This window comes from Sceloporus occidentalis, unplaced genomic scaffold (assembly GCF_023333645.1).
Source record: "Sceloporus occidentalis isolate IW3139 unplaced genomic scaffold, rSceOcc1.0.p SCAF_175, whole genome shotgun sequence".
NCBI classification, from domain to species: domain Eukaryota; kingdom Metazoa; phylum Chordata; class Lepidosauria; order Squamata; family Phrynosomatidae; genus Sceloporus; species Sceloporus occidentalis.
This window is the reverse complement of record NW_028317155.1, coordinates 1,464,889-1,535,201: the sequence shown is the minus strand read 5'-3', so window position 1 is coordinate 1,535,201 and position 70,313 is coordinate 1,464,889. Positions and strand designations below refer to the sequence as shown.

Here is a 70,313-nt window from a genome sequence, read left to right as displayed (position 1 = left end):
TTGACACCTCTACATGCCTAAATGCATTGAGTTGCTGCCATGTGATTGGCTGATTAGCTATTTGTGTTAACAAGCAATTGAACAGGTGACCTAATAAAGTGACCAGTGAGTGTATATATTATAGGTATATTTAAACAATGCACCTTACCATGTGTAGCAAGATTACAAAATCATATGGATTTGGTGCCATCTCCTGGAAATAATGGTAATTGCTTTTAACTTGCCAATTCTACTCAAATGTATCCTTATTTCTTTTGCTCAGGCACTACTGTAATTAAGTGAGGATTCGAAAATTAGAAGTCTTGTTTTGTCATTTTAATTTTAAACTTATCATGATACAAATCATTCAGAAGATTAGTGTACTATTACACAGTGAAATACCTAGCGCAATTGGCACACTGGGCTAATATTTTATTTTAACACCCTTCCTTCCTTTTAGGCAGCATTAGCAACTTGCAAGCAAGACCCTAGAGTTAGTAGCCCTAGGTACAATACTTCTTCAGTGCCACCCTCCTCCCTCAGTAAATAAACACACTCCCTGTCTCCCAAGAGCCACAAACTCTAGGCTCTCCCCTGACACCATATGATGACACAGACACACATGCTAACCCTTTTCCTCTCCCCATTCACAGTGCATATCTCATGATTCCCAGCCATCCACTTGGTTGGCTAAAAATCATGAGAAATGTAATAACATTTGATTGCCAAAATATTAGCCACAACTGCTGCAAAACTACCAAGTGTCCTATTTTGGCTCCAAGCCTTTATTTCCCTTTTTTTACTGCCCTCGAACTACCCTCTCTATCTCAGAATGTTTGCTCTGCATCACAGAGCTACACTACACAACATTAGGTGTTCCCAATCTTCACTCCAATGATGTCGAGCAGCGACATTGATAGTTGATTTACTTGATTATTATGCACACTAACGTTTTTGTTGTTGACTGCAGCTCCCATGATATAGAGTCAATTATTACTGGCTGAAAACCATAGGAATTGTAGACTGGGTATTTGTGGCTAATCTTTATCACCCCAACTATTGGAAACTAATGTTGTCATGTTGTGCAGGTTAGCTATTGCTACCATGGTCATATAATTATTCCTATGAATGGGTAACTGACATTTTCCTTCTACCAAGTAACCATTCCCCGAGCAAACAAAGGTAGGAAATGGGCAGGAGGTGTTGGAGTGGGGAGGATATTTTGCCCCCCCCCGGAAAAAATACTGTGGATGCCCATGCTTGAGAGGAACGCCACCCCCTCTGGTTCCTATATCTCCGCCAATCCCTTTTAATCTTTATCACGTTTTGCGTGGTACCACCTTTGCCCAATAATTTGGGCGCCCCCCCTCTCTGTATGCCTCTCAAGGTGAACATTTTCTACCACATTGGATATGATTTCATTTGCAAATATAGAGAATGTTGGGTGTAAAGTTCACAGACTCAATTCACAATGTTTTACAGTAATCTTACACTCTGTGAAAAAAAAATAGAATTGTTCTGTAACAGGATTCAGTAGAAGCCTGGCTGAGTTATATATGGTTTATTACTTCCTTTGTCCAGCCCTTATGTCAGCAGAGGGATGAGGTAATGCTCAATTCCTGCTGCTGCGCCTCTGTCAAAGATACATGTTCTGCTGCTCAAGCCTCTCCCACCCCAGCCCCAGCCAGGCATGCAGAACAAAGCGTATTGGTTCAGTCTCCTTGTTCTTTAACCCAATAAAGAGAAACAAGGACACTAAATATGAATCAATAATGCACCAAAGAAAACCTGAGCTAAATTGTGTCTGGTAAATTTGAGTAGTGGATGAATTATCAAATCTTGATATTATATTAAAACATGACAATACAGTTGAGAGAGAGCAGATGTGCCAAAATTATCTTAAAACAGGTTTACATTTGCACAAGCATTCAGTGCGCACATACTTCTGTAACAGGAAAAAAATGAACATAAAATGTATGCACGTACCAACTACTAAAAATTAGGGGGACATTGATCCTGACCATTAATTGGTCCAGTGTGTGGACAGGACATTTCTTTTTTCTTGTTTTGTAGATGTATATTTCACACACGAGGACATGTCCTTATTCACCAGAATTGTTTCTGACGTCACTTGTCACATACTATCTTTTAAGTTGAAACTGTACGTTTACAGAATGCTTAATTTCACAACTGGGGTATAACCCATGAGAATTCCAAATGCACCACATTTATTGAACACTAAGTGACTGATCCTGATAAACTATTCTGTCAATGTTTTAATAAATATATCCCTTCAGCCCCCTGTTCATACGTTATCTGCCTAAGTGATATGTCAAGTGCATACTATCTGAATAGACACATTGGATAGACACAGTTGCTCTCTTTTCTTTCATAACAGCTGATTGATAGTAATAAACCCAACATCTGAAATCTTAATCAGAGTCCTACCCCTGACAACTTCATGGTAGTCTTGCTTATATAAATGCTGCAATATTCCTGAATTAAATGATTGCTGGTAACACTTGCCAGCAAGGCTGCTCATCATTTCATTGTGAATCCCACTTGTCTGCCAGGAGCCCCACTAAATAGATTAGTTTCCCTTGCTTGTCCCAGTGAGACCTCTAACTCATTTAAGACGTTCTACTTTATCGAGGTAGATGAATCCAGCAACATTATAGTTTAATAGGAAGTGGCAGGCTTTGCTTAATTCTGCACACTGTGTTGGATGAATTTGCTGACAGGGCTCATGAAAAATGCCATCTCTCGGTAAAGTAGCTGTTACAAATTCTGCTTTATCTGAAATGTTGATAATCTGGATTCTGCTGCTATTGATCAGTCTCAGTGTGCATTAGGCACTACACCAATCTCTTCTATCAGCCTTGTCTGCACTGTGTAATTGTGGAAATGTACCTAAAGCAATTTCAAGAATAATCAAGCGTATAAAAGCACGATGCCCAACATGCTAACACAAATGTCTGTGAGCTACTGACAGAGTGACTATGTGGGTGTTGCTGTGTAAGGGTATGAAGTTTAGAGTGTGTTACGAGGGAAGGTGAGCTGAGGAAATTCTGCACCCAGGTGCCACTAACTAGAACCCTGTGTGGGACTGTTTTCTTAATCCTGCTCCTGCCCACTCCCACTGAATTTCTGACCATTACCGCCCCCTCCAGCAACAAACGTGTCCAATCCCCCCCAGCTCCCGAAACATGTGTCCAATCCCGCAAACATCATTTACAAACATTCACATACTCATTAATTCCCTCATTCACAGATACTCATTCATTCCCTCATTCAGATACTAATCATTCAGATACTCATTCATTCCCTCAATCACGCATACTCGTTCAAACTCCCCCCACCCCCTTACCTAAACTGCAGATTTTCTGCGCACTCCCGCAAGGCTGCCTTTGCGTTGCTCGCACACAGCGTCTCTTCTCTTCACCCGGGGAAGCAGGAACAGGAAGAGTCTTGTTACACAACGTAAATTCACGTGACTCCGCTGGGTTCCTGGGCGGAACAAGAGAAGAGCGCTGCTGTGTGTGAGCAACGCAAAGGCAGCCTTGCGGGAGTGCGCAGGATTACTGGGACCAGCCAGTACATTGTCTGACCACCCGCTCCTGCATCGAGTTGGCTGTATCCTGAACGCCTATTCTCTGATCTGACAGCAGGAGCTGTCCTTGCTGGCATCTCGCTAACAGATACAACGTAATAGTACTTGCATGGAGCACTGTTACATTTAAAATAGTACTTGCATGGAGCACTCTTACATTTAAAGAGCAGACAACCTTCCCAGTGTCAGCGGATGAGATACAATGTAGTGGACACAATATAACTAATTTACGAAGCAAATCTATTATAAGTAACATCTGCCTTTTCAGCCTACCTGTGTCTAAGGAACATCTTTGCTGCTGAAATGCAAAGCTGCCATATGTGTGTGTAGCTAACCTTTCAATGCTTGCGTTCAAAACCTCTGTGTGCATGTAGTTAGCGACCCCAAAACTGAAGCGTAAAACCTCTTTGTGTGTGTAGTTACCCTTTAAGTGCTGGAGTACAAAACATCCATGTTTGTGTAGTTAAATTCTTTAACACTCAAGTGCAAAACATCTTTGTCTGTGCAGTTAACCTTTTCAATGGAGTGCAAATCAATGGGCCAAACTGATGGATAGGTGAGTGGCACTATGGCTGTGATGTGCAGCGTTGGATTGCTGTTATCAACATGCTGTATTGAGGCCATTTTTCTGATTTCGGCAAACTGATTACAGCAGAAGCTGGAAAATCAGCATCTGAAACCATGAACACAAACTGCAACTGATTAATTATCCTGCTGAGATCAAGTGCTAATGACCAGAGCAAGATAAAACAAAATGGACAACTCTTTAATTATATATAAACATCAAACATATTTGATATATACATATATATACACACACACACACACACACACACACACACCATATTGGCCAGAATATGGGCAGCCCAATATGGGTGCAGCCTATAATCGGGGTTTAGCGCAGGGATGCGCAGTTCGTATTGCCCGATGCAGTGGCCTCACTAGACACCAGGGAGTCTGGGGGTGCATTGGCAAGTTGGGGGTGGCACTTCTAGGAAGCAGAGTGGGATATCAGGGGGACAGAGTGGTACTTCTAGGGGGCATTAAGCATTTCTAGTGGGCAGGTGGGCATTTCTAGGGGCATCAAGCATATCTGGAGGGGCAGCTGGGCATTTCTAGAGGTTATAAAGAATATTGGGGCAGAGTGGCATATCAGGGGTTATAAAGCATATTAGGGGCAGAGTGGCATATCAGGGGTTATAAAGCATATTAGGGGCAGAGTGGCATATCAGGGGTTATAAAGTATAGTTGGGGCGGCAGAGTGGCATATCAGGGGGCAGAGGGGCATATCTATAAGTAAGGTGCATTACGAAATGAGGGGGGACCTTAAAATGGCTATTGGTTTTCTGTTTGTATATAACATATGCTGACAAACTGATAAGATACCAAAATGTTAAAACACACGTATTCCTGTTTATTAGATAAAATACTGTTTTACCAGTATACTGAGCTAATACAGTGTATGTATGTATATATATATATATGTATACATACATATATACCCTGTGGAATGCTGGGATATCCCAGCGCTCTGTGACTTAAGGGACTATTAGCCCTGACCCCGACCCGGATACGTCTGCATTGACACATTTGTGCCATGGTGATCCAGCTTGGAAAATATGAATATTACTTGTCTTCAAAGCATAATTTACTGCTTGTGTTTTTTGGGCTTTGTGTTTATTTTAGGGGTATTCTAGCCCCTTGCACAGATACGCAGTTCTGTACATAATGGGTGGCTTTACTGAGGCTGCTGGACACAGGAAGGAAGGACACAGCCCACCTCACTCCACATAGGAAACAGGAAGCAGCACAGACACCGATAGAACAAGGATTTATGGTTATGAAACAGGAAAGGTGTATCCATAACACAATACTAACCTGTAATATTTTAACAATATCGGCAAACAATCCTCAGAAAGAAAGATAAGACTCCCACATAAAACTGGGGTTCTATTTATTCACAGCCCATGAAGAGCTTCATTAACATCTCTCAACAGTCTAACGGCCAGAAGGACACTTGTTTTTTGGGGGGTGTGGCCCGGGGGCAGGGCGTTACGGGGCTGACCGATTCAAAAAAAAAAGGGCAGCTGCATCGTGGCAATATGGTAATATGGTAGTGTAGCCTCTAATCTGCATGTAATAGCTATGCTTCTCATGGTGCAATTACAGCAACGGATACATACAGGGATCTTTCGACTCTCAGCTAGTGTTTGTTTTGTCTCCCTATATAAGGATCCTCATCCCACGAGAGTCCATTTCTAAAGGCTTGATGTTTCCAAATCAGAAGTCGCTCTACTCGAGAGCTACATGGCTAAGACTGAAATCTTATGCAAGCCTGTACCTTGTTGAAATTTAATGTTAAAACACCCGACTTCTTCCTGGAAATAATTAGTGCTTGTAAAAAAAAAGTGTCCAAATTAAATTTCTACAAGTGCACTTAACACCCAAAGATTACTATTTAAGCATTTGGATCTGAACTTATACTTCCTGAAACATATTCTGTACTTGGAATTGCTGTTCGTAGACTAATAAAGCTTCTTTTAACTGCCATTTTATTGTGTGGTCCTACAAAACCGCAGTACTGTATTTTAGCTCCTATGCTGCAGCACCTATCCAGATAGCACACCATTGTCCAATCCACATTTTCTTGATTCAGAGTATCAGCTGGGATACTTGCATTACTCAACAGGTTCATGTCTAAGTTTTTTCTTAACCACATTATGCCACGCACCTGTATTTGGTCAGGCATTACGCAAAAGCTACCCCAACAGGCACACAACCAAAATGGGCAACGTGTTCATTCTCCTTCCGCGTGAAGATCTTACTAACTACATGTTATGTGGTAACACACCATCCCCACCATGCTTCTATAGATGTGCTTAGCACTCTTTAGTCAGTGTGAACGAGCAGGGCGCAATAACTATTAATGTGAGAAACCGGCAACGCAATAGAAACACAGGCAGAAAGATTACAAGCCAGATTTTTTTTTTTTTTTTTATTGCATACCCCATTAACGGCTTCTCTTTGGAACTTTCTGCTTTTAGCCTTGAATGTTATGAAGCTTAAGAGTTCTACAGCAGTCTTATGACCTACATGCAGACAGCGATAGTTTAATTAAACATTAAATCGACAGGAAGTAAACTGTAGAACTTGACATCTGTACCATATGAAGGACATCAGTAACTGGCAACAGACCAGGGCATTTAGGATTGATGACTAGATGTTTAATGACCCAAATGTTATAAAGTGTACATGAAGTGTTTTGTGTTCCAAGTTTTTTTTCCATTTTAAAAAGACATTTTAGTAACTTAGGTCTCACCACAGCATCAGTATTTTAATTAGCTTTATTAAACGTGACTAGAATGTCTTGAATGAAGAAAATAAAATACTGTTTTCTGACCCTAGGTAAGTACTTTTATGCGAACAGTTGACTTTGGCAGTTTTTCACCAAATTAGACACTACAGAAAACATACATTTCATAGCCACATTTAAAATGGCACTTTATTTAAAAAAATTAGACTTCAGATTGGGAGTTTCAGCAACAGAAAGAAAAAGCTCATTTCAAGCAACAAGTCTAATACTCTTCACCTTCATCTTCTGCATCAGCGCTATCAGCACCAACCTCCTCATAATCCTTCTCCAGGGCAGCCATGTCTTCACGGGCCTCAGAGAACTCTCCCTCCTCCATACCCTCACCCACATACCAGTGCACAAAGGCACGCTTGGCATACATAAGGTCAAACTTGTGGTCCAGTCTGGCCCAGGCCTCAGCAATAGCAGTGGTGTTGCTCAACATGCACACAGCACGCTGGACCTTGGCCAGGTCACCACCTGGAACCACAGTTGGGGGCTGATAGTTAATGCCTACTTTGAAACCAGTTGGACACCAGTCTACAAATTGAATGCTACGCTTTGTCTTAATGGTGGCAATAGCAGCATTAACATCTTTAGGAACCACATCACCACGGTACAGCAGGCAGCAAGCCATGTATTTACCATGACGTGGGTCACATTTCACCATCTGGTTAGCTGGCTCGAAGCAGGCGTTTGTTATGTCAGCTACAGTGAGCTGCTCATGATAAGCCTTCTCTGCTGAGATAACTGGGGCATATGTAGCCAGAGGGAAGTGAATACGGGGATAGGGCACCAAGTTGGTCTGGAATTCAGTAAGATCTACATTCAGGGCACCATCAAATCTGAGAGAGGCTGTAATAGAGGACACTATCTGACTGATAAGGCGATTCAGATTGGTGTAGGTGGGACGCTCAATATCTAGGTTTCTACGGCAGATGTCATAGATGGCCTCATTGTCCACCATGAAGGCACAGTCTGAGTGCTCCAATGTGGTGTGGGTGGTAAGGATGGAGTTGTAGGGCTCAACCACAGCTGTTGAGACCTGTGGTGCTGGATAGATGGCAAACTCAAGTTTTGACTTCTTCCCATAATCAACAGAGAGACGTTCCATCAGCAGGGAGGTGAAACCAGAACCAGTACCACCACCAAAGCTGTGAAAGACCAGGAAACCCTGAAGACCTGTGCACTGGTCAGCCTGTGAAGGGGAAAGGGGAAGAGACAGAAAAAGTCATATTGCTGGAGTTTTCCAGTTACTTACCAAATTTTATTTTATTTTTTGTTTATTTATTTCATGGACTTACCAGTTTGCGGATCCTGTCCAGCACCAAGTCAATAATTTCCTTGCCAATTGTGTAGTGTCCACGGGCATAATTGTTGGCAGCATCTTCCTTCCCAGTGATAAGTTGCTCTGGGTGAAACAGCTGACGGTATGTACCAGTACGAACCTCATCTACAGATGAAGGGAAATATGCCTTATATAATATATTCAAAGTGTATCGTGTGCAACATGCTTAATTCCTCTCACTGGTTTCCCTTACAGATTTTAACCAGCAAAGTTTTATCTACTCACCAATGACAGTTGGCTCCAGATCTACAAACACAGCCCTAGGGACGTGTTTCCCAGCTCCAGTCTCACTGAAGAATGTGTTGAAGGAATCGTCACCTCCTCCAATGGTTTTGTCACTGGGCATCTGCCCATCAGGCTGAATGCCATGTTCCAGACAGTACAGCTCCCAGCAGGCATTGCCGATCTGCACACCAGCCTGACCAACGTGTATAGAGATGCACTCACGCTGTGGAAAGAGTGACAGGTATTAACTGTTAAATGTTCCTGTGAAATGATTGTACATACGTTACACAACTTGGCATAATGTCAGACTTCAGACAGTTGCCTTATTAGATTATTTATAGATTCCAATTGGCATTAGCTTGGGACACGTGTGTTGTGGGTTGGTTTTTTTTTGCCACACTATGAGGAAGGCAGAGATCTGTGACGTAGGAGACAAAGCATACCATTCTTTTAACCATCTCCCTTTTCCTAAGAGCTCTATTCAGACCAAACAATGAAATGAATAACTATTCAAATGGCATTCGGACAGGAACCATTAGTGCTCCATAGTATTCCTGTGGGACCGAGTAAAGTGGGCCTCCAAATCAGATACAGTGCTTCACTAAGTAGCACCATCACATTACTATTAATTAGTCTGTAAATTTCCCAGAGTATAAAAAACACTAGCCAACACATCTTGCATTATCTAAGTTTTAAACAAATATGATGGCTTTGTTACACCCCACTGTTACCACCTTCAAGAGCCATTTTTGTTAGGATTCTAATGCAGAAAACCAGCAGAGACTGGATTTGCTATTCATGTTTTCAAGTCTGTTCTAGCTTTGCAATGACCTGTGTGCGCTGTGCATAATTAAGCTTTTTCTTCATGCAGCCAGGCGGCTGCGGTTACTATGTAACTAGTTCTATCCCGCTCCAAAATATGTGCTGTACCCCTCCCATCCATCCTACAAAGCTCGGTTGATGAATGTTGTTCCAATGATTTGTCTGCCCCCATTGTTCAACACAGCAGCCGTTTAATCATATGCTTCACATACTAATGTTGTTCCATGCTTTAAACCAGCTGAAACCAGCAGATTTCTTAACACTGACTCAACAAGGAATGTCAGGCCAGCACCAACAGGATTAACTACGCACCAACAAAACAGAACTAAACGAATCAACATCTTCACCGCGCTGCAGTATGAATCAGGAAACAGCCGCCATTAACGGTTAGGCCGACAAAGATGAGGTCACAAAGCCTTGCCTTTCTGCTCAGACAAAGCACTTTTTACTTTACTGAATGACTGGTAGTAAACACCCCACTCACAATGTACCCTCCCCAAGTGATAAAAGATGAAGGGGGGGGGGGAGAGAAACACCAACCACCCCATCCTCTTATGGAGCATTCGCAATCTTGTAGCATATTGTCAGAGTGGCAAATTTATATGGAGGCTAAAAGATGGAATAAGATTTTCCTTAGATGCCATCATCAAACCACATGCCCGTCACGCCCATAAATTCCCCATTAACATTAAACACATGCTGGAGTGTTACATTTATTTAGAATATTCCTATAATTTACTACTTCTGTTAAACTCAGATGGACATGATCCTTGATCTCATTATCTCTGCTTTATGACAATTGGCTGCATGTTGGGCCGAGCTGCCTTTGTTGGAGTGGAAGAAAGCAGATAGATCAGCTATTGTTTATGTCATCCCATAATAATCAGCCTGTCAATCAAGATGCACATTTGTAATTACTAGCCATCCTTAGTGGCGGGGGGGGGGGGGGGGGGGGTTGCGCGCCAGTAAGTGACCGTCTGCGGCCTGCACCAGGAAATGCTTTAGTACCGAGTGATTCAGCAGATTAGGCGTTTACGCGCAGGTAAGAGAACAATGACATCACTCCACGCGCCTTAGCACGTGCGCAGTGCAGCCTCGCTGGTACGTTAACCCCCTCCGCCTTCTTATAAAGGATTAGTTGAGTCTTACCGTTACCCGAATCAGCCGGTTTAAGCCAGCCAATCGAATGAGAGTATGAAGGCAGGTCCATTTTATCGGTACGCCACACATACAGCAGAGCCATTACTGGTACGGGCGGGGCTATCGGCAAATTACTCGGGAATCTTTACCGCGAGACGGACTGAATGAAACCGCAACGAGCCGCTGAGGAACTGTATCGTTCTAACAATTACACGGAAACATTATTCCTTTACGCCTAAGCCTTTCCGTGCCCGCTCAGGGGCCAACATGCGTTATTAGAGGCAAAAAAAATCAGTAACGAATATTTTTCGAAAACATGCGCCACAAACCGGCAAGACCCATTATTAGATTTTAATTGTAACGGAGTATGCAGACACCAGTGACGTATATTATATAAAAAAAAAAAATAAGCCCCGATAATGAAAGTAGTTACATAATGGAGAGCACAACGACAGGTAGTCCGAGCACGTGCTGCGCCACAGCTATTGAGGCGTGGCGCACGCTAACGGACACAACCGATGAGCGGCCAACATCTATTCCAGACATACACATTTACGTTAACGCCTTAAAGATGGGCTAGTTTACTGATTAATTAGGACCACAGCCACCATCACGCCAGGGGCGCCCTGCATTAACCACATACACAGATCAACTATACGTTTCCTTTCCCACACAAGAATAACCACCCATTGTTCCTACTGCGTTTCATGCGTTATCCGTCCGCTTTCCGCCTTAAACATACCGCCTACGTGATGAACAGGGAAACGGGCGGGTGTTTAACGAAAGCTGATAGCTCGCTTTGTTTGGCATAACGCAGCAGCTATAGCGTAGATGTACTCACCATGTTTCTTTGATGTTATAACCCTACAAAGCAAAAGCCGGCGTTCGGGAAATAGGAAAGTCTTGGCTTCTCACCGACCGACAGTAAGGAGTCTCGGTAAGATCTGCCCAGGAATGCGCGCGGGGCGGCACCTTTTTAACAACTTTCTGTCCGTGACGTTGCAGGGGCGGATCCCTTTCATTTGATGGTGCAGTTGTTTTGCAGTATGGTGTGATTGGTCTGTTCGAACATTCGAAAGAACACGTAAGCAATAGGGGAGAGTAGCGGCGGAAGTGGGTGGGCTTGGCTCCTTCGCAAGGCTGTCACGTGGGCTTCCCAAAAGTAGGGTTGATATATATCGCTGGTTTGTGTATTTCGCTTGCTGTATGTGCCGAGAGGGCAGGGACAGGGAGGGCTTATCAGCCGTGCACAGGCGGTACAACTCTCTCCGGCATCTACACCATACATGGTAATAACCTCTAACACCACTGTGCCAAAGCCAGCAACTTGTGGGGCTGAATTTCTGTAATACACAACAAGCCATTCATACCTACAAACTGGTAACGAGGAGGCGAATGTAGATGCCTTCATATCCACCTTCAAAGGTTTAAGTAATTATATTAATCTTAAAACGTTATATATGTCACCGAATAACACTTCCGAAATGGAGATCTGAGATAAGATTAAACATGGCAGCTTATGCTGCTGCCTTCACAGACTGTAGGAATACCCAATAACTCGATTCACCTATAGATATAGCGCGTGCTCTTGGATTTTCAGCCATCTGTTTTGCTCTCTGCTTCCCTGAGAGTAACAGAGTAAATGATGTGAAAGGTGTCAGTTTCCTGTTCTGAGGTAATCCCTTCAATTACAGAGATTGCTACAGCCAATTAGCTTTCACCAACGAGGAACAATGGTTAGGAAGATGGGATGATAATGCCTATTTACAAATGGTGATTCACTGACAATTGTCAGTATTTCCTTTTACTTGTGGATGCTGTCCCTAAGAAGCAAGCGCCACTGGGTGTTCTGAGCACGCACTCAGGCTCACATGCGTTGAGCAAGGGCAGTTGCATGATCCCAATGCTTTCCTTACTTGCCAATGTAAAGAACTCTCAAGACAATCCTATTAATTTTCATAGGTGTTTTAATTAGGCATCCAGGTGTACCAGTACTATACAGACAGTTTTATGGCGTCTTTTATGATTGCGCTACGAATCATAAAAGTGTTTATCACTGAATCAATGGCCGACTTGCTGAATTTCATATTAAAATTCAAGCTTTAAATTGGTTTTCCTAAGAAATAGAATTATCACATTCAGGAGCACTGATGCTACTTTTGAGATTAGTATTCAATTTTAAAAAATGGCTGGGGGCGGTCTGACAATATGTTAAATACATGCAGTGGCTTCTAAAGACTTTTTTGAAATCTTTATAAATCAAGAAATAATCTTTAGTGTTCATGTCAAAAACTGGCGAAACCCGGAGAGCGATTCATCGCTGCAGAGAACACAATTGCACTGCTGCAGAGTCCAGTGGTGATGTGCTTTACAGCACTCCAGGTGACGCTTGGCATTATGCAGAGTGATCTTCGGCTTGAGTGCAGCTGCTCGCCCACCCAAATGCATTGCTTGCTTTGATGTTGCTTCCAGAGGCATTTTGGAACTCTAGTTGAGTGATGCAACAGAGGACAGACAATTTTTACATGCTTTAGCACTCGGCCGCCCTGCTGCCAATGGAGATAGCTGCTGTTATATACCTGTTAGCAATGGTTGTGGCTGAAAGGTCCACATATTCACACTATATGACCAAAAGTATCAAAGACTGTCCAAATGTACCATTATGTTTGATTGAGATGTGTACGTTTTGAGTGCATGTTTCAGAAATTTCTGCATTAGTTTGACTGAGTGTGGGATTTGTGTTTGTGCACTTGCTTGGCTGAGTACAGTGTGTGTTGAAGAGTGGCTAGTTGGTTTGAGTTTTAATCAGTGTGGTCATTATAACTGTATGTCTATGCAGCTAGGAGTACTTGGTGTGTTAGAGTTTGCGTCAGTAGGGCTGAGAATGGTCAGAATGTTTGAAAATGAAATTTAGGCCCCGATAAACCCCAGGGACATGAGTTTCTACATGGTTTATTAACGTGTGGGCGGGATAAGAAGTGCATTATTTGCCCATATATATGTGTGTTAATATGATTTATACATTTTAAATTGTGCTACTTAGCATCACACTTTCATTTTTTATATATAGTATTTAAAGGCATTTTGTGAATACGATATTCAGATTGAAGACTGATTGTGTTACATGAAATTTTTCTCACCAATGATTTTCTTACACAGGGAGCAGCCTGCATTTATCCAGAGTGACAGAGCACTTTGGTATCAGCCGTTTTCCTAGCTACAGGATCCTTCTTAGCTGGGCCTCAAAAATTCAGCTTTTACAGTTGTATAGACAAACGCAAGCAGTTGGAACAGTCTGAGTCACAGGAATGTTGAAAGGTTACATGATCAGAAAGGGTTACTTTGTTTCATAAAAAAAGGTTCATGAAAGGCCTCATTTTACAGCACAGCCACATTCTTGATTCTTCATACTCAGGATGCCTTAGTCGATGTTCTTGTTTGTGACCCATTTTCTTTTTTTGTTTGTTTTTTTAAGCCATTCAACCCCTTGAAGGCTCATTTTATAGAAAGTGTTTATGTAATATTTTCACTTCTGGAATTTACCAGATTGAAAATTGGTCATTTTTGGATTTATCAGTGATACTGCTGCTTTCAAAAAGTGAACATCCAACAACAAAAAAGTTTTATGTATTTTATAAATAAAATAGTGCTGTGCTCCCCCACCTCACCTTTTTAGAATTTTGAATTTAACTCAGACCTTTGTGCAACAAACACTCCTACATTTTTGGTCGTTGGTCAAATCTGACATTATGCAGTTCTGTACACTAAATAAATCCATGTATTATTGTGTTTAGGTTTAAATTATATATATATATATATATATATATATATATATATATATATATATATATATATATACATACACACACACACACACACACAAAATATGACCAAAAGTGACTAACACACCTATATGTGCTTGTTGGACATCCCCTTCCAAAACCATGGATGTTAAGAGTGGCAAGGAGGCAATTGCCCCCTGGGCAAGTCCAAAAGTCTTAACAAAGGCCCATTCCAACATGGAGAAGCAGGATTGCATAACACAGGTGTGCATGCAGATGTAAGAGTGCCCGAGCATGGCTGTGTAGGTTTCAGAAGATGGAGTGTGTATGAGCATGAGTATGTGTCCAGTGTCCATTTGCATTACCAAGTAGTGGACAAGCACAAGGTGATGGGGCCCACTTGACTTTACTTGGCCCCCTTTTGTGGTTTTAATAGACTCCACTCTTCTGGTAAGGCTTTCCACAAGATTTTGGAGCAGAATTGTGGGAATTTATACCCCTTTAGCCAAAACGACATCTATGAGGTCAGGCACCAATGCTGGACGACAAGACCTGGCTTACAATCAGCGCTCCAGTTTATCCCAAAGGTGTTCGATGGGGTTGAGGTCAGGGCTTTGTGTGGGCCAGTCATATTACTCCACACAAAACTTGTCAAACCATGTCTTTATGGACCATGCTGGAACTTCCCCAAACAGGGCCTTCCTTAAACTTGTGCCACAAAGTTGGAAGCATAGCATTGTCCAAAATGTCTTGGTATGCTGAAGCATTACGATTTCCCTTCACTGGTACGAAGGGACTCTTCAGTACAAACCAATCTACTGCCAATGTTTCTGAAGACATCATGCCTATGTGCTTGATTTTATACACCTGTTAGCTATGGGTGTGTCTGAAACACCTTAACTCTTAAATAATTAGGCGAGGTGTCCACATAATTTTAGCCACATATGCATTAACCCATCTTATGGGTATACCATGGGAGCAGCCTTCTTAACTTCCTGTTCTCAGGATCTGTAGGATCATTCATTTAAGATATGGCTCTCCTATTTTAAAATTGTTGGTTAGTGGATGAGGGGAAGGGAGAGAACTTCAGAATGAAAAAACAAAGGAACAGTTATGCTGCCTACCTGCCCAGTGGCTTTTTGGAGCCAATCAGTGCAGAGCCAGCATTTGAGCTGGGGGGTTTGGCAGAATAAGCGCCACTGCTAAAAAACGAACCCAATTCATGATCAACATCCCCAAAACACTTTTATACACTGCACTATTATTTGATTTGAATACATTTGGGTTGGTGAGCAGTAAACACACAGTTTACGCACTGAGCCAGGGATGCAGGCTGACAGAGGAAAGACCAGGCTGTCATCAGCATCTTCCTCGTGATGCAGCACCAATTTTAACACAATGTTTCTTGTGCGTCACTAGTTGCAAAAGTGTTTAAACCTATATGGATATTGATAGTTCTAATAACATTATTTAGTTATGAAGTGAAGGTGGCATTCTTCTGTTAAAGGGACATTCCAGCCATCATATGCATGTTGCAATCCTGCAAGTGCATGATAGCCAAGTGTCCCCTTACAAATGCATAAAGAGATTTTCCAGACCCCCCCACCCCGTTCATCTACCGCTTTCCTCGCCCCCAGTTCTTATGTTTGTAGAAATGCTCAGTCATACACATCTTCTGTTCATCAGAGTGCAAACATGGTGTACTCCCCACCAGTCAGCTCCAGCTACCATTCTACAGGTTCAGTGAGAAATTATTTCAGAATCCCTTGATATATTTCTAAGTGGGACCACAGACAAATTTTAAAAGGGCCAATTAGCTTTCATATGTATTAAAGTGCATATGATGGCAGGAGTGTCCCTGTGAAAAGGAAACTGCATACCAGAATGTTTGTCAAACTCACTGCTGAGGATCTTGGATGTGAAGTTTAATTATTCAAAAGCCAAGGTTTTGCCAAAGGTCTCAATTTCCTGAAGAAATAAAGTTAGGGAGACATTGAGCTGAGTGTCGATAAAAAGTATTTTGTCAGTTTAGGCAGCTAATTTATGTTCTTGGTGGTTAATTTCATCCCCTTGTGGTATATGCATGTTGATTGCACATGCAGTCCATGCAGATGTACATTTTTGGCATGCTAGCCAGCTGATCTCACAAAAGACAGCATGCTGTCACTCTATTAGCAGTGAAATTTTTACGATGGGTGTAGCCTCCAGCTGCTCACTCCACAACCTCCATCCTGAGTGCTGGGTGAATAGATATAGAGGTCGTTCTTGCTCAGCACCATCCTCTGTAGTGTAGATGGACTGGTTGCAGAGATCAGAGGAACCATCCAACTGAACAGCAGCAGAGGTGCTAATGCCCCCCAGACCTGCTACACTCCGAGTTGGCCAAGGCTATAATTCATCACTGCATATAAGGCTGTCTACTCCATGAACTTCCACTTTTCTTTCTTCCAACTTGAGGAGCTGTGATCTATCAATGAGATACTTGGATGGCAACCTGGGTCCACTTTGTGAACTATATATAGAATACTTGGTTAGCACTGAAAGGGTTAAGAATAGGAGGCGTTGCATGTCCATAATGAATAAGTGCTTTGTGATGGTATGGGAGAAGCAGAACGGGAAGGAGGGAAATAAGTCTCATGTTCTAACTCCCATAAATAAGAAACACAATGATTTGCATGCAATATAAAGCACAGACGTCTGTACAAAATGGATTCCACCATGCACCAAAAAGGGACTGGAATAACCCTTTAACACACAGCTACCATATTGGGCATTTTTCCAGAACACATATACATTTCATTGCTCCTCTGCAGTTTGTGGGGCATAAATGTTCCCAGAAGGAAATCAGGAGTTATGGGTTCATACTCCCTTAAATTTGAGGTGTCCAGATTGGAACACCTTCATTGGGGGGTGCAGCCAGAGGTGGAGCGGGGGATTACCAGAAAAGTTAACCTGCGGCACTCTTCATTAGAGCACCGCAAGTTGGCTGCTTGGGAGTGACAGTAGAGGTCACAGTACAGCTCCCTGAGCCATCAGTGGAGATCAGAAGACCCCAGGTGGGATATTGCGGCAAATTTGGACTGTCCCACAAAATCCTGGACTCTTGGGAAGTATGTGTGTGTTTGATATATTAGCTTGTTAGAGCCATCCCAGCTTTGCAAAAGTTTAAATTAACTTCAAACACATCCTGCCGCAGAATCTGATTCCATAGAATCATATTTTCAATCATTAAATGGTTGCAGAGTTGTTGGGCAGGTTGGCGTCATTTGAGTGGATAAAGAGTAGAGAGTTTACAAAAGCAAAGGGGGGTATGGTGATTAGGCGGAATAGTGGCCAACTTCACCCAAACACACAAAAGAAATCAATGAGAAAAAACCTTTCAAGCCTCTGTACTTCATTAACCTTAATATTAAAGAATATGTTAAATATTATTTTTTTTTAAATCCCCCCAAAGATGTGAGATTTAAAATTACCACTACATATAAATAACTATGATGGCACAATGAAAATAAATAATGCCAACATTAAAGAGACCCATGCAGTCTCGGCAACAAAAAATACATATTAAAGTACTTACCTTTAGAAAAAGCTGCAGCTCTGGGGTTTCAGTACAATAACCCTTCTATAGCCTTGCTTAACTGATTAGAGTGGAAGGAAAGCACTAGAGCTTAAAACAGTTGGATTACTTTCTGTACATGCACACAGGGCTCTCATTAACTCCCTCCGCAAGCAAGCACACTGAAGTTAATTGGCAGCGCCTAGATCACATAGGCGCGGACAGCAGGTGATGAATTTAGCCAAACGCATCTTCTGCAAGCAAAGGAGTTGGGGATAGGAGGAGAGGCCAATGCTATAGGAGGCGATTCTGCAGGATCCCCCCCATATATTTCCAGGGGGACCACACAAAGAAATTAAAGGGACCACTCAGCTATCATATGCAGTAAAGCGGATGGTCTCTTTAATGCATTTTAGCATCTTCAATTGAGCTATCTGGGAAATTAACAAAATAGGCTTTATTTTACCAAAACCAAACCAAAACTTATAGATAGCCAATCATAAAGCTACTCTTCTGCAGGTGTGTGTTAAATGCACAACAAGTCAGTGCTTGTGTAGTAGCAGTTTATCTTCCTTTTGTATAACTAATTAAGACATTAGCTACCTGAGACATGGGAAGGTCGGGGTTATATACCTGCTTAACAATATGGCTAAGGGGAATTGGTTACTACATGCTAACCCGTTCCTTACTTCAGTGCTGATTTTCAGCAGGAACATATCAAATTTCTTTTTAAGGCTATTCTGGGAAACATTATAGTAGTAGGACACGACTACACAGCTATTAAACATGTATAAATGTGTCAAAAATACGTGGCATGCACAATGCAGCTTATGAAATAGTGGTATATACAGAACACCTTTTATACATGTGGCTGACTTAGGATGTGGTCAGATAATTTTGTTGCATGTTTTTGGTGCAAAAAATATGTACACAACATATGACTCAAATGAATAATTTTATAGATTGATGTGTCTTTTCATTCATAGATCTAGCTTTTAGAACATGTGTCACATACAAAATACCCAACATTTTTGATACGTTTGCAGTTACAATACCTTTATATATATAACCCCCAATATATGGATCCAAGGCAGGCCCTACCATAAAGGCATTCTAGGCAAGCTCTGCTAAATCAATAAGCAAGTACATGCAATGAATAATGACATCACCAAAGACATATTTTGACCATGGGACTGGCCCTGCATGCAGCAGATGTACACTATATGAACAACAGTTGTGGGAGACCTGACCGTTACACCAACAGGGACTTTGATTACATCACATTCTAAATCAATAGACATTAATATGTAGTTGGTCTTCCCTTTGCAGCTATAACAGCTTCCACTCTTCTGGGAAGGATTTCCACATTTTAGAGTGTTTCTGTGGGAATCTTCACCCATTCATCTAGTAGAGCATTTGTGAGGTCAGGCACTGATGTTGGACAAGAAAGCCTGGCTTACTATCTCCGTTCCAGTTCACCCCAAACGTGTTCAATGGGGTTGAGGTCATGGCTCTGTGCCGGTCAGTCAGCCATCGAACACCTTTGGGATGAACTGAAACTGAGATTGTGAGCCAGGCCTTCCCATCCAACATTAGTGCCTGACCTCACAAAAGTCCCTGTTGGTGTAATGCCAGGTGTCCCAATACTTTTGTCCTTTATAGTGTATCTGTCACTCCATAATAGTAAACCGATTTTATTTGCCTGGCAAATGTGCCATCAGACCTCCTGAAAGTAGATTTACATTTCTCTTTTGTACTATGAGTTCACCAGAAGCGTATTTGAATTTGGTTGTAGCTAATATGCACAGCAATTTCCATAGATAAAATCATATCAGATAGTGTAATGTTGGTGTTGTGGAATTAAAGAAATCCAAAACATAATAAATGTATGGATGGAAAAAGACAACGTATCATGCAGACATTGGTAGAAATAAAGCTACAAATACATACCTGGAATCCAGTGTCAGCAAGAAAGTCTTAAAGTCTCTGTTAAGGGGTATTATATTTGGTGAACAGAATGCAGCATTTCAAAGGAGCAGATGTGTTGGAGCAATAGGTCATAGACTAGAACTAGAGGGTCGGAGGTTTAGATGTAATGTAAGGAAGTTTTACTTTACTGATAGGGTAGTAGATAAGTGGAACAGCCTACCATTAGAAGTGGAATTTAACCATGCATGGAATAGGCATAAAGCTATCGTGAATCTAACAGAAGATCAAGGACCGATTGAATCTTACAACAGGGAAAATGGGCAGACTAGATGGTTGTTATCTGCTATGAAATTCAGTGTTTCTATATTTATATTTTAAGTGGATATTATTAATTTATATAGTGCATCTGTACTCTGCAATGTGAATGTATTGGTAAACAGGGCATAACAAATAGCGCATATCAGAAAACAAGTTGGGCTTACAAAAACAAAAGGTAGAGACCCATTTGTAATGATTTCATTAGTAATGGTACACTTATTCATAATTAATACCTGGTTTTCGATGCCTGCCACCATAGTGCATACATTTGTGTATCATATTGAGTGTTCCCTCTGCCTTACTTTGAGTTACTTAGAAATCCTTTTTTCTTTAAGGATCTCCAGAAATCAATGGATTGTGTCTCAAATACTTAGGACCGCTGTACATTCAGCTTAAGCTTTTTAATTATGATACCATAAAAGACTAATAAATTATTTCCCAACGTAGCATGGTTGTTGAAATGAAAAAAATAAAAGGTGTGACTTAATACATAGGGAGGGCACATTCACTCCTGTATACGGGACAGTTGAACATTCCCCCGCGCTTATATGCTGTGCATTAGAAAGGCCCAATCTCTGTAATAAGAGCCCAGCTGGTTTTGAATAATGCATAGTTCCGTTCAGGCCCGGACTGGCCATCGGGCACACCGGGCATTTTCCCGGTGGGCCGGGGGCGGCCCAGGGCCGGATTGACGTAGGGGCTGATGGAGCTGCAGCTCCAGGCACCTACCTTAAAATAGGCTCAGTCAGGACCGGACTGACTGAGCCTATGCGGCCGCATTAACCCAGGGCATTAACCCAGGGCATAAGGGGCAACCCCCACCAGGGCCGGCCTTAGGGGTGCGCGGCCGCACACGGCTTAAATTAAAACATCGGGGGTTTTTTTTGTTTACTTTATTTAACATCCTTCATGTGAAATAAATTTTGTTTAACTTTATTTAACATGGAGGATGTTAAATAAAGTTAAAAAAAAAAACCCCGATGTTTTAATTTAACCCCGTTTTAATTTAAGCCCTGTGCGGGCACGCACCCCTAAGGCTGGCCCTGGTGGGGGCTGCCCAGCCTCCTAGAGTGGCGGACCCGGTCGCAGTTGCTGCTTACTCCGGCAACAAGGTAAGTAGGGTAAGGGAGGGGGGTGCAGTGAGAGGGGGGAGAGGGGTTAGATAGAAAGGGGGAGATAGAGGGGGTACATAGTGATAAGCGGGAACATAGTTAGAAGGGGCAGATAAGAAGGGGGTGGGGAGAGGGGGTAGTGTGAATGCGTATGAGAATGAATGAATAAATGTGTGGATGAATTGTGTGAATGCGTATGAGAATTAATGAATTCATGTGTGGATGAATTGCTTGAATGATTTGTGAGACTGCATTAATGAATATGTGTTATTGATTTGTGTGAATGAGTGAGTAAGTGTTTGTGTCTATCATGAATGTTTAAGTGATTTGGGGAAATGCAAAGATGGTACATGAAGGGTGGGCTTTAAAAATAAATAAATAAAAATGGGCTGCTCAGTCTTAAATGCCCGGGCCTATTTTTTGTCCCAGTCCGGGCCTGGTTCCGTTGGAGATAAGACACTGCAGTCATTTGCCCGCATTAACTATGTATTGCGCAGGGCCAACTCGGCCCTTCTTGTAATAGAAGCTCACTGGGATAGGCCATTCCTCATAGTGTTACGAGGGGCTAAAATATACTGCTTATTCTTTCTCTTCTCTGATTCTTCTCCTCCGGGTGGATATATCCCTAAAACCTACCTGACATGCAAATGTCTGGAGGTAAATATTTGGAAGAAGGCACATAAATAAATAAAAATATGAACTGCGAAGGCATGCCTAATGTGCGACAGGCCAGTGCGCTGTTTAGTAACATGGCTCTTAATGTGTGGACAGAGGATTAACAAGGGGCAATTGTCCCAGGGCTCCTGGTGTCGAGATGCCCCCACTTGCTGCACTGTAATTTATGTGTGCGTGCGCAGTGCATGAATACACTACTTCCTGTGTACGGAGTCCAGATGGGGACCTACTCTGTGCATGGGGCCCCTTTCCTGCTTCCTGTCATGTGACAGGATCAACCAGTAAGAAGCTCTTTTTTTAGTCACATGTTGCATGGCTCTCTGCTTGTACGGAAAAGGCAAGAATAATAGCTCTTCATTTGGGTTCAGTTCATCAACTAAGTTGGGTTTCTATCTCATCGTCCTCTTCCTCTCATGATCACCTAATTAGTCCTCCCAATTATCTCGTTCCTATTGTTAACATGTTGATTGTTTTTGTATTAGTTAAGGAAGACTTTGTAGACAATTAAATGGGATACAAAGTACAGGCTTTAGGTAGTTTTAATAGATGAACTTAGTTATGGTAAAAGCTTTGAAGCACAGAGACCACCGTACCCATGCCCCAGACTACCATTGATGCAGTGTGCCTGGGCAAGCTGGGCAATTGTTCTTTGCCCAATGGCACCTCTCACTTGCCATAATTCCCGCTCGTTCTATTCTGCAAAGTGTAAGAGCCTACTGTGTGGCTACCCATATGTCATTTATTAACCACAGGCTTTTAAGCGATAGGGACAAATTTAATCCCTAGCCCATCCCTGACTTGTTTGCTTGGACCACTGAGTGCCATTCCACCCAACCTCTCCTTACCATGCAGCACGATGTTGAACAACACATACTGCAGGGTTATTGCAGATTAATTAATTTTCAAACTGTGACTTTCTATCAGAAACATCTGCAGTTTCCTGTTTAGAAGTTATGGGACCAGGACACTATTGCATAAGCCACCCACCTATTTATTAGACTTGAATGAAATATTTACGTTTCCTTTATGGATTTGACAAGAAGCTGTCCTGGCAGCTTTACTGCAGGCTGGTCATTGATTATTAGTAACATAGGGGTTGAGAGGGTAGTAGAGTAGTGGAACAGCCTTCCAGCATAAGTGGTGTTAATTAATACAATAAGGGAATTTAAACATGCATGGGGTAGGCATAAGGCTATCCAAAATATAAAACCAGGGATAAAGTAAGGGGTTTACACCAGGAGACTAGATAGACTGAATGGGTTTTATCTGATTTTGAGAGACTGGTTCTCATTCATTTAAGTCTTTGAAGCTTTGAAGCATTGTAAAGAATATATTTTATTTGTCTAAATCTGAACGTAAAGTACTTTTAAGAAACATTTCATCCCAAGCAGACTAACCAATAAAGAATGCATATTAAAGTACACTGTGAGTGCTTTGATTTGCCTTCTTCAACCTGTAAAAATAACTTCCTTTTAGGTGACGCTGCATCGTGTCTCCTCTCCATGGTCCTGTTTTTTGCCCTGCTGTTTGCTTCTTGAAGCAGCTAATAAGTGGCAGGAAAGCGCTCCTATTGTCTCCTAAAAGGTCATTAGACCCCCTGGAACTCTTGCACTGGAGATGGTATCGGTGAGTATAGCGTGCATGCACTTTAGTGAGCAGGTGATGTTTGACTCTGACATTGGCTTCAGAGGAGATACTTAAGTTTGAGTTTTGAGCCTATTTTAAGACACTCTCTCATCTGTGGATCTTAATGGGAAAAAAAAGGCCTGAATATAAGATGACCGTATTGGAAAAAAATCGAAGCCACCGTTTTTGGTTTCGTTGCTCTATCGCTTCCGTCTCCCCTAGGATTAGTCGGCTGTGCTGTGGTTCTGAGGTCTGAATAAAAGACAACTTTGATTATAAGAAGATCATTAAAAAAAACCTTGTCTTATAGTCGAGTTAATACTTTGGTTTAAGCAAAACCTATGAGAGCTGGGAGATAAATGGAAAACAACATATACTCAACACAGTTAGGAGGATTGACCCCATGCCAGCTGAACATACTAGCATACCAGTCAGATCACTGCCAGGGCAAAGCCAGTCCTGTTGTCTTTAAAATAAGGTCTGCCCGATATTGTGCAGTTTTCATCTGCATCACATTTTATGGTGACACTTATGCAAAAACACTACTTCCGAGTTTTGACGCATTTTTATTGTATTTTTTGCGAGTATCCGTACAAAAAATATAGTTAGAAGGGGCAGATAAGAATCTGGTCACCGCCAAATTTTGTTTGAAGTGAACAATGACTTAAGCTGGGAAGATACTGTCCGCTTCATATCACCAAAGATCTGGGAGACGAGTAGCTGTTTGACTTAGAAGTACCACACCAGCCATGTTTTCCAAGAGATATGTTGCTGACCAACACAGGTAAAGTGCTGCCCCCTGCAGTATGTGGGATGTAAATACTCAAGAAAGAGAATCATTTACATCTGGCCCCCAGCATGTAAAATGTGTATGTGTCCTGGAAATGGGTGATGTGGTTTGAGCCTAAAACCAGTGTGTACGCATATCTCTCTCTCCTCTCTCTCTTCCAGTCTCATGCTCATAGCCCCTTCTCTGCATGTGAAACTGTAGCTGCTGTTGAAGTGTTACTATCACTCCCTGCCACAAGAGGGGGTGTTCTTCTCTTCCAATATATGCAGCATTGACCGAGAGCAATACTTACTGCCCTGTACAGCTGCATGTTGGTGCTATTCATCTGTCAGTGCAATGCAGGCAGCCAACGCCTTAAACTGAGCCCAGGCCTGCAAATGATCCAAATGCTCATCTCTGCCAGTGTCTGGCGGCAAACTGTACCTTATTGTCTTATCAATAATACATACTAGGGGGATTCACGGAAGCCCAACCCAGAAACATGCATTTAAACAGGGTTTTCACCATTCTACATGCAAGTAAAAACAGCTCCGGTATTTTGTTTACACTTTAAACCATATATGTCTCGCTAGTGTTTCCTTAATTTCTATTATTAGTCCATGTACTGGTTCCAGGACAGTCCAGACAAGAACATATGGACTGCATTTTATATTGAATAGAATCCATAGCTCTAAAAACAAATAAGTAGTCAGAGCCTGCTTCCTGCTACAATAAAAGCTGATCCCATCTGCTTTCCCAGGGGTTATTGATGAGCCGTAGCAGATGCAGAGCTGCTTCTAAGTGACTAATAGCCAGAAACCACTTTCTTCACTTCTTTGTGATCTGTGATGACTCTTGTCTCATTTGGACTTGCAGCTGGAGCAGCAGAATAAATGCATTTGTAAAATCAATCCATCTAAAATCACTCCATCATTCCATCTACCTCTTCTCTGCCAACCTTGGGTGATAACACCATGAGCACCGAGAGATCTCATGCCCCTATAATCTCTATAAATATGCTGCGTAAAAGGTATTTTTAAGATTAAGTGGCAGACTTTAAAGACTATTTGTTTGAATTAGTCCATATCTGGCCCACCTGTGTCTGAGAAGGGTGAAGCCTCTGTAGTTAAAGCAGGTCAAGATACAGGGTGCTGGAAAAGAAGGGATCACCACCTCATATGTCGGCCTGCAACAGTGGTAATGGATGTTTTTTAAATAAAACATCTAATAGCCATTACATGTGTGAGAGTGGTGGGATCAGTCCTGAAAAGCGCATGCATCAGTGGAGCAAAAAGGTTGGCACACTTGCGGGCACAATTACAGAATTTAACCCTTCCCATATGTATGCGTACCCTATGCTCTATTGCGTACTGTGACCTTCAAGCAGCCAATCAGTGCCAATAATCATTCCACCATGAATGACGAGGGCAACTGTAAGGCTGCAGATTATACCCAAGGTGGGTACTTTTATGTATAATTTTTTTAATGGAGTTTGATGCTTGTCCTCCTCATATGAAGGATCAGGCCTCGTAGTGTTGGTTAGCCAAAACATCTTTAAAAAGTTAATGCCATCAGAGCTTCTATGAATAATTCATGCTACAGGGCTATGGCAGTTTCCTGTCCGTGCCTTGTATTAAAATTAAGATGTCGTGATGGCTTATCATGTCTCCAGTGAACAAATAATGCAACCCTATACATTTATGAGCCAATGTCTACAAACATTACTCTGTATGTATATATATATATATTGGAAAATGTGCAGATGGATTGAGGGGTATATTATACATAAGGATCCTATAAAATACAGTAGTTTGGAATGTTTTCTACTTATTAAAGTGAGCTGCATTAACCCCTTACACTTGATTGCTATACAAAGCGCCTAATCACCTTTATTCACTAATTATATCATGGGCATTGTGCCAGCTTTCTTTTTACAGGGTTTTTTTTTTCTTCTCCCATTCTCACGTCCTTTTTTTCTTAGCAGTATTTGATTCACTGTGAAAAGAAAGTGTTCAGAAACTAAAATACATGGAAGACAGAAAAAGAAAAGCTTTGTCAGTTGGTTTTTTTTTTCCTGCGCCTCCCCTTGTTCTACTGCAGGGTTTTGCCGCATTGCAGTCCTTGTCACCCATCCCCCTCCATTACACATCCTTTTGCTGTGTCTCAGATCACCGCCTGTGTCTACAAAGGGTCCAGGCCCGCCCTTGCTGCAGAGACACTGCGGAAGAACGTAGACGCTTGCTTCTTTCTGTGCATTCTGCAGGGCGGATGGGAGACCCGCAGCCGAGCTCACGCAGACGCAGTTGTTGCAATAAATCCACTAAAAAGGAATTTTTATTATAATTTAATTATTTTGGTGTTGTGTCCAATCTAAAATACATATTTGTTAACATTTCTAAACAGAAAAAGTGACGGCCTTAAGGACACAATAATGGTACAGGAAAAAAGATTTTATCCCATTGTTTTGGGTCCCTTTAAACATTTTTTTTCTCCCCTCTTGGGTTGGGCCAGGAATTAAGTCTAAGAGAGGCTTAGCAAAAATGTACCTGTCTAGTACAATGTATAGGACCCTCTTCACCTTTTGTTTCTGTAGGTCCAAGTTGTTATGTGATGCGCTACTTTTTCATACAGCGCTGTGGAATATGGTGGTGCTCGATAAATCTATAGTAACAATGTTAAACACAATCCATTGAACAAGTTTGCTTAAAATATATATTTAAGTGGTTTGACCATACTTGCCAAGTTTCGGTGGTCTCACGCTGGAACCCAGGTTTGCTTGTAACATAATGCGTGCTTCTGCCAATCTAAGGAACTTCCAGTCTCAATAGGCAGAACATTCACTTGGTTGTTAGGACTGTCCCAGCAAATTCAGGAATTAGCAGGTATGGTTTGACTATTAATAAGCCCTAGTTGTGTAGAATTCTATCTAGTCAAAGCATATACATAAGTTCCATATATAATATGGGCCCTATTGATCTTCCTACTCTATTTTTGGCAGTGCTGCATATTAGACTTGGGTGCTGGCCAACTCTTCCTGTTTGTCTTTGTGGTGGGAAAAAATCTTTGTATTCCACGAATATTCGGCCGTTCCTGTGTTCGGTTCGGGCGAATATTCGCGTACATTCTTCGTGTTCGTTTTTTTTTCTTAATTTTTTGTAGAAGAGGTTAACGCAATAAGCTTTGTGCCAGGATTTTAAATATCCATGCGAGCAACTCTATTGGTCACTGGCAGGGGCCTCCTCTGCCATCAACCAATGAAGTGCACCTGTACTTCATTGGTTGATGGAAGACGAGCCCCCTGCTGGCGACCAATAAAGTTGCTCCTACAGACTTTTAAAATCCTGGTGCCGCAACTTGGCCGGGAGAGACTACTGGTCTCCCCGCTCCAAGAGTTAAAGGTCCGTATGAACGACCATGGTCTTTAACCATGACAGCGAACCTACGGATTTTCACTCCCGTTATCTACGCAGCGTCGCAGGGGTTAATGGGAGCAGAAATCCGTAGGTTCGCAGTCAAGAGTTAAAGGGCTGTGGGAACGACTCTATTGGTCGCCGGCAGGGGCCTCCTCCAGCATCAACCAATTGGCTGATGCCAGAGTAGGCCCCTGCAGGCAACCAATAAAGTCGTTCCCGCAGCCCTTTAACTCCTGATGGCGAATCTACGGATTTCCGCTCCCATTAACCCCTGCAATGCTGCGTAGGTAAGGTAGTAAACGAAGATGAAGATTCTTCGTTTTGTGTGTCTTCGTATACGTTGGCCGCCGCCATGTTCGTATTGTCAGTATTCGGGCTGAACAACGAAAATACAACCTTCGTGTTCGTTTTCATGTTTGCCCGAATACGAATGCACAAGCCTACTGCATATGTTTGTTTAATTAGTTACAGACAAAGTAACTCATGGAGAAAAATAGCATAGATCTTGGAACCAAATATACACATTCAATATAGCCAGCTTTTGTTCCAAAGTGTAATAGTAATTTGTTAGTAGATTTAAAACAAAGGGAATCCTAATACAACATTAGATGTTATATGGTATGAGTTGGGCAGAGCCGAGCCCAGGCTTGGCTCATCAAGCCACTTGCGTGCTGAGCTAGATTTTCCTGTGAGAGTCGAGGAAACATTGCCTGCATCCTTACAGGCTCACAAGAAGCAAAATACCTAATTTAAGGCAGGTTTTTGTTTTTTTTTTCTCAAAAGGGCAGCTGTTCAGAACAACATCTCAGGGACTTGCATCCATCCCTTTTGCACTTTATTGAAGGTGGGTTATGTGATGTCAAAATGTATTAAAAGCACTATTTGTAGCAATTATAACAATGCTATTTGCAGATAGACACAGGTTTAATAAAAGCTAGTAAAATATTTATCAGATGTTTGCGTGGCGGTCAAGTGTGTTTTAGTGCTTTAACTGTGAGCTACATAGTAACAGTAATTTGGGTTAAAAGACCTAGCTCCATCAAGTTCAATCCTTCTACATATCCTTCATGCTTTTGAACCAAAAGAAAGCCAAGAAAAAAACTCCAATTGGTTATTTTCTGAATTTTGCTATTTAGGGGAAAAATCCTTTGTGACTCCCAAAATGCAGTCGGATTTCTCCTTGGATCACGAAGCTCTAAAATATTGATTATTTTATAATTTCTACCCATGTATGTTCTACTTTTCTAAAAAAAAAATATCCAGGCTCCTTTTGAAGGCATCCTTTTTTTTATAAAAGCACCTCTCTAAGCAGTGAATTCCAAACTTTTGTTGCCCTTTGTTGTCTTCCAGTCTCAGAGGATGACCTCCTGTTCATTTATACATTTCTGTTAATGAACAGTTTACTGGAGAGCTCTTTATATTGGCGTTGCACATATTTATACAATGTTATAATATCCCCTTCTTCAACATATATAAATGCCACTCTTTGAGTCTCTCTTGGTAACTGAGATTTTCCAATCCCCTTATTAATTTTTAAGCCCTTCTTTTCACTTCAGCTCTATAATGTCGTTTTCAAGTAACGTGCCCAGACTTGCACCACAAATTCAAGGTGAGGTGTTACCATTTACTTGAAAAGAGGCAAGATGATATCAATACCCAGTTTTATACGTGACAATATCTTATTGACCTTTGCAGCTGCTCACTGGCATTGTGCACTGTTGCTAAGTCTGTTGTTTTACAGTTATATGTAAATCCTTCTCCTTAGTAGTTTTCCCTGGGAGATACCATTTAATGTATATGTTGCGTGGTTGTTTTTTTCCCCCATAGTGCATAATTGTTTACATTGGTCTATATTGAAATGTATTTGCTACTTGTCTGCCCAGTCCCCTTGTCTAAATCATTCTGCAAAGAACCATAAAGGTTAGACTTTATTATCCCACCTAATTTTGTGTCGTGTCATTTTCAGTGATGGCTTGACAGGACATATCTTGGTGTTTTTCTATTGGTAGATGTTTCCCTGCATTTAATATAAAATAATAAAAATAGGTGTTTTTTTGTTTGTTTGGCTTTCTACCCCTCATTCTGTGCACACCATGGTCAGATTGCCCAGGTTTGCATTTATGTGATAACCCCCTACTGGAGAGAATATGCATAGAACAATAGCGATGGTAATGAGCATCTGGTACTGGCTAGCATCACCTCCCCCTCAACCTCTTGTGGTTGCTATGGTAACACATGACTGGTGACAAGAGATCTTCTGAATAAGTAATGAAGGACTAGCCACTATTGGGTTGCTCTTTAGTTTCCATGGTGATGGAAACATGGCAATATACACTCTATTTACGAGTTATTTTCTCAACAGAAATTAGGTGGCAGAATGTGATGATTTGTCACATAGAATGATAATCCTTTCCCTGTCCATTGTGTCTACATTTGCACATTATCAATTACAAGCAATTTTACACGTACCAGTGTGGCTGTAGAATCTTTGTCATCATGATCTATGTTTGAACTCAGTTATCTAAATCATCTACAGGAAGTTTTTTATTTATGTTCTTGCACCGTTATTGCCATAAGCAGATATGAAACATTCGGCCCATCTAGTATGTCCATTTTTCACGGACCTTAATCAAGTCCTTAGTCTTGTCTTAAATTTAAGATTTAAGAATAAAGCTCCAGATCCCACTGGAGCTTTATTCCTCCCCTGTCCCCTCTTAATGGGCTACCGGTACAGCTGCAGTGTGTAGCCCCCAGGCACTCCCATCACTTCACTTACAAACAAGATTAAGACATATTTCTATTTAAAAGGCACTCGACTTGCCATTACATATTTAACTATTTAATATTACATTAACTTTGGCCCTGTTTTTTTCTGTTAAATGTATGAGGTTGTTATACCCAAGCAGAGCAAACATGTTATATTTACCATTCTTTAAACCATGCTTAAACCTTGCTATGGTCATTGCAGGGCTCTGACTATAGGGTGACCACATCAGCCATTTATTCTGAGAGACGTTTACGTGTATGTTGCTGAAGGCACATATCCTATCCGTGTTAATACATCCCATATTCGATTTGCATGGGCTGGTCAGCAAAATCTGAATTGTATATGTGTCCCTGAGAAAAGAGCTGTTGTGGATGCTCTACCTAGCAGCAGACCAAGGTTTCTTAGCTCAGGGGAATCTTGCTAAAAGACAAGAAAAGTTCCTGAGCCGATACCCTCTCTATGAGGAAGATTAAACATACGGTAAATTTTCAAGGGTTTGAGGTCCTCACCTTCATCTGTTACACATAGGAGCCAAATCTGAAAAGGTTTGATAGTAAGAGAGGAATTAGTCCTCAACTAATTAACAATAAACTGCTGTGAAATTCCATGCTTTTTACATTGATTTTCTTTTTTTTTTTTATGACGACGGTCACTCTTTGTATTACTCAACTAGGTAGAATAAAATAACAGCTTGTGGACAGATCCTCCCAGAGACAGCTGGTGTTCCCCGGAGTCATACGTCCAGCAGCTGAGTCACAGGATCCCAGCTTCCTTCTGGTAAAGCACCAATTGAGCAGATTAATCTTCCTTCCGTGTAGTAATGACAGGTGAGTGGGATTATATGGCAAGTATTTGTAATGTGTTTATCTGTTCACCTCAATAAAATAAAAAAGGTGAAAAGGATCAAGGCACTCTCGCTTCTGTCAAGGAATGTCTCCTCAATAAATCTTATACAGTGCTACAGAATACGATGGCACTATATAAAGAATAACAATATTTGCAGAATGGACTAATTTGAGAACCCTTATCACAAACAACCTTTCCCTGGGCCTTGAGGGAAACAGAATTTCTGGATATCCCATTTTGAGCATTGGTAGCTCATCCAAAAGTGAATTTGTGTTCAAGGAAGGCTATTTCATACTTCCCAACTGTCCTAGTGTTTGTGGGACATGATTTTCAGGGCACTGTCCTGCCAAACTGCCCCACAGTGAGGATCATGGGGCAGCTGGGGTGATCCTACTATTTGCAGCGCTCAACACATGGAGTAGAAACCAGTGGATTAGCTCACCACAAAACAACATAGAATTAAAGACAGATCATGTTATTAAACTGCAGCACTGATCGATGCACTGTATGTACGTTAGATGAATATTGGTTTGTGCTAAAGTAAGAGTGAGTTGTTATTCTCAGGCTCAAGTTCAAACTGTTCATATAAGCCATGTTTGATGTCTCGGTTACACATTGATGTTATAAAAAAAAAAGTCAATTTGAAGATGCTGATTTCACAAATTAACCATGTGTTAATCTTTTGTTTAGCCAGGGCTGGCATCAGAAATCTTGGGCCTCGGTACATGTTTAAAGACTGGGCCACATGCCATTGTCCCACCTATTACGCCTCCCATGTTCAACCTATCTCCCGCATTACAATCCCCTCATAAGCACACTTTATGAGAGCAAGGGTGAGACCAGGGTTAGTGGTGCCTGGGTGCAGTATTTCTTGGGGGCCCCTCCATAACTAATACACATACTGTACATCCTAACACCCAAACTCAGCCACCCACTGTAACACTGTACATACTTATATTCTACTCAGGGGTGAGGGTGCCACTAACCCTCACCCCTGACATTCCAATACCAGACACTCACACCCACCCACACATAAGCTAATGCCAAATACTAATTCACACACTCTAACACCATGCATTAACACACACACTCTAACACCAGATGCTCATGCACACGCACTTAAGCACTACACTACTGCTAACGTACACACGCCCTTACAAAAAAAATACTGCAGTTTTTCTGAAGTCATACTGCAGTTTTTTGGACATAAAAAAACTGCAATACTGCACTTTTACTGCAGTATTACTTCACATTTACTGCAGTTTTACTGCATTTGTACTTCACTGTACTGCAGTTATTTTTGTACGGAAGTACAAATGCAATAAAGCTACAGTACTTTGAAGTACAATTGTAGGTTTGCAGTATAAAAAAAAGTGCAGTAAATGTGCAGTAATACTGCAGTAAAAGTGCAGTATTGCAGTTTTTCATGTCCAAAAAACTGCAGCATTACTTCAGAAAAAACTGCAGTAATTTTTCGTAAGGGACTCACCTTTACACCATATGGTAACACACACAACAACCTATGCTCAACACCACTCTTCTACGCATGCTATCCAACAATATACATTAACACACACACTGACTTCACACCGTGAAAATGCAGTCGTTTCTCCTGCCTCCCTGCTGCATGCTGTCAAAGTCACCCTTTTACAAAATGACTCCAAAAGCCAGAATATTTCAGACAGATTGGCAGAGAAAGAAAAGCATTTCTGCACTTCCCTTTCTCCACAAATCTGTCTGCATTATTCTAGCTTCTTGGAGTACTTTTACAAAAGGGCAGAGCCTGGGGTACTGTTAATGGAGATGATAACAGGGAGACGTGGACAAGGAAAGAAGACAGCATCGAAAAAAGATGTGGACACGGAAGTGGTAGGGAGACAATGTGAGAGGGTGAGAACGTGAGTAAAGGTAAGCGAGTGTGAAAATGCAAATGAAAGTTCAGAGCTCACAGCTTCCTTTTTATTAGTTTCGTTGGGAGTGCCTCCTCGTTTTCGGACATTAGTATGAATGAACAAAAATGGCAATTCAAACAAATCCGAATGCACAAGTCTAAATACTATATGCATTTTTAACAATTTAAAATGAAGGGAATATTATTCTGTGAATTAACCAACTTTTTCTTAAAATACACGTAAAACACAACACACTTAATGTTGGGAAGAAATAATAATCTATTTAAAAGGATGGTTTAATGTCCCATTCAGCCTCACCAATGAAGAATGTATACTCAAGTACTCTGTAAGTACCATTTTTCAATATGCACGCTTAACCTGTAATGAGACAAAAAAATGGCACCTTTAGAAAGCACTACAGCTCCAGAATTGCTTGTTGTAAATGAATACTGCCTGCCTCCTTCTGTCTGAACTCCCAAAAGACTCGTCTGGAATTGAACCCACCCAGCCTCTGTGTTTTATAGCAACCTAAAGTGTTTGTTAGTGACCGCAAAGCACAAATAAAAGGAAGCAAGGAAACCAGCATTTATTGTGTGAGTTTCTATAAAATAAAGGAAGTCTGATTCCGGCATGTGAAAACCATTCAGAAATACTCTTTATATAACAACGTTTTCAGAACAAATCCCTAGTATCTATGCATTGCGAGTTATACTTCATTCATAGTCTCCGCATCTAAACATCTCCACTTACGTGTACTCAGTGAGGTGCGATTTTATCTCTCAATTAACCTACTAGCTCACAGTTTAGGGAATGAAGTTTATAGTAAATAAATAAACCCAATGTAAACGTACTAAAAATGACATTTTGTATTAGTTTTACAATAGTGAACCAGACCTTTTCCTATACCACACGTTACAGGGGTCTATTTACTACACCAGCTGACTCTCTGACTTTACTAGGCATGACAAAAAGGCAAACCCTAGTGAGCTTCAAGAAGGCTTGAGGTGGTCCCTCTGCTGTTAACAGGGAGAGATTGCCCTAGTGGGGAATTAAGCTTCCTGTAGTGCCGCTGTTTAATGGACAGTGAGTTAAAAGGGTAATCACTCATCTCCTCAGCTGGCCGATGAACCCTTTGGAGGACTGTGGCACAGACCTCCATAGATAAATTCTGCCTGGAGATGCATGTTCCTATGGGTGGAGTACCGCCATATAACACTATAGAGTGGTGTAACCACAGGGGTCGCAACATATGTTGGGAGGGACAACGAAGGCCCAGACAAGCTGTTTGGGTGCAATGATGACATTGTTATGCCTCGGACATTATATCTCAGTGCTCAGGAACAGGATTGCAGTGCGGAAAAGGGCGGCTGGTGTCACATCCCAGGGCAGCACTGAAAATTAATACTCTGCTGGCCCTGCATAATATATACTGTATTTGCTCGATTATAAGCAAATGCTCTGAAAAATACCCCTTGTCATATATTCGAGGTTGTCTTCTAATCAAACCTCAATAGAGGTCTCACTACAAGACTAAGATCCAGATACCCCGCAGCGCTGCAGGGGACCTGGATCCTCCTCTCTGGCAGCCGGTGGACATCTGCACAATGCGCACAGACAACATCGGCTGCTCCGGGGCTTCTATGACAGAGCGCCTGAGTGACATGACCTTCCGGTGCTCCATCATAGAAGCCCTGGCGGAAGTACCGCCCACAAGCAGCGGTTGTCCACGAGCATCGTGCAGACGTTCACCGGCTGCCAGAGAGGAGGATCCCCCACAGGGCTGCAGGAGACCTGGATCCTCCTCTCTGGCAGCCGGTGAACGTCTGCGAGAACCTCCGCTGCTACCCGAAACATCCGCCGGTGCTCAGTAATAAAAGCCCTGGTGGAAGTCCCTGGTAGCTGTGGAGGTTGTCTACGTGGATCGCGCAAACGTCCACCGGCTGCCCCCACTTGACACCAGAGAGTCTGGAGCACAGGGGACCAGTCTAGGGAAGCATCGGTAAGTCGGGGGCTTATAGGGGAGGTATAAGGGATATCAGGGAGGCAGAGTGGCAAAAAGGGGGGCATAAGGCATATCTGAGGGGCAGAGTGGCATATAGGGGGTATAAGGTATATCTGGGGGGCAGAGTGGCATATAGGGGGTATAAGGCATATCAGGGGGCAGAGTGGCATATAGTTATATAAGGCATATCAGGGGGCAGAGTGGCATATATGGAGGCAAAGGGGCATATCAGGTAGGCAGAGTGGCATATGGGGGGTATAAGGCATATCTGGGGGGCAGATCCCTTAAAGAACATGGCTGTGGTTTCATTTCTTTCTGAAGTCAGCAGTTAGGAGACAATGCATGTCTTTCTCCTAATTCCACCCCAGTCTGGTAACCATAGCAATGAAAAAAATGTCAAGACTGCCTAGTGCTCAACTTCTTCCATCACTGCCTGCTTCTTCCTCCCCTGCATGTTAAAGAGAAGGGAGCCACTGCATCTGAACAGCTGAGGAACCATAATAGAGCTACAGATGTAGTAAACCATTTCTTTTGTCCAGTACAAGGACATTTTTTTCCTGTCCAAAGAATGTTGAGGATAATAGGAATGGCACCATCACTGTAATAATTATACAGGAATACATGTATGTTTAAAGGGACTCTTTATTTTCTCTGACCCCCGGTAAAAGAAGAATACATATTAAAGTGCCCTGTGAGTTATTTCAAAATTTAAAATACATTTAAAGGAAAAGCACATACCTGATTTAGAATCTGCTGCCCTGTCGCAGCGGCTATTGGGGAGCATTCTGCATTAAAGAGCATATGATGGCTAGAGTGTCCCGTTTAATTGCAAGCAGTTCATTTATTACTTATTTTAGCCCTAGAAACCTTATTGCACATCTCCCTAATGTAAGCTTTCTCAAGGACACCCATCCTCCTGGGAACCAGATGGCTTGAAAAAATGATACACTCCATTAACACAATGGAATAGAAGAGAGTATTTGTGCACCATTATTTTATTTGCCCAAATACCAGGCAGTCCAGTTCAGAACCAAACACCTTCTAATACTATGAGTAAAAGGAACATTGTATTTAGCTGATTTAGCCATTTAATTAGAGCCATATGCATACATGGGAGATACATTGTGGTGGTAAAATGGAGCAATCATGATAAATTTAATATTTCTGCTAAAAGTTCCACTTTTTTGTACATAAATTGCTTTTTTTATATACATTACCCCATTGTGTTTCTTTTGGGCTGCTCTTGTGCATGAAGTTAGGCCCTGCAGTCCATGGAGTGCCAGCAGATTCTGTAGCACTATTCTAAAAGAAAAACACTAACAAAATTGACTATATTGAAAGCACAAGAGACATTAATACACATTGAGAAATACTAGTACCAAAAGAGAACTCAATATTTTTAACTGCCCTTCATGTGCAAGAAGGCATCTGGCATTTCTTTTTTATTCTATTTGGACATAGTCGGATCCAGAGCTAGACCTCAGGAGGAGTAGTCACACTAATACACACCTGGACACTAGCGCTTACACACACAAACACATGTCCAGACACGCTAACACCCATGCAATACACTAATAAACACATACCAATGTACTCAGACACTCACACTAACACAGCTAGCAATTCTACCCTAACACACACACACCCAGACACTCACACTAACATAACCTGACACTCAAACCAACTACTCCCGCTGGGTCACGCAATACTACATTACATGATCCTGCTCAACCCCATATTATAGGCATCAAGAGGTATGTCCAGGACTTGTGGCTGCCCATGTGTTCTACTTCATATATAATCATCCACCTAAGGTTTTGTGTTAGTGGCTTATGTTTTGCACATAATCAGTAGGATGTTTAAAGGAATCTTGGAATGGTTGCAGATTTTTTTTTATTTGCCCTGCTCTTTGAAATACATTGATACTAGATAAATGGATACAATCCTAACCTAATATAAGAGTCATAGTGCTATCCACCAGCACATCACTCTTTTCCAGTAACTGGAAGCAGAAAGAGATGATGGAGTTAAGCCCCCAGACACCCTGGATGTCATCCAGTATATTAAGTAAGCTCTGCTGCTTAGCAATGCTGACAAAGACCTTACATTAAAATTACATTACAAAATGCTTTGGAAGGAAGTGGGCATATTTTATTGATGCAGGGCCCAGATGATGCTTTTATCACAATGACCTCCTTTGAACGTGCTGTAGACCAAAGCTGCTGTCAGTAGGAAGAGTCTATAGCCAGTTTCTAAGCTTGCTCCTTAATGTAATGTATTACTTAGCTGTACCGCATAGTAAATGCACAGGAGTGGAGCAGGAGCACAGCAGCTCTCTACCCCCAGTTCTCTTCCTTTGGCACGACTACATCGAAATAATAAAAAAACATCCACTATTCAGGTAGGCACTTTGGGCAGCTGCTTAATTCAGCCTTATGTTACATACCGGTCCTGTCTGGATTGCTTAGGTCGTGTAAAAGGAGTCAGTGCAGGAACATAGAATATGGGAAGATGATAATGGAATATTTATATCCCTATAACTGCAAAAGTAACCAATATATGGGGAAATATATAATAAAGACACTTTGCGACACTTGCCCCTTAATGTTATTTTGTATAGTTGCTTTTTTTAATTATAAATAACAATATAAAAAATGCAAAACCTTTTATAATTTGTTCCTTCTGATTCTGGACACTTGTTGGATACGTTATTTCAGGACTACAATAGAAAATTTTACAATTGCAACACTTATGGATCTTCTGCAACAAAATACTAAAGCAACACTAACATGTTGTATTTTATTGCATTTGTATTTAATGTATTATGTATTAGCCATTTTATTTTCTTGAGGTAATCGGTTGAATTAATTTGTAATTGCGTGTTTTTACGTATATCGTGCAATGGAAACAGTAAAGTGTCCAAGTCCAGAGCCTAAGCTCCTGCTGCCCCAAAAGGTGATTTCACCTTTACATTGAAATTAACGGGACACTGCTGTTCTGTATAAAACTGATAAACACCAGCTACCTCTGATTACAAAAAAATTATATTCTCGGAACTGTAAATCCCCAATCTGTGCATTGTCAATGGGGTTGGTTTTTTCTGGGTATGTATTCTCTTGCCAATTCTAATCCCGCAGTGAGTTTATGATGCAAGAATGCCCGATAATTATTTCACACAATCGAGGCTGCACTGTACATCCTGTAGAATACAAACTTTAAATAACAAATGTAACATTTTACACAGAAAAAGTAAACGCAATATGGAGGCGAGGGAAGATGAAAAGGAGCAAAGGCAGTGGACCCACAGCACAGTCCCATCTCTGCCTATCCGCACAAAGAAAACATATAGGGCTATGTTATATAAATGGTGTTTAAAGGGATACCTCCGCCATCATATTCATTTTAATGATTAGTTTTAATGATAGCTTAGCGTCCCCTTTAAATTTATGTGGTGTTCTCCATGAAGATGCAGACCCCCTAATGCATTTGACCACCCCACACAGATATTTTCTGCACAGGTACGATCAAAGTTTTTGAGGTTTCTTGAAGTTACCCATCGTTAAGATCCTTTATTTTACAGAAATGTTTAAACTTGGCGTATCGCAGTTGTATCACACAGAGGAGGAACCATCACCCGTTTATATAACCAAGAAGGCTTAACCTATGTGTAAACAAGGATTCTGGTGGAAATTGGTAGGAATAGGTGGAACAATCTGCTTCATTTATCCAACAGAATGGAAGCTACAGTGTGTCCGATGAGCACAAGTAAGCACAAGTGAACACAAGTAAGTCTTACGCCTGGCTGGCAAGGACATTAAAATGGGAAGAGTGACAGCTGAAATGCCTTCTTCCCATTTAGTAGTTGGGTTCTCATACATGAGAACCAGTGTTCAGCGAGTGAATCCAACTTGGAGAGCTAGGCCTGGGGTCTAGTTTGTGCTATTCCTCATCTCTAAGTCGAAGCAAAGCCTGTTCAATTTGTGGCAGAGTTAACATGTAGTCTAGCTATGGCAAAGCTGTTCCTAAATGTTTGGTAAGGCCACAGGCTCCACCCCACATGCATGATGATCGTCAAGTTATGTTTTTGATAGATGCTTAAGTTAAGACCTCATCTGAAGGTTGTTTTAATACATAGTACAATATCGGAACAATGCATTGATTCAAATTGGATAACCATGGTGTATCATGGGATACAATGTTCTGAATAATAAAAACAAATATTATAAGGAAATACACAATTGTTCAATCATAGAGTTGGTTCACAAACCAACTATGCAGGGCCGGCCCAAGGCAAAATGCCGCCTGGGGCGAATTTTAAAATGCTGCCCCCCCCTTATCTACCCTTCCTCTCCCTCCGTCCTTGCCGCCCCCCCCTTATCTACCCTTCCTCTCCCTCCGTCCCTGCCGCCCCCCCCCCTTCTTGTACTTACCTTTCGGCAGTCCTGCGGCGAGTCTCCCTGTTCGGTCTCGGTGCCGGCTTGTAATGCTGAGCGCCGGAAATCTTCCGGCACTCAGCATTACAAGCCAGCACCGAGGCCGAACAGGGAGACTCGCCGCAGAGGAGAGAGCGAGGGGCGCCGAGCGGTACTGACAGCGGCGCCCCTTTCTCTCTCTTTCGCTTAAAAAAAAAAAAAAAAAAAAAGGGCTTGGGGCCCGCCGCGAAGTGCCGCCCCTTCAAGAGTGCCACCTGGAGCGGTTGTCCCACTCGGCTCCATTGTCGGGCCGGCCCTGCAACTATGGGTATGAACAATGGGTAGAGATGTAAATATTGAATGTGTCACTAAATAATACAGTGCTGATTGGTGTTACGGACGGTGTTTGGTGGTAACAGAAATTATGGTAGATCACAGAAATAGCTGTCAGTGGCAGGTATGCACATCCGTTGGCTTTTAAGGAGGCTGTCTTGTTGTCTCTTACAGGGCCGCACAGGGCGCCATGGCAACAGGGGCGCCATCCGGGACTTAAATTAAAACATTGTTTGTTTTTTTTGTAACTTTATTTAACATCCTCCATGTGAAATAAAGTTTTTTTAACTTTATTTAACATGGAGGATGTTAAATAAAGTTAAACATGTTTTCATTTAAGTCCTGGGCAGGGGCGCCGAGCGGTTGCTCGTGAAGTTTTCGGCAACCGCTCGGCGCCCCTCACTCTCCGTGACTCTGTCACGGTGCCGGCGTTTCGTGCTGAGCGCCGGAATTATTCTGGCGCTCAGCTGTGAAGCGTGCACCACGGCAGAGCGGGAAGACGGACGCCTCCCGCTCCCACCGCAAGACTCTGGCAACAAGGTAAGTAAGGATAGGGAGAGGGGGTAGATGGTGATAAGGGGCAGGGGGGGTAGATACTGATAAGGGGAAGGGGGGGTAGATAGTGATAAGGGGCAGGGGGGAAGGCTGTGATAAGGGGCAGGGGGGGAGGCAGTGAGAAGGGGCATTGGGGGGAGGCAGTGAGAAGGGGCAGAGGTGGTAGATAGTGAGAAGGGGCAGAAGGGGGAGATTTTTTTCCTTTCTTTTTTTTGGGATGGGTGGGCGCCAGAGGAGTAGTCCGCACAGGGCGCCAGAACACTTAAGGCCGGCTCTGGTCTCTTATCACAGTTTTAGAGTTAATACCAGTAAATAAATCAGTTAGGACAGTTGTTGCTATGTTGGTGCTGCTGTGCTCACAATCTCTTGGGTGCTGCTCCAGCACTAGGCTGCATTTTTTGGGAACTCAATCGGATGCCATATTCATGCTCACTTACACTTGGGACTCAAAGCATTAATTAATATATATTAACCCTTTCAGTATCGAGGGGGGTACAGTACTAAAAAAAGGTTACAAAAACTGTAAGCAACAATGCCTTTGTTTTAGTTTTGAGGTCACTCGTCTGGTGATGCAAGAGTTACATCGTCCCTGTTTTCCGGGATGATGACTTGATGGATCGCTAGGAGATGTCTTTTGAGTCTCTTTGTCCTGCAGCTTCCTTGCAGTCTTCTGGTGGCTGGGTAGGGCAGATTACCTCATCCCATGCTGAAGCAACCAATCAGGACACTGAAGCACGCCGCCTAGATGCAAGTCGAACACGTTCGGTCCAATGGGAAAATATCTATCTCTGTCACTATGGTAACAGAACTGTATATAACGGACTGCGTGCAGGCATGTGTTTCAGGTTCTCTTACATCGACCCCCTAAGAGTCGCGCTGTAAGAAGGCATCCTTCTTTTCCTCCCTCCTCTCGCCCTCTTCTCTGCTCCTCAAACTCAGTAAACATGGTAAGTGGCCCCCGTAGTCCCTCGTGGGTTAAAGGGGGTGCAGGAATTCGGACCGTTGGGCAGTGTATTGGAAGGAGTTTGGGGGTAGCATGTGTGAAGAATAGACAACCCTCTGGGTGTTGCTGGCATCAGTGTGACCGGTGGTTATAGGGATTATCTTTATAATGTGTAGCAGGAGATGCTGAACCCTGCCCAGCTTCTGCAACAATGCAGGGCATGTTAGGACATAGGTGATGAGACCTGAGACAGTCTGAACAATAGGCTGTGCTTGCATGATGGGGTGTGTTCCGCTGTAATGGTGACATTACTGCAGCTTCCATGCCTTAGGGGGAAACAAGTGGCTGTTCTGTGCGTTCTATCTATACGACTTATAAATACATTGCAAGGGATCCTATGGAAAGAGCTACATTCTTCTATAACTGCATAATTCTGTATAAGTGTCTGGTTACCACGCCCTGTCCGCAGAGATCGGGATCCTGTATGTAGAAGCGGGCATCATTCCAGCGCTAGCTGTGCTCACAATTTCCTGGCACTGGCCGATAGCTGCTGTAACCCTGTGCTGGAGGGAGCTGAGGACACAGCCCGGTGCAAGGAATGCCTCCTAACTCACTGCACCATTCTCTTCCACAAACATCTGTGATGTTCTTTGGTGTGCTTTACAGGGAAGTGTAGTACCCAATGCACATGGCTGTGTCCTTACATGTAATATGAGTACCATTATTCGAAATGGTGCATCATTGCCTATATAAGGGTCAATATATATATCTATATATATAATAAATATTGACCCTTATGGAAATGATTGTACAATGTAATCAGTGATCATGTGAATCCATTGTTATCAGAGGTCAGGGAATCTTGGCAGAAGGCACATTATGAAATCACAGTACAAAGCATTAAAGGCAAAGTGGGAAGGACAGAGGCTGGAAGGGAATTGTTAGCACCCACTCAATATCATCATAACCAGTTCTGGAATATGCCAGAGAAAGCAACTATTATTGTGTTTCGGAATCCGTCATATTTAAAAGGGCGTGTTAGTAAAGATTTATGCTGACATAATTACATTGTATGTTTTATAGTGCTGGTAGCTGGTAAGCATGAATGTAAAAATGGTGATTATATAGGAATGAGTCTTTGCCAGGGCATTTCTTTGTGTGGCAGAGGGTGCGGTTGTATCTCCTTCTATTGCTATCCCTTAGAGTGGCAGTAGGACAATAGATGCACCTGCCACATTCTGTGTCAGATAAGAGCCCAAAGACTTACTCTGCCCACTGCCATCGATACGACGAACACATTCCTCTACTATTGTTAGTAGTATTATATATACATACTACTTGGATGCAAGTCATATACCACATACCGTAGGTTACTGTGAATTCTGATCCGCATGCCATCAAGAAATCCAGCCTTTATCAGAATTATGAACAGCTTTTATGTTTAAATTAAGCACCATATGTTTGATTTTTAAAATATTAAGAAGTGAAGTGGGACATAAATATCAGGTTTATTATTGCAGCTTTATGACTATTAAACATTCCTTGTCTGCCTTTTTTCTTCTCCACAGCGTGAGTGCATCTCTATACACGTTGGTCAGGCTGGTGTGCAGATCGGCAATGCCTGCTGGGAGCTGTACTGTCTGGAACATGGCATTCAGCCTGATGGGCAGATGCCCAGTGACAAAACCATTGGAGGAGGTGATGATTCCTTCAACACCTTCTTCAGTGAGACTGGAGCTGGGAAACACGTCCCTAGGGCTGTGTTTGTGGATCTGGAGCCAACTGTCATTGGTGAGAGTTGTGTTGGTTTTGATCCTCTAGAGTATATCGTTAGAGGGGAAAGTTCACTACTAACCCATTCTATGCTGCACCAGAAACAAGAATTTGAAAAAGAAATGCTCAGGACTCATGCACTTTGTCCCGTAGTGCACACCACAGTACAGCTTCAATGATGCAAAAGCTTTGGAAATAAGTGTTCTCTGGATCATTCATTAACCATAAGAGCTTTAATATTTAGGCGACTAGTTACAGTCAGATACAGGCCCGGACTGGCCATCGGGCAAACCGGGCGTTTGCCCAGTGGGCCGGGCCGGATTGGCTTAGGGGCTGATGGAGCTGCAGCTCCAGGCCCCTACCTTAAAATAGGCCCAGTCAGGACCGAACTGACTGGGCCTATGCGGCCTCTACGGCCGCATTAACGCAGGGCATAAGGGGCACCTGCCCCTTAAGCCCGCCTCAACTGCGACCGGGTCCGCCACTCTAAGGGGTCGGGAAGCCCCCACCAGGGCCGGCCTTACAGGTGTGCGGCCGCACAGGGTTTAAATTGAAACATTGGGGTTGTTTTTTTTAACTTTATTTAATATCCTCCATGTTAAATAAAGTTTTTGTTAACTTTATTTAACATGGAGGATGTTAAATAAAGTTAAAAAAAAACAACCCAATGTTTTAATGTAAGCCCTGTGCGGCCGCAGACCCCTAAGGCCGGCCCTGGTGGGGGCTTCCCGGCCCCTTAGAGTGGCGGACCCGGTCGCAGTTGCGGCGGGCTGAAGGGGCAGGTGCCCCTTATGCCCTGCGTTAATGCGGCCGTAGAGGCCGCATAGGCCCAGTCAGTCCGGTCCTGCCGTGGGCCTGGCCGCAGTTGCTGCTTGCTCCGGCAACAAGGTAAGTAGGGTGAGGGAGGGGGGTGCAGTGAGAAGGGGCAGAGGGGGGTTAGATAGTGAGAAATGGGGAGAGGGGATAGATAGTGAGAGGGCGTACATAGTGAAAAGGGGGAACATACTGAGAAGGGGGAACATAGTGAGAAGGGGCAGATAAGATGGGGAGAGGGGGTAGTGTGAATGCGTATGAGAATGAATGAATGAATAAATGTGTGGATGAATTGTGTGAATGCATATGACAATGAATTCATGTGTGGATGAATTGCTTGAATGATTTGTGAGACTGCATTAATGAATGTGTTAATGATTTGTGTGAATGAGTACATGCAAAGATGGTACATGAAGGGTGGGCTTTAACAATAAATAAATAAATAAATATGGGCTGCTCGGGCTTAAATGCCAAGGCCTATTTTTTGTCCCAGTCCGGGCCTGGTCAGATATGTGCAGTTTTTTTACAGTGCTGTGGGTATTATTCCTTTTTTTCTTTAAAAAATAATCTGAATTGGTTAAATATACACCATGCTTAATTAATCCTTAATTGGATGGCAAAGACCGTCCTCTAGTCTAATTATGCTTTCTTAAAAAAACTGACATTTATAGCCCCAAGGGATATGTGCATTTTACTAAAGGCTTAGTATACATTTAGAAATATTTGCACTGTATTTCAGGAACCCTCATTTAGTTTTTCCAAAGTATTTAAAAAATATATTTTAACCTAAGGGGTGCAAAAATACAATAAGTATGAGTAGGTTGTAGGTTGAAATTTAGTGTGATATGTTTTTTGCTTTCCTGCAGATGAGGTTCGAACTGGCACATACCGTCAGCTGTTTCATCCAGAACAACTTATCACTGGAAAAGAAGACGCTGCCAACAATTATGCCCGTGGACACTACACAATTGGCAAGGAAATCATTGACTTGGTGCTGGACAGGATCCGTAAGCTGGTAAGTGTAGTTAAATTTACCATCTATTTACCCTATATGGTATTTGCTGTAATAATTAGACTAGGTTATAACCAGCTGATCTTTTTTTTTTCATTACAGGCTGACCAGTGCACCGGTCTTCAGGGTTTCCTGGTCTTCCACAGCTTTGGTGGGGGTACTGGTTCTGGCTTCACCTCCCTGCTGATGGAACGTCTATCAGTTGACTATGGAAAGAAATCCAAGCTGGAGTTCTCAATCTATCCAGCCCCCCAGGTCTCCACGGCTGTGGTTGAGCCCTACAACTCCATCCTGACCACCCACACCACATTGGAGCACTCAGACTGTGCCTTCATGGTAGACAATGAGGCCATCTATGACATCTGTCGTAGAAACCTTGATATTGAGCGTCCCACCTACACCAACCTTAACAGGCTCATAGGTCAGATAGTGTCCTCTATTACAGCCTCTCTCAGATTTGATGGTGCACTGAATGTTGATCTTACTGAATTCCAGACCAACTTGGTGCCCTATCCCCGTATTCACTTCCCTCTGGCTACATATGCCCCAGTTATCTCAGCAGAGAAGGCTTACCATGAGCAGCTCTCTGTTGCTGAGATTACAAATGCCTGCTTTGAGCCAGCTAACCAGATGGTGAAATGTGACCCACGTCATGGTAAATACATGGCTTGCTGCCTGCTGTACCGTGGTGATGTGGTTCCTAAAGATGTTAACGCCGCTATTGCCACCATTAAGACAAAGCGTACTATCCAATTTGTAGACTGGTGTCCAACTGGTTTCAAAGTAGGCATTAACTATCAGCCCCCAACTGTGGTTCCAGGTGGTGACCTGGCCAAGGTCCAGCGTGCCGTGTGCATGTTGAGCAACACCACTGCAATTGCTGAGGCCTGGGCCAGACTGGACCACAAGTTTGACCTTATGTATGCCAAGCGTGCCTTCGTTCACTGGTATGTGGGTGAGGGTATGGAGGAGGGAGAGTTCTCTGAGGCCCGTGAAGACATGGCTGCCCTGGAGAAGGATTATGAGGAGGTTGGTGTAGATTCTGTGGAAGGAGATGGCGAAGAGGAGGGTGAGGAATACTAGATGTCAAAAACGGTGCTGCTTTTCGCAGGGAACAAAATACCATCTAACAAAAATGATGACAAATATTGTTGTACAACCAGTTTGTTTAAATGTAGCAACTTAATTGCCGTTTATTTTTGCTTCATTTTAACTGGTTTGCTTCATACATTTGAACTTATTTTGACAGATCCAATCAGTAAATTTCTGTAATGGGTTTGCCAATAAAACATTCCCTGTCTTACGTATTTCTCTTCTCGTGTATGTTATTTTTCTTATTTGGTATACCCAGTCTTTCTGGAAGATGTCATCAATCTACCAGTAGATATTTTCACGACCTTGCCGTCATCTATATACTACCGTCCACCTTTACAAATTAAAGACCACTTTTCAAACTTACAACCAAGAGGATTTAAGTTTTGATTCCCTGGCCTCACTGCATTTTGAAAGGTCATCCCCACTGAGCTTCTCAAACAAGAAGGATTTATAAGTTAAAAAATAAATAGTCTGAGAAGAAAGATTAAGATATTATTTTACAGCAGAGGCAGTGGCCATGAATCCTTAAAAAGGTTTGGGATTGGATCTTATTTATTAAGTAGACATTTTTGTAAGCATATTTAAAAAGGGAGATGAGCTCTTGGGTACCACATGTCCCATAACGCTCAGCTAGAATGATGATCAGAGTTATAACCCACAAAGGGTGTCATTTTTTGGGAAAGTATATCTTATGAGTTTAAGTGCTATTTATAGGGATGTACAGCTATTTAATAAATTTACTAAGGTAGAGTAGGTTTGATGGGAAAAAAAGGATTGCTTTCATTACTTTTAATAGATTTCACAAATATAAAGCACAATTGGGTAAAAATATATTAATGCAATATACTGTCTCCTAAACATAGCAGCCCTGAAACACAGGAGGCTAATGACAAAACTACAGGTCCACTATTTACTACTCTGTTAGAAACAAAGGGAATTCTGTAATCATTTAACCTCCAAGTTGTAAACTTGTGCGGTAAGTACCCCACATTTTTTAATTTCAGATTTTGTCTTTACACAGCAGTGTTTCACATTAAAGTTAAAAAAAGAAACATTTTCAATGCATACATTATATTATCTAAGTAAGCATGAACAAGATACATTCAATTACAAAGTCACAGTGAGTACAGAGAAACTCCATATTAACTACTTTGAATCTAAACAGGACCCTCTGCAAGGGGCAACAGCAATCTATTATCATTATTATTATCTTTCATTTATATTGCGCCAACAATTTATGTAGCACTTAATAAAATACATATATTCAAGGGGTATGATAAGACAAGAATTGACAGACTAAGAAAAACTGATACATTAGGTGGAGAGAGCCTGGCTCGCAATCTTACAATCTTGAGATTAGATATGACCAGCATTTCTGGTGGGAAGAACAGATGCTAGGGCCATGCCTATTTTTTTTTTTTTAGACAGAATGCTTGTGGCTAGATCTTAGAATGTGACATATGAGAGGACTGCCCATCTGATACAAATTACACATGCATGCTGTATGATCCAGGACGTTTGAAATTGTATAAGACACTCAAATTTGCCACATTTAACATTGCTGGAATAAGTAGTATGGGCAGATTAAGGTCAGGTGGGGCCCTTGGGCAACACTGCCACAAGGAGCCCCCTCCAGAATAATGTTATACATATATACATAAACACATACCGCATTGTCCCAAATATTGGCTGCACCCCTAAAGTTTAATATTAATTTTAAGAAAATGTAATTTAAAAAAAATTAGAAAGCTAAAACAGTATTTTCTCACTCTTGGCCATAATGTACATACATATGTACATAGATACGCTTAACAGACACAAGCACATGTGTTCATACAGAGATATCCCCACAAAAATTCATACACACACCTCCATAAGCATAAGCACTGTACGGCGGCTAGGAACCATGGCGATGCCCGTCGACAATTGGAACTGAATTGCTACAGACACCCTTTGTCCCACCATGTCGCACTTTTGAGGTTACATTAAACTTGTAGTGGGCAAGACTCGGCGGCGGTTACAGAGAGGGAGTTCATTTGGGATCCTTGGTTTTATTACCAATCTTTAGGACGGGGGTTTACCCAGCCGCGGCTATGGAACTCACCTAACACGCGGACTATTCCTGGGGAGGTTTCCGCCACTGTCACTCAGGGTCCCGATGTCATATCACGTCGCTTTTTGGACCATAACATTTGGGACCCTGAGCTCTTCATTAGCACCTGGGATTGACGCCGCTCTCTCTGGATCACCCGGAAATAATGAATCTTTGTCGGGTGGGCATTACTGGCCACAGAACTGTATGGAGGCGCTGTCTGGTAGTTGATGGGATTAAACCCCTAATCCTATCATGTTTGTGTAGAAATATCTGTGCTGTCCTCAATTAACTGAGTTCTATTTTGGTCCTACATTAAATCTCGGCTAGTGCTTGGGGGAATATGAAGGGTTTATCCCTTGAGCAATTAAGCTTTCAGCAGCAAGAAAGATCTTTATGGGTCTCCGTCACACACACACACCAACGTATTTTTCATGTTTTTAATTTTCTTGAATCTCAGCTCAATAATTTAGTTATGCAGTATGCTAAGCCAACCTAGCCCTTCTGTAGGAAAAACTTTCTACACCAAAACAGGGGTTCCAAAATCAGTAAATGATTTAAATGTATTGTAAATGATGGGTTGTTACATTCACACACACACACACACACACACACACACACACACACTGCCTACTAGAGCCTTGGTGTGAATTGTCATTCATACTGGGAGGGGCTTATAGTAAATGTGCAATCATGGTGCACTTTGACACAGGCACAGTGACAAGGTTTTTAGATATATAGAGGTGACAGGTAGCTGGGGAGGTAAGATTACACTGACCTCCCACCAGAGCAGTCATTAAGGAGCATGAGGAAGCGGATGGTGAGCAGCCACCAGTACAGACCTCTACCGCAATGCAATCCTCCTTCACAGTCTGTGTGCCGTATGCTGAAGGCACCAGTATATCATGTCATATCCAAGCGCTCTGCACAAGCAGGTGGCATGCAGGCCCTGAGGGAGGAAATGTTAGTGGAGAGGTCTAGGCCAATAGCTGCACAGACCTCCACTTCCAGTCCATGGTGGCTGTTGAGAGGGCCCAGGGAACAACTGTCAGGGGCCACTAAAGTAAACCTGGGCCCAAGGCAGCAGGAGAAGTAAAGATCCAGGGGTTCCATGCCTGGGAAGTATGGTATGTACATATTATAAACCTATATCATGAGTATGCCATGGGAGCAGCCAACTAAATGACCTTCCTATGGATCTGCATAATTAGTTCTCATTAACACAGTAACATAGTAATTTAGTTTGGAAGTTCAACCGTTCTATCTATTTTCCCTGCTTTTGATCCAAAAGAAGGCAAAAAAAACCCCAATAAAGCTTTTAACATATCTGTGTCGTGTTGTTTAGTTGCAGGTGGTTATTGACTGTTTTAGGAAGACTTTGTAAAACTGTGGTGAGTAGATAGGCCAAGCAATTGATTAGATAATGATGGCTTTGCCACGGACTGTTACTGGTAAGCGTCTGCGAGGTCACATAATACATTAGACTTGTGTCACTCATTTAGCTCTCTTTTGTCACCCTCAAAAGGGGCCCTTAATCAAATGGGGATCCCCCCCAAAAAGTTGAATATGTTATATTTGGTAGTATCACCTTGCACTGTTCATTTTCCAAATTGCAATTGGGCGCTTGTGCAAGAAAAGTAAAAAAAATAAAAAAATAAGGCGTCTATCTCGGTGCCAGCACTTCACAAAGGCCTTGTGCTCCCACCACAGGACTTCAGCAAGGTAAGTAAACTATAAAGGGGCGGGCAGAGAGAAGTGAGAAGTGGGGCGAGGGGGTAGATAGTGAGAAGTGGGGAGAGAGGGTACATAGTGAGAAGGGGAGAGGGGGTACATAGTTAGAAAGGGGGAGAAGGGGATAGATAGTGAGAAGGGGGGAGAGGGGGTAGATCGTGAGAAATGAGGGAATAGATTGTGAGAAGGGGTAGTAAAAATATTGAAATAAATAAAGAGTGAGAATGAGTGAGAATTAATGAATTAATGTGTGGATGAATTGTGTGAATGAGTGAGAGAATGCATTAATGAATATGTGTAAATTATTTGTGTGTGTCAGGCTCATCATATTGCAGCCCTTAACTGGATGTTGGAGTCCAGAGAACAGGAGTGTAAGAAAGCAGTGATTGAAACAAACTTAACAAATGACATAAGTGGAATGTTTGGTTATAGGTTATATTACACAAAGCAAGACATCTCACCAGAAGCAGCAGAGTAGGAGGCATATCATGCACATGAGGGTAGCAAAGTCCAGGAAAGTATTCAAAAGGGTCTGGGACAGGTAGGAAGCAAAAAGGGGAAATCCAGTAGGCAGTCCAGGTAAACAGGTAACAGGCTGGCAAAAGGGTAAATCCAAAAGGCAGTCCGGGTCAAAGAGGTAACAGGTAAGCAGGTAAATCCAACAGACAGATCCAGCGTCTGGCATGAAATATAGCTCCAAAGAACTTAATGAACTCACACCTCTGTTACTGGGAGGCACGGATATAAAGCCTGTTCATTAGGTCAGGTGTGAGTGGTCTAGGCTTCAGGTAAGGGAGGCAGGGTAATAACATAATACATAGCTGAACAGAAATACACAGAACATTAATTATATACATAGCAAACGAAGGGTAAAACTTTAACTATCCTGCAGTCAGGATAGAATCCTGACACAGCCCCCCATTTAAGGAGCGGCCACTAGACGCGAATAGCCTGAGAATAAAATGTGTATGCAAGTAATAAAGAAACAGACTGAGAACCGAGCAGAAACACAAAATTAACGTGACTTTTTCTTCTTCTTTTTGCTTCTTTTTTGTACGACTGGTTTTTTGATTTTATGGTATTCCTTTCTTATGATGTCGCCATTGGAGGTAATGACACAATCGAAGGAAAGGTCATCTGCGGTGCAATTGTAGGTCAAATCAGAACTGGATGTTGGAAAAACGGTAGGATTCAGTGCTTTCTCTTTCCATGTATCAAGGGTCACGTAGCTGCCCTGTACCCAGGGCACCACTGAGGGCAGGTGGGTGTTACCAAAACTGCACTGGTTCTAGACTGGAGTGGCAGACTTAGTATGGGAAACACTGATGGAAGGCCCTTTCCTCTTCAGAGATGGAATAGGGTCATGTATCTTTGTTATCAATCCAGAGGAGATATTAGGGGCTATGGTAGTCTCTGGTGTATCACGCTTTGCTGAGGTAGAAGTGATAGGGGTTGTAATCAGGGATGAACAGAAAGCTTCAGGAAGTTCATCCATATGGGAGTAGTTTACATTATTACAGACTGAAGAATCATAGGAATCCACTGCATCAGTCTCTGGCACAGCTGGATGGTGCTCATCACCATTAACAATAACCGCTATCCCCCCAGCAGTTCCCGCTTTTGCCTTGGGGAGGTCTACAGGTGTGGTATTCCTGGCGCTCAGTGCCTTTTCAAATATCTCCAGATCGTGCTTGCGCACTATGGTGCCATTGGAGGCATAAATACAGTCAGGTGGCAGGGCTTCATTAGCACAACAAGAAGTATTGCTGGTACTTGCCACAGTAGTTCCAGTGAGGGTATTAGATACAGGCTTCTCAGATGGGAGAAAAGAAGTTGCCTCTAGGACATTATGTAGCGGCTTGTCAGGAGCCCCAGTAGCAGGTGCATGAACAATGCTAGAAGCTACTCCAGGGTTTGGTGGTCTCCTCTGTGAAGCCAAATGTGGATAGCCATGACACCAGCCTCTGTGCCCCTCAGAGTGATGTGAAGAGGCGTTGCGGTGAATCCTTTGGGTTAAAGACACCTAAAAAAGACAAGAAACAGTTCAATAAAGTAAAGAGAAAAAGAAAAAAAGAGAAAAAAAGAGAAAAAAGAAGATACGTGATGACGCAAATAGAAGAAGACGGCAAAGCGGGACTTTTAAAAGCCGGGAATCCACGGACGAAACACACATTGACTTTGAAAAATTCTCCTGAGGAAGCCTACGCCATAGTCGGCGAAACGCGTTGAGAGACTTTTAAGAAATATTTTATGCATATCATCGACCTTCCGGATTTTATTGAAAAGGACATCCTTCGATTGCTTTTATGCATGACAATTTGGTTATGCATATACGCTTGTGAGTTTTTTACCTTTATTTTATAATAAATATATCAAACGTTTATTTGCACTATTTTTGGTTTCTGTTCCTTAGCACAGTATTTCTAAGGATATACAGACTCCGTCACTTTGATGAGCGCCTCACCTTGAGCACGTTTGTGAGTGCAATTACTTCATTTTTTATCTTCAAAATATTTGAGATTTTATTACACTATATTATTATTTTTATTTTTTCCCACATGTCTTTGCGCCCCGGTATTTTGTTCTATTGTGATGTGAAGAGGCGGCAGGGTGGAAAAACACAGTCCCAATATGAAGAGCTTGAGGCCGAGGTGGACGTGTAGGGCAGTATGTGATAAAGTGCCCCTTCTTACCACAATAAAAGCATAAGCTATTATTCCATCTTCTAGCCTTTTCTTTAAGGGACAGCGTAGCTCGGAGTACCCCAATTTGCATGGGCGCCTCAGTGTCCAAGATAGGTGCATCAGTCATGCCAGGAGCATCAAGGCTATGGGTTGGTGTGCCTATAGGATCCTCTGGAATGATAGAAGTACTCCTAGGAACTTTTGTATCTATAGACACCTCATACGGGTCAATATAGCAGGGCAAACCTAGGTCACTTATGTGTTCTTGAGCTTTCATGATCAGCAACGTAGTCCTTGCGAAGGCGCTGTTTGCGGGAGCACCTAGAAGGACAAGGAACAGAGGGATCGTGGGAACCTGCAAATAGAGAGTCCATAGCCTTCAAAAAGGAGTCCCAGGTGTCCAAAACAGGGCTTTTGGTGGTTAGCAGTTTGTGTGCCCAGGTTTTCAGTTGCCCTGACAACAGGGTGATAGCAGTACGCACTTTAACAAAATCTGTAACATAGGTGCGTGGTTTTAAGAAGAGTACCTTTGCAATCCATCTTAAAGGTGCTGTATTTAGAGCGAGTGCCAGATAATTTCTCAGGTAGAGCAACATCAGGTTCAAGATATACAGGTTCCTTTGTATGGTGTACTGTCTCTTTAAATAAAGCAAAGTCCCGCTGCAATTCATGAAGAGATTGGGACACCTGCAGGGTAAGGGCAGTAGCGTACCTAGCGGGGGGCGGGGGGGGGGGCGGTTAAAGACCTCCGATATCGCTCCCTTGCGATCTGCGCGGCAACAGCTGCTGTGCGCCGGGATTTGTTGTCAGATCCCGGCGCACAACACTGAAGCCGCGCCCACTGAACCGGAAGAAGACAGAAGAACTGAAGAAGAGGAGCGAAGAGGAGGAAAAGAAGCTGTAAGGAGAAAAGAGGAAAGGTAGGAAAGCATTCAGTGAGTGAGAGTGGATTGGTATGTGTGTGGATTGGTATGTGTGGATTGGTATGTGTGGATTGGTATGTGTGGATTAGTATATGTGTGGATTGGTATATATGTGGATTGGTATATGTGTGGCTTGGTATATGTATGGATTGGTATATGTGTGGATTGGTGTGTGTGTGTGGATTGGTGTGTGTGTGGATTGGTGTGTGTGTGGATTGGTATATGTGCGGATTGGTAAGTGTGTGAGAGTGATGGGTGTTATGCTGTACCATTTCCAATGTATTTTTCATTATATAATTATGCTCTAGTACATCATAACTCCCATCACTCTATACTGTTCCATACAGTGGCAGAGCTGGGAGACAGAGGCCTTGCAACCCTACCACCGCAGGACTCCTGAAAGGTAAGTGAACTTCAAAGGGGGAGAGGGTAGATCGTTAGGAGGGGGTAGATAGGGAGAAGGGAGTGAGGCGGGGGGATAGGGGGTAGATAGGGAGAAGGGAGTGAGACGGGGTAGGTAGGACAAAAGGGAAGTGAGAAGGGGTAGATAGGGCAATCATACTCCTATCATGCCAAGTCTGCGAGTACATCCTGGAATCTGAGTATGCCTGGGCATGACAGGAATGTGATTGCTGTTATCATATATATATATAATATATATTAATATTGTTATTTAATTGTTTTGTCCTATTTTGGTGTGTTACTTACTTTAAATAAAAGTGTTAGATTTTTTTTTATGGTGTGGGGGGGTCATATTCGGTTTCGGCCAGGTAAATGCTGCATTTTCGGTTTCGGTGCATCCCTACTACTAATGAAGTGGTAGGCCTACACCACATCAATGTTTGGCTTAGTATATAGTGATAGGAGTTATGCTGCACTATTGTCAATGTCTGGCTCAATGTATAGTGATAGGGATTACGCTGTACCACCGTCAATGTGTGCCTCAGTATATAGTGATAGGTGTTATGCTGTACCACCATCAATGTCTGCCTCAGTATATAATGATAACAGTAAGTGTTATGCTGTACCACCTTCAGTGTCTGCGCCGGTATATAATGGTAAAAGCTATGCAGTTTTAAAGTGTGTGTGTGGGGGGGTGCCACATACAGGATCCGCCCCAGGTGCCAAATACTCTAGGTACGCCCCTGGGTAAGGGTACTGAGCGTCTTAACTCTGCGGACTCCATAATGGTGAGTTCATTCTGTCAGGCTCATCATATTGCAGCCCTTAACTGGATGTTGGAGTCCAGAGCGCAGGAGTGTAAGAACGCAGTGATTGAAACAAACTTAACAAATGACACAAGTGGAATGTTTGGTTATAGGTTATATTACACAAAGCAAAGCAAGACATCTCACCAGAAGCAGCAGAGTAGGAATATCATGCACATGAGGGTAGAAAAGTCCAGGAAAGTATTCAAAAGGGTCTGGGACAGGTAGCAAGCAAAAAGGGGAAATCCAGTAAGCAGTCCGGGTAAACAGGTAACAGGCTGGCAAAAGGCAGGCAGACAGACAGATCCGACAGGACAGACAGATCCGACAGGACAGACAGATCCGACAGGACAGACAGACAGATCCGACAGGACAGACAGATCCGACCAGGGGAGGGCTGGCAGCCTAAGGCCTGGGGGGCAAGTCAAGTGAAGTGGCTCCGCCCCCTCGCACTCACCTTTCACCCCTCACGCTGCTCCCATCACTATGCGGCCATCAGGCTGCTGGAAAACTTATCTAAACGGCCGCCGGTTGCTGATGCCACCGGCCAGAGCTACTTTAATCCTTTTTTTTATTTATTTAATATGCCGGATCGGCTTGCCATATTAAAAATAATTAAATAAAGTATTAAAGTAGCTCCGGCCGGCAGCATCAGCACCCAGTGGCCGTTTAGATTCTATTTCCAACAATCTGATGGCCGCATAGTGATGGAGCAGCGTGAGGGGTGAAAGGTGAGTGCGAGGGGGCGGAGCTTTCACCCCTCACGCTGCTCCCATCACTTGGCGGCCATCGCACACGGCCTCTGGGTGCTGATGCCGCCGGCCGGTGCTGCTTTAATACTATTTTTTTCATTTAATAGCCGATCCGGCTTGCCATATTCAATTTTGAAAAAAAGTATTAAAGTAGCGCCGGCCGGCGGCATCAGCACCCAGCGGCCGTTTAGATTAGATTTCGGGCGGCCTGGGGGGCAATTGTCCCCCTGCCCAGCCTGCCCCTGGATCTGACAGACAGACAGATCCGACAGGACAGACAGACATATCCGACAGACAGACATATCCGACAGACAGAGAGATCCGACAGACAGAGAGATCCGACAGACAGAGAGATCCGACAGACAGAGAGATCCGACAGACAGACAGACAGACAGACAGACAGACCCAACGTCTGGCATGAACTATAGCTCCAAAGAACTTAATGAACTCACACCTCTGTTACTGGGAGGCAGGTATATAAAGCCTGTTCATTAGGTCAGGTGTGAGTGGTCTAGGCTTCAGGTAAGGGAGGCAGGGTAATAGCATAACAATACACAGCTGAACAGAAATACACAGAACATTAATTATATACATAGCAAATGAAGGGTAAAACTTTAACTATCCTGCAGTCAGGATAGAATCCTGACAGTGTGAATGAGTGAGAAAATGAATGATTATGTGAATGAAAGAGTGAATGAGTGAGTTGGAGAAAGGCACAGATGGCACAAGCAGGGTGTTTATGGACTGTGAGCTGGGATCATGTAACCACACAGTCTTAAGGTTTGAAATACCACATAAGGCTGAATTATTTTTAGAATTGTAGTCCTTTTTATTAAAAGGTCTGTAAACAAACATAAATAAAACAAACAAAAAGAAAAGCCTTGCTCTCTGAGCACTTACTGACAAACAAACTAACTATCGTTGGACGGCTTACCCGCTACCAACAAAAAACATTTAGCACAGACCTTTTTCGTTTAGGAACCGTTCAGCAGATTTGTTTAGGAGAAAATGCAGTCTCACTCACTGCTTGTATGCTTCTCACCTGACTAACTTACAGGGCTCCTTTTTGTAGCAGCCCCCTGCTGCTCATTGGTAACAGGTGAGTAAATCTCTGAACCAGAACTCCTGGACTGGCTGCATCACCTGCTGCAAGTAAACTGTGGAGTGGAGCACTGGCCCTCCCTTCTCTCCAAATGCTCCACCCCAGGGACCCAAACATAACTACAACATTACCATTACTTTGCTGGTAACAAAACATTCTCCCTGGGGTTATCGAATACATTGCACTGCAGTATTTTGTGGGAAATGTACATGTTATCCACCACCATGCCCTGTTCCCTGTCACAGGACAAAGATGGCACAGGGTGGGCTGTTTGGGGACAAAGATGACTCAGACTGTGCTGTAATCTGTGTGTGTAATCTGTGTGCTGGTCAAGTTCTATGTGGGCAATGTGGACACTGGGGCTGGCCTATGGAGTGTGCAACCTGTGATCTATGCCTGTAATTTTGTTTTGGTTTTCTTATCTATACCGTTGATGCTGAGTTTATATGTGATTTCCAATTGATTTATACCTGTAAAGCTGGGTTTGTGTATTATTCTGTTGATCTGTATCTGTTATGCTATATTTCCATAAATTTTTTATATACATGCAAATACAGGGTTTGTTTATATGTCTTATTCAGTTATTCACATGCATGTGCTGTTTATTTGATCTATACCTGAACTACAGGGAGTAAGTTAAAGAGAGGTATGGCTTAGTGAATGAGGGGACAAAGGGACTTTGGGGATGATTAAGGGGAGAGGACCTCTCAAAGTCATGGTAGAGTCAGAAGGAGGGAAGACTGCACTGACTCTCACAGTCTTCCCCTAACCAGCAAATATTCAGGTTGGTGTGGGAGCCGAGGGAGTGATTGCATGTTAGGGAGCGTAGAGGGGGACCCAAGGAAATGCTTGCCTAGGGTAAAAAATTTTCAAAGATTAGCAGTTCCCCCCCTATATTTAATGTACATTATTGTTACCAGTGTTTCCAGTACATATTGTACTTGTTTGCACTTGCACATAAATTATCTCTAATTAAAACTAGTTGTTTGTTACAAGATTTTTTTCCTTTCTTTTTTGTGGGGCGGGGCACCAGAGGAGTAGTCCACACAGGGCACCTGAACACCTAAAGATGGCCCTGCATATATATACACCGTTCTAAACATATATATATATATATAGTAGTTTTCTATAGGCACTGATATTATCTGTAGTTTAATTGTTCATTTTCCATTGGGCAATTATAAGAGGCACTGAAATACATTGTATAGACATTATGCAAAAGAAATGAGGCTACTTAATAGACTATGTATAAACCTCACTTTTCCGTGGTATACTTTATTGCAGAAAGATTGCCATTTGGCATATAATTTCACAGTGTGTCAATAGACAAGTATGGCGCATAAGGATATCTTGGAAGGCATCGTATTATATATGCAACACTACGAGTTAGAAACTGGCTTAACACGATGAGCTCTGGATCGAATAGACCTGGCACCAGATGATGTATATCCCTTCCCCCACCCCGATTTATCCATCAGACATCCTTTCATTTTGTTTTTAACTGCACCATAGCAACACGCCCAATACCGTAATTATTCGAATGTAATTTACATGAGCAACGACTTTATGCCGCATTGCTACACCTGCTTCTTCACGGCCAGGAAGGGTGTGTCTGCGTCACATTCACCGTATCCGACTGCATAAAGCTGCTATTTTGAGCCTGATGCTGGTCTTAGTCTTACAGCGCGGTGACGCCCCCAATTCTTCAGTTACCAGGCAACTGTGAGTGCGCAATGCAGAATCTCGGGCGCCGGACTGAGTAGCCAGCAGCAAGATAAAGAAAGGCAATTACGTCATCGTCTATCAGGCTGAAGACTGGCAGGAAAGGAGATTAAAGCCCTGAACTGAGCATATTTAGAAAGAACCGAGTGTTTAACGGCAGGTGACGAGTGCAAAGCCATTCCGCTAAGAAAAATAAATTAAATGTATGTAATTACCCGCTGTAGTATGTGCTACAGCGGGGGTGGCTCTTCAAATACACGAGAAGCCTAACGGCCGATTCTAACCAGCTCTTGCAGTGTTTTCACTTAATATTTTTCAGCAGACCCCACGCAAGTTTTTTGGGGGACCTACCGTGTTCCCGGGTGGCTTTGTAAGCGGAAGTCTTATTTATTAAATGAAGCTTGCTGCAGCTTTAGTGCGCTTGGGCTGGAGCCAGCATGGAGGATACCGCAGTAAATATCTGCAGAATGGAGTCTAGGTCACCCCGCCATGTCTTGCTGGTTTTCCTAATTTCTGGTTTACGAGTACCCTACCGAGCTAAATCGGGAAGACATGGCCTCGGCTATGCAAAGCGTCTCAGATCTGTAGTCATCCGGTGCTATGGAGGCTGAAGGACAAAGAAACCGAGCGCTGGTTACGTTAATTGCGAACGCGTCCTGATCTTTATCGGGCTTTCTAATCGTATGTAATGATTTTGACATGGGTCGATAAATGCATCTCGGCCGAGCAGACCCTGTGCAGTACTGCGCTGTTTTCGTGCTTATTCTGTCGTGATGCGAGCTACCGGTATCTTTACAAGCACGGTATTGTCCCTCAGGATTGCTGTACGTTCATTCCGTTATACTGTATCGAGTGTTACATCCACCGGCGATGTCATTGTTCTAAGTACTGTAAGCTACTATAAAGGAAACGGGGCTTTGTCCGCCTGCAGTGAGGAAAGCGCTTAATCGTATCGTATGTTACGCTATAGAGGATTGCGCCGCCATGACTGCCATTCAGCTCTTCTTGGAGGAGAGGACCAGTAGCTCCCGCCTCCCCAGTTCGTACATGTAGTTGCTACGCCTCAGCCAATCGGCCAGCGGCCGCATCGTATTTTCATAAAATATTCCGCACGTCACCCTGTAGCCTGTATAAATACTAAGATCGCATTCGCACCTCTTCATTCTGTTACTTACATCCACTCTTAGCTGTTGGATAAAGTAACGCTTTAATTATTTTTATTTTAATTCTCTTCCTTTGCTCTTCGCCGAATCCTAACAATGGTGAGTAGACTTCGTTTTCACCCAGCAGTAAGGACTAGCTGCAGTATTAACTGTTTCGCTGCCGCCCCCGCGTGAGATTTTTTTTTTTTTATGTAGCTATAAAGCGGTTACGTTAAATGGTTTGCTCACTCATTAGATAAGCTGCGCTATTTCTCTTGGCAGGGTATAATATGCTAAGATAACCCGATAAAGGTTGGCAATGGCCTGACCCGCTTCTGCGTGTAGTTGCAATGGACCTTACCGCGCTGTGGTGATGGAAAGAAAAGCAGGAGATGCCTCCCGCGAGGCACTAAGAAGACGGTCCCTTCTTGCGGCTCGGTTTTATAGCCGGATATTTTTCCGGGTGGGGACGGGTAGCACAATTGCTGCGGAACGACTGATGTGGGGCGTTAATATTTATTTATCTTATGGCCCTGGTGTCTAGGGATAGTAGGGACAGCAAACGTCACCCATCCATGAAAAAGTAAATTCTGAGGCAACTACAGCGGAAAAAGAGTAGAAGAACTACGGGAAGCAGGGGCTTGTTCCCGCCCTTTACCCCTGTTCTCTGTATAGGCTTGGCTCGTTAGGTGGCGGTAACTGAGCTTAACCCTTAAATGGCCAGTGTCTGCTTTAGCGAGACAAAATCGGGCGTATAGGGAGATTGGTTAATAACGCTATACGGACCTGAGTATTTTGTGAAAGGGATGCTGATACAGGAGGGGCAGAGAAAGCGTGTGAAATGGATACAGTGATTGAGAATAAATCGAAAGCCCTAAATAGCTTTGAGGTTGGCTCTATTCAAATCTGTTGACAGATGACTTTGCTGTGGGAGACGAGATGTGAGTAGCGCAGGTTTGTACCTAATTCATTGGGGAAGAAGTCTGGTTGGATCTGATGTCTTGATGGCTTTTCATTCTTAGTTTAATTATACAGGTTTTCAGTTTCACTCCCTTCTATGATTCCAGGGACAATATGTGTAGTTTTCTGTCATGGGAATGAATTGTTGAGGATGGCCTCTAATATTCCCAGGCTGTTTGAGGATGACTAGTTCTAGAGTTAGATTTTAAAACCCCCCCAATGTCTGTATTGTCTATTCACTCCGTTAATTGCCCCGCGACACAAATGCAATACACAGAGGACATCTGTTGTCCACTCTGTGGCGGCGCAGGCAGCAGCTGCAGGAGGAGTGATGGAGGTGGAATGCGTGTGAAGAAATTGATCCATCTTGAGATCTAATCCTGAATCCATTCAAAGCCCGGGCAGCTGTAATTCTTTCCCGGTCAAGAGGATGAAGTGTGGGGGCGGGAAGTGCCCGCAGGCTCTTGTCTGCAAACGTGGAAGTAATGTCAGATGACTGCGGTGGGTGTGATTAGTCTGCGGAGCTGCTCATGGCTTTTAGAGGAAATGCATGCTGATGGCGCCAGAGAAACCTTTTTCTGGTTAATGTATTATCCTTGCGCTTCCAGCGAGTGAAAAGTAAGAACTCGCTTTCATCCGTTTCTTTCTGAAGAAAAATAGGCTCCATCAAACTAGCATTTGTAACCAATAAGTAACCGCGAGATGCTAGAGATTACCTGAGCCCAGTAAAGCGTACACGGTGCCGAGATCTCTACTGGCTTGGCTCATTCATTGAATGCTGTGTCGGTAAATACACTTCATGCTTTTAAATATGTGAATACTAAACTTTTACCTTTTTCTTCTCCTCAGCGTGAGTGCATCTCTATACACGTTGGTCAGGCTGGTGTGCAGATCGGCAATGCCTGCTGGGAGCTGTACTGTCTGGAACATGGCATTCAGCCTGATGGGCAGATGCCCAGTGACAAAACCATTGGAGGAGGTGACGATTCCTTCAACACATTCTTCAGTGAGACTGGAGCTGGGAAACACGTCCCTAGGGCTGTGTTTGTAGATCTGGAGCCAACTGTCATTGGTAAGAATTTGACTTCTGTGCTTACCCTTTTATTATCTGGATAGAAATGGAAGTAACTAATTATGAACAATGATAATCTCCCTTTAGATGAGGTGCGCACTGGAACATACCGCCAATTATTCCACCCAGAGCAGCTCATTACGGGTAAAGAAGATGCTGCTAATAACTATGCTCGTGGTCACTACACAATTGGCAAGGAAATAATTGACCTGGTACTGGACAGAATCCGAAAACTGGTGAGCATAACTTTGTTTTGCATGGCAGAGTTTTTTTTATTTTATCTGAAGGGATACTAAAAATACTCATGCCCTTAACTTAATTGCAGTAGTATTTCTTAAAAGCTTTTCTGTTTTCATTGCAACGCTGTACAGATGCATCCACTTATAATTTTTGGTACATGCTGTCATGTAACTTTTCATTTAATGAGAGCTTGGGTGCGCCTCTAATGATGCTGTCACTCAATGCTACAGTATGAAATGTTGCAAGGAAAACTTGCTAGTCAAGTGAATCAATATACAGTGCCATTTACACCTAACCAAAGTGACATTAAATATTTACTGGAATTTACTAGCATAGCATAGATTGCAGTAGTTCATTTAGTTACCCCACTTATTTTTTTTTATTTATTATGTATGCTATCGGCAGGTATCCCGGTGGTTGTATAATGCCAATCCTAGAAGCAAAGTACTTGCAAAAACAGAATGTCTTTGTTTTTTTTGTTTTTTTATGTAGCATTATATGCTGCAACACTGTACAATGTTTTATATGTAGTCTTGTATGTTTGTTTTTAGGCTGATCAGTGCACAGGTCTTCAGGGATTCCTGGTCTTCCACAGCTTTGGTGGGGGAACTGGTTCTGGCTTCACCTCTCTGCTGATGGAACGTCTGTCAGTTGACTATGGAAAGAAGTCCAAGCTGGAGTTCTCAATCTATCCAGCCCCCCAGGTCTCCACAGCTGTGGTTGAGCCCTACAACTCCATCCTCACCACCCACACCACCTTGGAGCACTCAGACTGCGCCTTTATGGTAGACAATGAGGCCATCTATGACATCTGTCGTAGAAACCTAGATATTGAGCGTCCCACCTACACCAATCTAAATCGCCTTATCAGTCAGATAGTGTCCTCTATTACAGCCTCTCTCAGATTTGATGGTGCGCTGAATGTAGATCTTACTGAATTCCAGACCAACTTGGTGCCCTATCCCCGTATTCACTTCCCTCTGGCTACATATGCCCCAGTTATCTCAGCAGAGAAGGCTTACCATGAGCAGCTCTCTGTTGCTGAGATTACAAATGCCTGCTTTGAGCCAGCTAACCAGATGGTGAAATGTGACCCACGTCATGGTAAATACATGGCTTGCTGCCTGCTGTACCGTGGTGATGTGGTTCCTAAAGATGTTAACGCTGCTATTGCCACCATTAAGACAAAGCGTAGCATTCAATTTGTAGACTGGTGTCCAACTGGTTTCAAAGTAGGCATTAACTATCAGCCCCCAACTGTGGTTCCAGGTGGTGACCTGGCCAAGGTCCAGCGTGCCGTGTGCATGTTGAGCAACACCACTGCTATTGCTGAGGCCTGGGCCAGACTGGACCACAAGTTTGACCTTATGTATGCCAAGCGTGCCTTTGTGCACTGGTATGTGGGTGAGGGTATGGAGGAGGGAGAGTTCTCTGAGGCCCGTGAAGACATGGCTGCCCTGGAGAAGGATTATGAGGAGGTTGGTGTAGATTCTGTGGAAGGAGATGGTGAGGAGGAAGGTGAAGAGTATTAAGCCAGATCAGGTTATATTATAATGGGCCCTTGTTTTAAACATCTTAATTTTATCTGAGCCGCCAAGCTTTTTAATTTGCGTGCTAACCAGCACTCAAACTGGTATGCTACGTATGACAATCTGTTTTTAGTTAACCACTAAGCAAACATTGTTCCATTGGTGTAATTTGTACCATCAGATCTGGAATAAAAAGGGAAAACAATGTGTGTGTGTGCGTTTTCCTTTCAGGAGTCAGTTGACAAGAACCAAGAATAAGAGATTGCATAACTGAGTCTAAGACAGGTAATGGTGCTGGTATTTGATGTAAAAGCTATGTCACCTTGTTTTGGCATAATGCAGCAATAACAGAAAATACCCAGACACACAACAGCCAGAGACTTGGTAAAGAAGAGAAAATAACTCACCATGTGTGTTGTCTGTGAATAAGTTATTTTACCAAAAGAAATCCATTGTCCTGAAGGACAATCAAGCCTACATAGCCTGTGGTGCTATCTTAATAGGTAGGTACTGCACAGTACCTTACTAGGTCCACTCAGGCAGATCAGCATCTGGTGGGTCTGGGACTACCTTCATTATTGATATTTCACACCGCAGGAACGGACCATGGGCAAATGTTCTCATGCTTATCCTTGAGATAGTGAAAGTTCTGATCAAATGTAAAAACAAAAGTATCAAAAAGCATAAACAAGTCTTCATTCCCAGAAAGAGATGCTGCTGAACAGAGATGATGCAAACACATGCGTCCACATCCATTCATACAAAGGCATCTCACGCACAAACACCGACTTTTATAGATTTAAATAAGCCTTTTCCTTCAACCAGTCTTGTCTTTTCCACTGTAACCTGATTACAAATGGCACTTCTGGGAAGTATGAAGTGCAATCTTCCCTCACTGATCATGTCCCAGCAAAGGAGTCTGTGTCTTTACTGCAGGAGAAGCACCCCATGCGGCAAGCTGGCTGCCATCTGGGCCCCCACATCACCCAGCCCTGGAAGCACAGTGTTCCTTGTTTGCAGTGCACGCAAGCATAGAAATAACGGCTTCAAGAAGGAGACCTTGCTATTGGGGCATATGCCACTTTTGCCCCTTTGTTAATCCACCCCTACATCCACATGCATTTTTGTCTCATTCTATATAATATCTTCCATAATGCATGTTTATTTTGAATTTATACATATATTAACCCCTTAAGGACAATGGGCGGTCCCTAAACCCATTGAAAACGATGCATCAATCCCTTTGTCATTAAGGGGTTAAAATAATGAAGCATTCGCCATCACATAAACGTTATTTGTAAGACATCATATCTGGCTCTGTGCTGTTATGCACTTTCACTTCAGAGAAATACAACTCTATATCTTCCAAGTAAAACAAACAGGCATCACTATCCCACCATATATGAGGACGTGTCACCCAACCCGCACACGCTCCAGGCACACAGGATACAAAATTTTTTTCATATTCCTCCATCACAGAATCACTGCTTACACTCATACGCACGCTTACACTGCCACTCACTGGTGTGAACATCACTGGCCTGTCATTTTCAGGCACACATCACTGACTGGCTGTCACAGCGATTGGGTGGTTCGATGGCCATCGGTGTTGTCACCGATCGCAGCTATTATTTGGCTGTGTGGTGGTGCCGCCGCAGATCAGTGGTCTGAGTAAAACAATAAAGATCTCAATAAAAGACAACCTTGATTATAAGCCAATGTCATTTTCAGGTGCTGTTTTCTAAAAACAACCTCATCTTATAATCGAGCAAATTCAGTAACTTCAACTCATCAAAGCAAGGGATCAAAATTCTGAGGAAGGATACTGAGTAAATATGGTTACCCTTGGGCTCCGTTTGCTTATGATCTTCCCCTAACGTGGTAATACAAGCTCCTTTGGGTTGTATTTTTTCTTGCAAACCTATAAATGGCCATCGGAAGGCAGTATTGTCATTCGGTTTACTTTGCATGATAGTCTATAGGATGCCTATTATATATCTTATCTAACTGTTCAATGAACTTATGTACTAGTTAGTTTGACTTGGTCATAGCCTATGTGTGTTATCAGCAGAATAAAATGTTAGTGACTTTTTAAATAAGTGATAATAATATTAGAAGTGATAATAGGCGTTAATCACTTATGGATGTGTTCCATTCTGCCCTTGCGGTGTTCTCTGCCTAGTTACATGTCTAGTTTTGCTGGGGACAGTAATACGGTAATTGTTACTCTGTGTATTCAATGAGAAGCGCCTAATGAGGTCCTACATCTGTTCACATCTAAGAAGTACTCAGTGGACATGTAGCATGACTTTCATCTGGATTAAAGCCTGTATATGAGCATTTTCCTTATCAAATGAATCGAAAGCATTGTGGGCCAGGCACTTATGATTGGAGGTTACCTTAGTATAGCAGAACATGGGGCATACCTCTTAAGTGTCCCTCTTTTGGGTGGGAGAGTCTCTCTGTTCTAGGAGTTCAGAATGCTTGGTGGACAATGGGCATGAATCTACCACAGTGTTCTACAGCCTTACATCTCACAATAATATGTACATGAACAATGAAAATATGTTTATATCAACACAAACTTCCAAAAAATATACACATTAAAAAGTTTCAAGCAGAATGAAACTACATCATAGTATATTACGAATAATAGCTGAACTGATTGATGCATCGTCATGAATCAGATTATGATAAAGATGCCATGTAGCAGAGATGTATTTATGTAGGCTTGACCAAGGGCAATTCCCCCAGAATCTAACCTCCACAGCCATCATACTTTCTAATAAGCGCTGGGATATGAGTATAGCTCAGAAGGATGCAGCGGGCTGGTTACAGCATGCTATGGAGACTCCATCATAACTGGCCCATTGAGCAATTGTTCACCAGGGAGCATGACTGTCAGTAAGCAGATGTGCCTTGGTTTTGTGGCAAAGGGGCTGCTACCTTTCTAGGCTTAGTTGGGCTAGTTTAGTAAATGGCACTTTCTAGGAGAAGCACATCCTTGGCTCAGGTACTAGATGGAAGTAAGGCTGTTTGTAATTCACCACAAATAATTGGCCTCTGTACGTGTAGTAGAGGCACAAGAAGCCCAGACATACTGCTGCACTGTCTGTTTTCTAAGGAGACATCAACACTTTTGTTTATGTTGATGGATTGTATGAGTTAAGGTTCCGTTATAAAGACGGATTCCTGAAAGATTTTATAATTATGTGTAGGAGTAGGAAAGGTCACATGAACGAGTCCATATGGTTTGTAACTTCAGGTAGACGCGGTTGTAATGGCCAAGTAGATTACAAAGATATACCGTATTGGCTCGAATATAGGCCGCACTTTTTCCCCCCACTTTAAGTCTTTAAAGTGGGGGTGTGGCCTATATTCGGGGTCTAGCGCCCGACGCCCGGGACATGCAGTTCCGGGCGCCGGGCAGGCAGCAGGGTTAGGATACAGATCCCCCGCAGCGATGCAGGGGACCCGTATCCTACTCTCTGATACGCTCAGACAGCCTCCCCTGCCAGCACTTCCCACGGGGAGTGCTGGCACCGGAAGTTGTATACGCGTATTGCGTAGATGTCCCCCGCCGGCCCCGCAAGACACCCGGGAGTCTGCTCTGGTAAGTCGTGGGGGGGGCAGAGTGGCAGCATATCTCGGGGGGAGGAGGAGGAGGATAGTGGCAGCATATCTCGGGGGGAGGAGGAGGAGGAGGACAGTGGCAGCATATCTCGGGGGGGGAGGACAGTGGCAGCATATCTCGGGGACAGAGTGGCAGCATGTCTATTAAAAAAAAAATTTCTTTAAAAAAGCACCAAACTCTTAGGGTGCGGCCTATACACGGGGGCGGCCTATAGCCGAGCCAATACGGTAGTTCACAAAATGTTGAAACATGGATGGAGTGCAGCAGTAAGAGCCTAAGAGTCATCCAACATCTGTTTGTGTACAAAGAAGATCACAACACAGCAGAGGCAGCAATAGATTGTCTTACAACTAGGGTTAATTGTCTTGTCCAACAAGCTAAATGATCAGGTAACTAGAAAATAAATCCCACAATGGAATGACTTCAAAATCATTACTTAGGTGTGTGGGACCTCATAATGACTAGTTCATGGCAGAGGCAAGGTCAATACAAGCAGCAATACAAGTCTAGGGCCAGGCAAAGTTCAAGAACAAGTCGAGTCTGGCAGATTTCCAGGGAATGAGTCACAGGAAACAAAAGCTGAGCTCAGTTTAGGAATGGGAAAAGAAAACATGAACAGATGGAAATACCTTGTGTGGTAAAGTGTATGGGAGAGTGGTTGATGGGATATATATCTTACCTGGTTTCCTCAGCCAGGCACGGTAGCAAACCCAGGAGCCCTCAGGTGAGGCTTCCTAAGCTCATTACTGGGGAGGAAGCCTTAAAAGAGAGGGCTGTTAGGTTTGAAGGGGGGAGGAGAAACTGAGTGAAGGAGCAGCTACAGCCAGCGCTGCAGCCCACCAGGTATGAAGCTTTACCTATGGAAAACCTTTTACTTTGCTTTGTGCCAGACCTTAGGCTTGTAGAGAGGTATCCGGATGTTTAGTTAGAGCCGGACAGGCTTAGAGTTTGTTTTGTTTACAAGGTGCTCTGTGCCTACAGCATCCAAATAAACACGCTTTACGTTTGAAACCTATGTGAATACTGTCATTGCCGCCCCATGCGTGAGCTGTTCCCCACACTTGTTATGCCAAAAAGACAAACCTCCACAAGGAAATTGGAGTGTCTCAGTTTTTATCAGAGAGATGTATTAAACTACGAACATCCCACTAGAGAAAATGTTCTACACCTTATGATGCAACGACCATCAGCCCCGAGGGAGAGAACAGCAAAACGAGGCTCTCCTAAGTGTTGGACCTGGAGTTGGAGCCCAAGGGCAATTCAGTCTGTAATCATATTTCAGCATGTGCCTAATTTTGTCACCTGGAAAAAGTCCACAAGTCCACAAATGCCACTCAGCTCTGGTTCTGCCGATCCAATATAGCAGCTTAAATGTATGTCCGATACACATCAGGGCTCTTTCATTCACTTTTGGAGATATCTGTCTGACTGGTTTGGGAGTGGTATGTGTTTAATGGCTCCTAATAGAAGAAAAAGGCATATACTCGGGGCCACTAAGCTCTGGTCCCCAGTGCTGTAATGGATAATTGAGATGTCCAAGATACTGCAGCAAGGTGCTCAGTTGGGTAACACAATCATGCTGAAGAACTTGCGCAGTGCCATCGCAGGCAAGCACAGACAGACGCCTTACACGTCAGTGAAAGCGAGTTAGAGTGAGTAGGTGAATGTGTGTATTTATTGTCAAGGAGGCAAAAGCAATGTGGCACACTGGGCAAATGTGGCTACACACTACATGAGCATAAAACGTAGCGTGCAGCTGTGTGTATTCATTCGTCGGCCACACCTACATCATCAGACCGCCTCTGGCCTTAAAGTGCCAAAGACTCCACATGATCACCATACCTGGGAACTCTCCGGGTTTGACCCGGAGATTGCTGGGTGAGCACTGCTCCTCCAGTTCTCCAGGTCAAGACCTGAATCCTCTGGGTCGCGGAAGTGGGGTGTTGACACGCCCCACTCCCCGCCCATTTTTCCTTTAAATGGTGATGTTTCCCGCTGATGTCAGCAGGAACGCCGCTGAAGTCAGTGCACTGTCCTGGCTGCGTCCCGCAAGGGAAGGCTCCGGGTAGCCGGAGCTCAGAAGTTCCCAGGTATGATGATCACCAGTCTGGCCTTGCCCAGGAGGGTCTTAATCCAGTATGGAATTTAGTGGTTAAATACCCTAGTGATTTTTTTGAAACTTGCAAGATTTGAAATGATAGCTGATTTGACTGGGGATCCAACATTCTTTTTGAAACTAAAATGAAACATTTTTAGGAAAAGAAAAAGAGCCTTTCTTTTTTTTTTTAATTTAAAACTTTAAAATTTATTTTTGACATTTTAAACATTTCCAATATAATGTACAACATTAGAAGAACATGCTTTCACATCAAGGCGGGCATGAATAATAGCACAACGGTACAATAGGTATCAGTGGAAGTACAAAAATTGTCAAAATAGATGAATCACAGTGACATCAAATATAAAGGAAAGCAACAGCAATCCACCGAAGAAAAAACAGCCCTGAGAGCCCCGCACCATAAAGAAAGCTGTACATCGCTGGAAAGCGTAAAAGGTGGAAGGCGCCATCGAAAATAAGACAAAATGTAATTAAAACAAACACAAAAGAACTCACATGGATCAGGTCAGACACAACAGCATATCATGAACAGCCAGGGCACTGGCAGTAACCCAAACGAACAGTATACCATGAGGGACAGAGAGAAAGAGAGAGAGACCGGACGCGACACACCAAGACCCCTTGATTCGTCAAACGTTCCACAATGGCGAGAGCCGAAGTTGGGACCAGGGGGCCCAAATTTTGGTATACATCGGGCGCATTTGATCATTTTGAAAGGATAGCTTTTCAAAAATATGCGTGCGTTCAAGATGAAGGAGAATGTCAGGGAGGAGAGGAACTGTTGACGATTTCCAATTACGGGCAATCGATAACTTCATAGTTAAGAAAAAATGAATAACTAACTTCCGGGTGGCCGAGGGGATACCATCGGGGAACATATGGAGGAGAGCCAATTGCGGGGTACGGGGGAGAGGAACATGTCGTTCAGACTCCAATAAATGAAACAGCTTCCCCCATAGATCATATATTGGAGGGCACAACCACCATACATGGAGCATAGAACTAACCTCCAAACAACCCTTCCAACACATAGGGGAGCAAGAGGGGAACATATGTGCCAAACGCTGTGGGGTGAGGTACCATCTACAGGCCAATTTCTTTTGTAGTTCAATATGATTTAAGCAGTGCGAGACACCTCTCATAGCTTCCTCCGAGTCAAGCCACGTCTCAAGTTCAAAGGAGGATTGCAATTCTCTTTCCCATGCTAGCATATGAGGAAGTTTATTGCCCTAATGATGTTGCAGTAGGGAAGTATAACAATGTGAAATCATCCCCTTAAAAGATTAAGGTTTGTTGCACATACG

At 42.9% G+C, this 70,313-nt stretch overlaps 3 protein-coding genes across 3 annotated transcripts; 2 read left to right on the top strand and 1 right to left on the bottom strand.

The window, feature by feature from the left end:
- Positions 1 to 7,164: 7,164 nt before the first annotated feature.
- On the bottom strand, positions 7,165 to 8,635 carry LOC149279040 (tubulin alpha chain). Its single transcript, XM_089501480.1, has 3 exons — positions 8,515 to 8,635; positions 8,246 to 8,394; positions 7,165 to 8,139 (listed from the first exon to the last, which is right to left on the bottom strand). Exons 1-3 carry the CDS (start codon positions 8,633 to 8,635, stop codon positions 7,165 to 7,167), a joined length of 1,245 nt encoding a protein of 414 aa, XP_089357606.1.
- Positions 8,636 to 43,076: 34,441 nt separating this feature from the next.
- LOC149279039 (tubulin alpha-1A chain-like) lies at positions 43,077 to 46,087 on the top strand. Its single transcript, XM_089501479.1, has 3 exons — positions 43,077 to 43,197; positions 44,859 to 45,007; positions 45,107 to 46,087. The coding sequence occupies exons 1-3, from the start codon at positions 43,077 to 43,079 to the stop codon at positions 46,085 to 46,087; spliced, it is 1,251 nt and encodes a 416-aa protein (XP_089357605.1).
- A 15,279-nt stretch (positions 46,088 to 61,366) lies between these two features.
- Positions 61,367 to 63,259, top strand: LOC149279038 (tubulin alpha-1B chain-like). Its single transcript, XM_089501477.1, has 3 exons — positions 61,367 to 61,487; positions 61,575 to 61,723; positions 62,279 to 63,259. The coding sequence occupies exons 1-3, from the start codon at positions 61,367 to 61,369 to the stop codon at positions 63,257 to 63,259; spliced, it is 1,251 nt and encodes a 416-aa protein (XP_089357603.1).
- The last annotated feature ends 7,054 nt before the right edge of the window (positions 63,260 to 70,313 follow it).

Excerpts from the sequence above, each read along its gene's own strand:
- LOC149279039 (XM_089501479.1), top strand. The coding sequence starts at position 43,077 with ATGCCCAGTGACAAAACCATTGGAGGAGGTGATGATTCCTTCAACACC. Across the intron at positions 43,198-44,858 it reads TCTGGAGCCAACTGTCATTG|ATGAGGTTCGAACTGGCACA; the intron begins GTGAGAGTTGTG and ends GCTTTCCTGCAG. Across the intron at positions 45,008-45,106 it reads TGGACAGGATCCGTAAGCTG|GCTGACCAGTGCACCGGTCT; the intron begins GTAAGTGTAGTT and ends TTTTCATTACAG.
- LOC149279038 (XM_089501477.1), top strand. The coding sequence starts at position 61,367 with ATGCCCAGTGACAAAACCATTGGAGGAGGTGACGATTCCTTCAACACA. Across the intron at positions 61,488-61,574 it reads TCTGGAGCCAACTGTCATTG|ATGAGGTGCGCACTGGAACA; the intron begins GTAAGAATTTGA and ends ATCTCCCTTTAG. Across the intron at positions 61,724-62,278 it reads TGGACAGAATCCGAAAACTG|GCTGATCAGTGCACAGGTCT; the intron begins GTGAGCATAACT and ends GTTTGTTTTTAG.
- LOC149279040 (XM_089501480.1), bottom strand. The coding sequence starts at position 8,635 with ATGCCCAGTGACAAAACCATTGGAGGAGGTGACGATTCCTTCAACACA. Across the intron at positions 8,395-8,514 it reads TCTGGAGCCAACTGTCATTG|ATGAGGTTCGTACTGGTACA; the intron begins GTGAGTAGATAA and ends CTTCATCTGTAG. Across the intron at positions 8,140-8,245 it reads TGGACAGGATCCGCAAACTG|GCTGACCAGTGCACAGGTCT; the intron begins GTAAGTCCATGA and ends TCCCCTTCACAG.